The sequence below is a fragment of the Siniperca chuatsi genome, linkage group LG7 (assembly GCF_020085105.1).
Source record: "Siniperca chuatsi isolate FFG_IHB_CAS linkage group LG7, ASM2008510v1, whole genome shotgun sequence".
NCBI lineage: Eukaryota > Metazoa > Chordata > Actinopteri > Centrarchiformes > Sinipercidae > Siniperca > Siniperca chuatsi.
The window spans coordinates 321,928-382,875 of NC_058048.1; the positions used below are offsets into that span (position 1 = coordinate 321,928).

General features: G+C 41.1%; 1 protein-coding gene across 6 annotated transcripts; it reads right to left on the minus strand.

The window, feature by feature from the left end:
* Nucleotides 1-19,282: 19,282 nt before the first annotated feature.
* On the minus strand, nucleotides 19,283-59,466 carry nlrx1 (NLR family member X1). 6 transcript variants are annotated; one of them, XM_044202249.1, is made up of 14 exons: nucleotides 59,145-59,466; nucleotides 56,192-56,352; nucleotides 53,565-53,618; nucleotides 49,412-49,524; nucleotides 43,917-44,295; nucleotides 43,095-43,326; nucleotides 33,652-34,819; nucleotides 32,778-32,961; nucleotides 31,385-31,486; nucleotides 29,000-29,095; nucleotides 27,137-27,223; nucleotides 24,754-25,005; nucleotides 21,893-22,103; nucleotides 19,283-20,368 (listed from the first exon to the last, which is right to left on the minus strand). In XM_044202249.1, the coding sequence occupies exons 3-14, from the start codon at nucleotides 53,579-53,581 to the stop codon at nucleotides 20,219-20,221; spliced, it is 2,991 nt and encodes a 996-aa protein (XP_044058184.1). In that variant the 5' UTR covers nucleotides 53,582-53,618; nucleotides 56,192-56,352; nucleotides 59,145-59,466; the 3' UTR covers nucleotides 19,283-20,218. The 6 variants fall into 6 exon arrangements, with proteins under 6 accessions (XP_044058184.1, XP_044058186.1, XP_044058183.1 ...); XM_044202251.1 differs by lacking the exon at nucleotides 56,192-56,352 and having other exon boundaries at nucleotides 43,917-44,292; nucleotides 59,145-59,418; XM_044202248.1 differs by lacking the exon at nucleotides 56,192-56,352 and having other exon boundaries at nucleotides 59,145-59,418.
* Nucleotides 59,467-60,948: the final 1,482 nt, after the last annotated feature.

The window sequence follows — 60,948 nt, forward strand, 5'->3', positions numbered from 1 at the left end:
GAGAAATTTAATTTTAAAGCAAGACACCATCAGTAATTAGTAGGTTGGATCCCACTGGTTTAACGACTTGTCATTTTAACATAATTCATTTCAATACACTGCTAGTGGTAAGTTCACTACCCACGAAGGCCTACATACTGTTTCGACTGTCAAGAATCTAATTCCGAGGAAGACACTGTCATGGACTTTGGTATAAATGAGTCCACTGCTAAGAGGACCTCATGAAATAATGACTTAATCCAGAGGTGGCTGTGGCTTAATGGCAGAGCAGGTCGTCCACCAAAGGAAAGGTGGCGGTTCGATCCCAATCCCATACGTCAAAGTGTGCTTGGGCAAGCCACTGAACCCCAAATTGCTCCTGAGGGCTGTGAGTGTGTGTGAATGATTAGTTACTTGCTAACTGAGCAGTTAGCACCTGCCATGTGTCATCATGTATGAATGTGTGCTATGCCCTCTGTAATGCCAGAGCAGCTTACAACTCATCATTAATAGAGGAAAATAATAACAACCCCAGTTTTTCTTTCAGCACTGTAGCCAGGCTGACAGAGAATCATAGCTCTATTGAGCCATGTATTCCTATAGCCCTCAGTAGTAACTGTAAATGACCATTAAATCCCCAATCACTGAAGTAGGCCATCATCTTTACCTCCAACCATAGAGGGCAGTGTTGCCAAAGAATTCGTGAGAAAGGCTTTCACAAGAAAGGACTTCATTATTGAACTTGTGCCAAAAGTTACTTTGTTGTTGACTAATAATTCTCGCTGCATACTTAATGTGGACATTGTACACTGTGTGTACATTGGCACACTTTTTACGTGAAGTGCCATTCTGAGTTAACGTTACGAGACAAAGGATAAACCCTTGGGTACTCACTGTACAAATGTTTGTTTACAGTTTTTTCTGAATGCTTTAGCGCTAATCGTGATTCTTGTAGCACAATTTCTAAAACTATTAATACGTATAGCAAAACCACTCACTGAGTTTGCAAAACTAAAAGCACAAACACTGCTTTGCACTCAGTTTGCAATTTTGTAACACACACTTTGCAAAACTGTAGGCACAATTCACTGCACAACACTCTTTTTGCAGAACTTTAAACACAACTCACTTCTTACACTCAATTACCAAATTTCCAACACACTCCTAGCAAAATTATACACATGTATGGCTATCATTAACACTATTTTGCCAACTGTCTGGCACACTTTCACATGTGAAAACTGTTTTAGATAATTAGTTCACTTTGCAATCAGCCTAAGCACTATAAATAAGCCACAGGTAAGCTGTCTGTGTGGAGTACAATGGAGTGAGAAGAGTGAGAATCAGAGGAGGCCGAGGAAGAGGACATGGAGGTGAAGAAGTTGGAGGAAGAGGACGTGGAGGTGAAGCAGCGAGAGGGTTAGAGGAAGTTAGAGGAAGAGGACAAGGAGGAGCAAGAAGAGGACGAAGAGGGGAAAGAGGAAGGGTAAGAAGAGTAAGAAATAGAATAACTGATGACATCAGAGCTACAATAGTGGACCATGTCATCAACCATGGGATGACCCTGAGGGAAGCTGGCCAACGGGTTCAGCCTAATATGAGCCGCTACACTGGCAAGCATCATTAGGACATTTCAAAATGAGAATCGGTAATTAATTTGTAGCACTGCCATACTCTAATGAGAAACACAACAGTACCATACATGCAAAAATACTGAAATTGTTACTTTACAGAATTGCTAGACGTCCAGATGTTGGGGGCAGAGGAAGAATGTTCACTCCAGAGCAAGAGACCCATATAGTGAACATGGTGATTGCCAATAATGCAATAAGACTGTGCGAAATACAGCAGCGCATAATTGATAATGACACCATTTTTCAAAATATACACAGTGTAAGCATTTCTGCACTAAGTCGTGTACTTGCGCGCCACAGAATAAGAATGAAGCAAATTTACAGAGTTCCTTTCGAGAGAAACACAGAACGTGCAAAGCAACTGCGATATGACTATGTGCAGGTAAGCTATAGTGTCATTGGTTCTGAATTTGGAAGTGCATACTGTAGTGCTGTGCATGGGCCTGATGTGTTGCATTTGTTTTGTCTTGTCCAGAGAGTGATGGAACTAGAAGCAGATGCCATGGGACATGAGCTACTTTTTGTAGATGAGGCCGGTTTTAACCTCACTAAAACAAGGAGACGTGGCAGGAACATTATTGGACACCGTGCAATCATCAATGTCCCAGGACAACGTGGTGGTAACATAACCATGTGTGCAGCTATAAGCCAAAATGGTATTGTTCACCATCATGCAACCCTAGGCCCATACAACACTGCACACATTATTGCATTTCTGGACACCTTACCATGCTCACTGTTCAGAGGCCAGAGCATACCCGATATGTCATCATATGGGACAATGTTAGTTTCCATAGGGCTGCTTTGGTCCGCAACTGGTTTACAGACCACCCATCCTTCATGGCACTCAACCTCCCTCCATACTCTCCATTCTTGAATCCCATCGAGGAGTTCTTCTCTGCCTGGCGCTGGAAAGTGTATGACCGTCATCCTCATCAACAGGTAGCCCTTTTACAGGCAATGGAGGAGGCATGTGGAGATATTGACCAGGCATCATGTCAGGCCTGGATACGGCATTCAAGGAGATATTTTCCCCGGTGCCTTGGACTGGAGGATATCGCATGCGATGTGGATGAAATTTTGTGGCCGGACCCAGAAAGACGACATGATGTAGGCTGATTGTCTTTTTATTTTGTGAAATTACTATTTTGTGTTCTGACTTTGTCTTGGTTCTGATGAGTGTGAATAAACACCAATACTTGAAGTTTGGATCCTTGTATGTTTACATGACACTATGACAAAAGTATGACCTCAAATTGACATCTGACATCTGAGTTTTGCAAAAATAGCCAATAGTTACAAAAAATGTGCTTAAGCAATCAGAAAAAACTATAAAAAGGTTTCTTTCTACTTCTTAGCTCCTGGCTGAAGGGCACACGGTACCGTTTTAGTATTATGTTGTGTGGTAGCCTAAACTTTGAAGGACTTTGAAGTATTTATTTTAGCTATCTCTTTCTTTAGCTAATGTTATTATTGCCTCGTCAGTGTTTCTCTTGATTTGCACTCCAGATAGAATGTTTACAGTAAATCAGCACTTTATTTGGTAACTTTATATAATTAAGTTACATTTTTCTCTCTAAATTGAGATTGTCAGTTTTACCAAAATTAATTAATTGTTAACTCACGTGTTTCATGTAACGTAGTTAACATCGCACTCTAAAAGGAGATTGTTGTAATTAAAACAATTCATATAGGTTATTACATTAGCCAGTTTGTTAAAATGTGATTTATTTACACATTATTTATTATGTAAGCCAATTAATTGCAAATGTGTATTCGTTTATAGGTTTATGGATATTTGTATACATTTTGCAGCCAGATGTCTAATGATTTTTGAAATGATTTTTATTCAGCTCTTACGGTGTCTTTGGAAATTAAATTCTTTATAAACATCAGTTCCTGAGAGTAAATTGCATCTGTTCAGCCGGGAATGCTACAGTAACGACTTCATGAGCTTCTTTAAAAAAAAAAAATTATAACTATTTGAGAAAAAATTCATCACGTCCTCCCCTCAACCGGTACCAGTTTATCTTCAAACACAGGAACCCTAGAAACAACAGTAAAACCTGATATATATTTTGACTGCTTTGCAGTTATCGACCTTTTTCAACTAACTTTGTGACGTGCTGATGTGCTGCGGTAAGCGTATTGTGTCATTTCCGGTCCCCGGTGTTTGTGTTTTACTAGTAGCGTATTTCTGCTGCTCTAGCTCATCACAGTTAATTTTGTTTGATTGTTCATTATAGTGATTAACTATCTGATATAAACTTACCTCTCCTTCTTTTAACAACTTTCTCGCTATCCCAAAGTTTACACACTATTCAGTTTTGCTAGCCACCATTCTTTAGCTTAGCAGCTAGTGATGGCTTCTCTCTCTCCCTCTCACTCTCCTGCTCTCTCTTGTTCAGTGTGTCAAATGTTTAGCTATTCCTCTGCCTCCTTTAGTGATAATGGTACATGTAATAAATGTTGTTTATTTGTAGCATTGGAGGCGAGGCTTAGTGAATTGGAAACGTGGTTCCGCACCATGGGAACTCAATCATTAGCTGCTGTAGTTAGCCTGCCCCCCGTAGCTGGTGCGGACCGACCAGAAGTAGCTGCTGTTAGCCGTCTCCCGGCAGCTCCCGAGCAGCCCGAACCAGGGAGGCTGTGTGACTGTCCGAAGGAAGCATTGCCCTAAGCAGAAGCCCACGGTTCACCACCAACCTGTTCACGTTTCTAACAAGTTCTCCCCACTCAGCGACACACCCGCTGAGAAACCAACTCTGATTATTGGCAGCTCTATTTTTAGAAACGTGAAGTTAGCTACACCAGCGACCATAGTCAGATGTATTCCTGTGGCCAGAGCAGGCGATGTTGAATCCTATTTAAAACTGCTGGCTAAGGATAAACGTAAATACAGTAAGACTGTTATTCACGTCGGCGGTAACGACTCCCGATTACGCCAATCGGAGGTCACTAAAGTTAATTAATCAACTAAAGTTGAGTCGGTGTGTACATATACCAAGACAATGTCAGACTGCGTAGTTTTCTCTGGGCCCCTGCCAAACCTGACCAGTGATGACATGTTTAGCCGCATGTCTTCATTCCGCCGCTGGCTGTCGAGGTGGTGTCCAGCAAACGATGTGGGCTTTGTAGATAATTGGTGGACTTTCTGGGGAAGACCTGGTCTGATTAGGAGACATGGCATTCATCCCACTTTGGATGGAGCAGCTCTCATATCCAGAAGTTTATTAGTGGACCAAAACCATGACAACTCAGAGTTCAGACCAGGAGGCAGAGTTGCAGTCCTACACGCTTCTCTGCGCTTCCAGAGCAGTTACCCACCCAAAACTCCTTAGTGACGGTGTCTGCCCCCCGACCACTTAAATTAATAAAATCTAAAGTTAACAGAAGAGGAGTTATTAATAAAAACCTAAACAAAAACACTGAAATAGCACAACAAAATAGGAGAACTAAATGTGGACTCTTAAACATCAGATCTCTGTCAGTAAAGCTGTACTAGTGAACGATTTAACGATCAGAGCATCATATTGACTTATTTTGTCTTACTGAAACCTGGCTGGGTCATGAAGAATATGTTAGCCTAAATGAATGGTAAATGGACTGTACTTATATAGCACCTTTCTAGTCTTTCTGACTACTCAAAGCGCTTTAACTAAATATCACATTCACACACTGATGGCAGGTGCTAACTGCTCATCAGTTGAAAGAAACTCATCATTCACACAGCAAATTACTCGGTGTCTTGCCCAAGAACACTTCGACTCCTTGGCTGGGGGAAAATGGGATCAAACCGCCGACCTTCCGATTGATGCACGACCCGCTCTACCACTAAGCCACAATCGCCCCATCCACTCCGCCCAGTCATATTAATACTCATATTCCTCGAGGCACCGGCCGAGGAGGGGGAGTTGCAGCCATCTTCGACTCAAGCCTATTAATCAACCCTGAACCTAAACTGTATTATAACTCATTCAAAAGCCTTGTTCTTAGTCTTTCACACCCAACCTGGAAAACACAACAATTCTATATGTTATAGTGTACCGCGCTCCTGGTCCTTATTCTGAGTTTTTATCTGAATTCTGAGTTTTTATCAAGTTTTGTCCTTAAAACAGATAAAGTGGTTATTGTAGGTGATTTCAATATTCATGTGGACATTGAAAATGATAGCGTTAGTACTGCATTTATCTCATTATTAGATTCAATTGGCTTTTGTCAGAGTGTACATGAAGCCACTCACTGTTTTAACCACACCCTCAACCTTATTCTGGTATATGGCATTGAAATTGAACATTTAAATAGTCTTTCCACAGAATCCTTCTTTATCGGACCATTATTTAATAACTTTTGAACTGCTATTACTGGACTACACCCCATTAGGCAAAAAATTCTTACTCTAGATGTCTATCTGATATTGCTGTGGCTAGATTCAAGGAAGGCTTGATCCCATCTGCATTAAATTCAGTGTTGTGTGGCAATATAACAGAGGACTCCTATGCAAATCACAGCCCCTCCCAGATTGACCATCTAGTTGATAGCGCTGCAGGCTCACTGCGAACGACACTTGATTCTATCGCTCCTCTAAAAAAGATAATAAAACAAAGAAGGTTAGTTCCATGGTATAACCCCCAAACCTGCAAATTAAAGCAAACATCACGAAAACTTGAAAGGAAATGGCGTTCCAACAATCTGGAAGAATCTCGTTTAGTCTGGCAAGATAGTCTTAAAACATATAGGAAGGCCCTCCGTAATGCCAGAGCAGCCTACTACTCATCATTAATAGAGGAAAATAAAAACAACCCCAGGATTCTTTTCAGCACTGAAGCCAGGCTGACAGAGAATCATAGCTCTATTGAACCATGTATTCCTATAGCTCTCAGTAGCAACGACTTCATGAGCTTCTTTAATGATAAAATTTTAACTATTAGAGAAAAAATTCATCAAGTCCTGCCTTTAACTTGTCTTCAAACACAGGAACCTTGGAAACAGCTGTAGAGCCTGATGTGTGTTTTGGCTGCTTTGCTCCTGTCAACCTTCTTCAACTAATTTCAACGATTAATTCAGCTAAGCCATCAACCTGTCTCTTAGATCACATTCCAACTAGGCTGCTTAAAGACGTTTTACCCTTAGTTAGCACTTCTTTACTGGATATGATCAATCTGTCTTTATTAACAGGCTATGTACCACAATCCTTTAAAGTAGCTGTAATTAAACCTCTTCTTAAAAAGCCCACTCTTGATCCTGGGGTTTTAGCCAACTATAGACCTATATCTAACCTTCCCTTTCTTTCTAAGATCTTTGAGAAAGCAGTTGCCAATCACTTGTGTGACTTTCTAAATAACAATAGTTTATTTGAGGATTTTCAGTCAGGGTTTAGAGTGCATCATAGCACAGAGACAGCACTGGTGAAAATTACAAATGACCTTTTAATTGCATCAGACAATCGACTTGTCTTGTTAGATCTTAGTCCTGCGTTCGATACCATTGACCATCACATCCTATTACAGAGAATGGAACATGTAATTGGCATTACAGGAACCGCACTAAGCTGGTTTAAATCCTATCTATCAGATCAATCTCAATTTGTACATATTAACGGTGAGTCCTCCATGCATGCCAAAGTTAGTCACAGAGTTCCACAAGGTTCTGTGCTTGGACCGATTCTATTCACCTTATATATGCTTCCTCTAGGCAGTATTATTGGGAAGCACTCCATAAATGTTCATTGCTATGCAGATGATAGCCAATTATATCTATCGATCAAGCCAGATGAAACTAACCAGTTAACTGGTGCTCCCAGAATGCAGGGTTACCAGAGCCTTCAGTTATCAAGCTCCTCTCCTGTGGAATTAGGTCCCAGTTTGGGTTCAGGAGGCAGACACCATCTCCACATTTCAGAGTAGGCTTAAGACTTTCCTCTTTGATAAAGCTTACAGTTAGGGCTGGCTTGGGTGAGTCCTGAACCATCCCTTAGTTATGCTGCTATAAGCCTAGACTGCCAGGAGACTTCTCATGATGCACTGAGCTCCTCTCTCCCTCTCCATTTGTATGTATTTTTATCCCATTATCCCATTATATAGTTTGCTTGTTCTGCAGGTACTGTTGGTAAGTCCAGATTGTTTAGAAAGGTATCTATTTCTGATTGGTTGGGTTCGTGATCCGAGGAGTATAGGTTGCTGTAAAATTTGTGAAAGACTTCATGTCCTGTAGATTCTGGGTAATAGTGCCTATAGAGTGAGTTTGTTTGTTTAGACTCCTATTACTGCATGTTACTAACTCGACAGCTTCTCTCTCCCATAGTTTTGCTTTCTCATCTCTCTCCCTTCTCCTTCTGTCGCTTTCAGCAGGGATTTTTGCCTCCAGAGCTGCAGAGTCTGGATCTGTGGTTGTGGGCCACCTGCTGCCCTCGTGTTCCTGTTCGACAACTGCTACTACAATTGTTATTATTAGTCTTATTACTATAATTATCTTTATTATTCCTATCACTATCATTCATATTATTATTACTTTATTAATATTAATATTACCACTACCATTACATTATTATTATTTTAAAATTCTAGGTGGAATTTACATTGTCCCCCCCTCTCTCAACTCAACCGGCAGCGGCGGATGGCCATCCACTTTTGAGTATGGCTCTGCTCAAGGTTTCTGCCTCTTAAGAGCTGGTGACTTCTGGGTCACAGGTCAGACTGGCCAATGTTGCGTTCAATGGCTCTCAGGATTGTGGGACAAAAGAGAATTCAGTCTCCTAACAAAATTTCAGTTAACAATCACCCAAATTAATGAATTCATCTGTGGAGTCCCAACACTTATGTGTCTCATAAAAGTATTGGTGGAAGTGCCTTCTGTTCTTATGCCCCTAAACTGTGGAACTCACTGCCTCTGGATATTAGAATGTTATATTAGAACTTCTCTCTGTATTTTTAAAAGGAAATTACAGACTTCTTATTCTATTGAGTTCTATGTATTGACTTTTAACACTATTGTTTTAAATTTAAGTCTTACAAAATTTTCTATTTGATTGTTTTGCATAATTTTACTATGTAAAGCACTTAATTTAGGCTACATTTTTGTATGAAAGGTGCTACATAAATAAAGCAAGAAAAGGCAATTTTGCCAGGAACTCAGATCAAAGAATATGTAAACAAGGCTCTTATGGTACACAGATTCTGGACCCAAAAGCACAACTCAACAACAGAGAGGGTTGAAGTGGTTAGTTTCGGTTTATTGTATGAAAAAGTTGAAAGAGTAACCAGGTGTGTGGAGCAGGTAGACTGGGTGAGGACCGCTGGCTGGAGCGTAGTTGGTGAGATCAGGCATGCAGAGCGAGGACAGCAGGCTGACATGGAGTAGCAGTAAACCCGTGGTGAGAAGTTTCTGGAGAGCCAGTGAGTAGATTGGAGGTAGGTATCGGTTTGAGGACTGAACCTGAACACAAGGATTCAGGAACACTTTCAATAACACAAGGCCAGAGGCCAAGACATTGTGCCACTAGTGTAAATGGACGACCCAGTGTGAGACTGATGAGAAGAGCTGGGTAGATGTACTGCATGGTCTTGACTGGTGGATGGAGAAGAGGTGAGTAGCAGCAGATATGTAGCAGGTGTGTCAGGTTCTGAGTGGAAGTTTACTGGAGGCCACGCCCCGCCAGCACACAGACAGACAAACACAGGATGGGAACCAACAAGGGACAAACAGACAGACACTAGGAGTGGTACAGCTGTACCATGACAGGTTCCGAATATAACTGGATATTTGATGCCAGGTTTTGGACACATTTCAGTCGGTACCAAAAAAAGTGTAGATGTTGAACACTCATTCCTACAACCAACACACATTAGCAAGGTCCAACAAACTTTGAGAAAGACAAATCTGTTGGCAGTGGAGATTAACAACTATATATAGACTAAAATATGTCTAATGCTAGCTCACTTGTTGGTAACGCAATGTCAGTGGTTTCACAGTAGTTCTACTACTGCTTTCAAATTAATAACATTTTATGATGGAATTTCTACATTTATTTTGAAAGGCTTGTAAATACCTACCTACAGTATAAAAGTAAAAGAAAAAGCAATTTTAAAATGTATTTTACAATTCCATTTTTAAATTCAAAGATTAATTCATCATTTAAAGAGGTTATTTTTTTTAAAAGTTATTAATGGGCACATCCAAAACTCTTTTTATTTATTATTTTGCCTTAAACAAATTGAATTAATACAATTATTGATTAAATTTAAATTAATTCATTTATTATGATTAAAGATCAAAAAGCCTGTAATTACTTAGAGTCCATACCAATGATCAAATGCAGCTGAGGAGGCTGTTTTTGCTGCTGTCAGCAGTTGAACATTTCACTTCCTAAAAGTGATGTAAGATCTCACTTGAATGCAGCTGTTGGGTGTGGTCACAGGCGCAACAGACCACACGTCTGAGTGTACACAGTATGGAAGGCCATTTGTGCAAGTAACATCTTAGATATTTCTTGTTTACACAACATTAAAATGCATGTTAACACATTTGGTCATGTTAACGTGCTATATTTTTACACGTTATCACAACAAAATTGACGTGTTAACACGTCGGGCAGATTTTCTACGCCTTAAGACATCATGGTTTGGCGTCTTAACATGCAAATTCCTGTCACAGCCAACGGGTTATTCCATTCTTGTCTAATAGGGGTGTTAGAAAGGAAGTCTGAGGCACAGCGATTTTTGTTTCCAGCTGAATAGTTTGTGGCACACACAAACCAAAATATTAGGCTAAGCTATGGCTCACATTGTGTGCCTGCAGTTAACTTTATCATGATGATGCACTATCCCATTCAATTTCAACTTCAATATCAATGAGTTACAAGCATTTCTAAATCTGTCTGCTTGTAATGTTGAGTCCTACCACTAGGCGTCACTATGCACATTCACATGTTTGTGCCATCAATGAATAAAGATGAGTTAACAGCAAGTATGAGCAACCATGTATAATGCTGTATGCCTAATCTTTAACATGGAATTCCGCTTTATGTTGATGATCCTGTAATGTTTTGGTATGTACTTATCAGTGGGCTACACATGCATCACAATATTTCTTCAGAGGAAAAGAAAATTAGATGTTTTTAGAGATTTTACCATCCCCTAGTTCCTGGGGCTCATAGATGTTACAGATTAAATAAATGATCAGAATCAGCTTTATTGCCAAGTAAGTTTACACATACAAGGAATTTGATTTGGTATTTTGGTCCAAAACAATAAACAGTTTACAAGTTTACAGCATGAGTATACTGTACACTGTACATGACAGGCTGAGCACTGCTGTAGTCAACAATGTTATGCAGGGATTTTGTCTGAAATACTCTCAGCTCAATGTATACAGAACAAATGAGTTAGTAGTGGGCTATAGATGGCAATCCTGAGTCTTGAGGAGTGGACATGGAGATTATTAAGGTGGCTCACTTCCTTCACTCACTTTCTCAGAGATACGCACAAGTTTCAGACCAGAGACTGATATGGAGGGGTGAAATTTGTCAGTGGCTAGTAGAGGGGATGATCACATATTGAAAGACAACATTTATTAAACATTGGAATATGAACATTAGAAGTAGAAGCAATGACTCTGACCCAACATTTAGGTTCTTACTTTATCAGGGATTCTCAGTTATGCAGGAGCTGTGAAACTGAACATTTAATTCACAATTCTTCAAACGTGATTCCAGTCAGGTGAAATGGCCATTGTGATGTATTGGGATTGTTCAGCTTCTATGACTAAACATGCACGCACACACACACACACACACACACACACACACACACACACACACACACACACACACACACACACACACACACACACAGTAGCTATGTTTACATTCAAATATTTCACATTTTTGATGTAGCCCAGGCCTACATTTTTTTAGAAAGGTTGCACTGAATGGCCAAATGATTTTCGGGACATGTAAAGAATTGCTCATATTTAAAAGAAGGGGATGCTCAAAACAGGAGCAAAAAAGGTTAGTTAGAAAGTGTTCAGTTTCTGCTGTTAGTGGCACCCACCACATATGGCGAAGACATTTTGATCTTTAGGTCCAGAAAAACTGCTGTATGACCACTGCATGTATACTGTTAAAACCACAAGATCCTTGATTTGAAACTGTGGAGGAACCTCTTGAGGATCCTTCAAGAAAAGGTTCTTAGAAGAACCCGTTCTTAGGGTTACCTGAGGAAGCTTTTGAAGCTCTGTGAGGAACCTTTCGAAGTTCTGCTGTAGTAATGAAAATAATAACATTAATAATATTATATAATAATAAATGACGACGATGAAACAGCAGCTGTCTTTAAGCAAGGTTTGATTTACATATATCAGACTTTTAAAAAGTTCAACCATAGTGATTTTGAGGGTTGATAATTTGCAAAAATAAATAAATAGCAAACTCAATAAATACAAAATATTACACAGGAATGAATACAATAAACATATATATATATATATACACACACACACACACATATATATATATATATATATATATATATACATATACATATATATATAATGTCTGTAAGAACCAAATACGTTGTTGAAATAACCAGAATGTAATTATTTCCTTTGTGTACATTGGGTGTCGCTGTGCTACTATCAAGGGCTCAGGTTTAAAGGTAGGAAGTCACTGTTGTTGTCAGGTGTTTGACCTTGGAAAGGCAAAGGGTTTTTGAACGATATGACGCTAAAAAGTTTGTTTGTCATGCTGTGAGCAGTGTTTTCGATGGGAACTGGAAAATGGACTTTGTTCACATTTAAGCACGGCGGTGCTGCAATCGAACAACACCCAGTGGATTCTGTACTGAATGCATCACACAACGTACAGTAACATCAAGTTAAAGCTAAGCTCGTCAACCAGCTCACTCCTTGGTTAGACTTCTCAGTAACTAAGTCATAGGCTGAGATCCTTTAATAAAGTCAACAAATCCATTAATACAACAATTCAATACAACAGACTTAACTTGAACTAGAGAGAGTGTGTGTGCTTGTCTGTGAGGACTCATATGAGGTTCACTTTTTTGTACTTAAAAATATTTGCATGTACTCTGACTGACAATATAATGTCTCAAAATAATCACAGGCAGCTGACAAAATGTCTGTGTATCAATATTGGTATAAATCATTTAGAGCAAGACATTTGCAATTTTAATGACCTCTATTGGAACTTTATCATTTGACTTCAAACCAACCATTCACTGTTGCATAAAAATTAGAGACTTCCTTGTATTCTCTGCATATCTAACTCCAAAGATGAAACAGATCCCCAGTAGGGCACCAACTCCCACTAAGATGTCATCTGGCTTCGCAATGTCAACTCCATCTATGTCATGGGTGTCAAACTCAAATACACAGCGGGCCAAAATTTAAAACTTGAACAAAGTCGCTGGCCAACATTGAACAAATTAACCTTTTAATATGGACCCAAACAAGTTTTGCTTTAACATTGAATATGGAACAAGCAACGCTTATTACCATATAATATACAGTCCCTGACAAAATTATAGGGAAATGAAAATATTTGAATTGACATTTGCTTTGAACCAAATTTCAACGTAAAATATATTTATTTTTGATATTATTTTTATGTATTTTTTAGTTTCCTATATGATGCAATTTCTTTTATAAAAAGATCAAAACATTTTTTTTAATGTTTTTATTCCGACAAAAATATGGGGAAATTAATAATTTATTGACTTTCCGTGCCCAAGAATTACATCTGAACACCTATCTGGCATGCTAAAAGCAAGACTTTTCACTGAAACTCACCGTTTCACAGTGTCGTCTAATGTTGTACTCCTTAGTTATAGCCACGTTGGCTCCACATACAAGACAAACAGGTCTGTCTTTTACATATATAAACAGATATTCTGCCTCCCACCTGTCCAAAAAGCTCCTGTTCTCTGCCTTTCTTTTCACCATTTTTGGGAAGGGGTAGCACGGTGACCGTTGTAGCATGAGGTCACAATGACTACTGTCACAGAGGAGAGGGCGTTTCTGGGTCCTGTCATGATTGATGCGCCAAAACAACAGCAGAGTATTATGGGATTTGTAGTATTAGCGGTAAATGCGCTGTATAATACCGGCGGGCCAGCTCTAGTAGTCATTTGGTATTGCCTCGCGGGCCAAATATAATTACACTGCGGGCCAAATTTTGCCCGTGGGCCAGAGTTTGACACCTATGATCTGTGAAGAGAGATTTCACCTCTGGCACTGAAGGGGTTCCCGCTCACCAGCAGCACAGGTGTTGGAGCCTTCACCACCTGAGAAAAGCACACAAAAAATACAGTATCTGACATGTATATACAACATTTACAATGTGGTGTTCAAACACTCTCAGTGTGATATAACTGTCTGCAGTGGCAGCTTAAATGCTGTTTCTGTTGTATATTAATCTTGTGTAGGTTACGTAAAATTGCAAAAATCAGGCACATCCTGTCTCAAAATGATGCATTTGTTACTTCTAGGTTATTGCAACCTTCCTTATTATCAGGCTGCCCGAAGAAGTACCTTAAGACTCTCCAGTTGATATAGAATGCTGCGGCACGTGTACTGAAAAGAACTAGGAAAAGAGATCATATTTCTCCAAAATTAGCATCTCTGCACTGGCTCCCTGTAAAACCCAGAATAGAATTTAAAATCCTTCTCCTCACCTACAAAGCTCTTAATGGTCAGGCACCATTGTATCTTAAAGAGCTCATAGTACCTTATTACCCTAGAACACTGCGATCCCAGAATGCAGGGTTACTTGTGGTTCCTAGAGTCTCCAAAAGTAGAATGGGAGCCAGAGCCTTCAGTTATCAAGCTCCTCTCCTGCGGAATCAGGTCCCAGTTTGGGTTCGGGAGGCAGACACCATCTCCACATTTAGTAGGCTTAAGACTTTACTTTTTGATAAAGCTTATAGTTAGGACTGTCTTGGGTGAGTCCTGAACCATCCCTTAGTTATGCTGCTATAGGCCTAGACTGCCGGGAGACTTCCCATGATGCACCTCTTTCCTCTATCCTCCTCTCCCTCCCCATTTGTATGCATTTTTATCCCATTATTGCATGTTACTAACTTGACATCTTCTCTCTCCCGTAGTTTTGTGCTTTCTCGTCTCTCTCGTCTCTCCTCCTGTCGCTTTCAGCAGGTATTTCTGCCTCCAGAGCTGCAGAGACTGGATCTGTGGTTGTGGGCCACCTGCTGCCCCACTGTTCCTGCTCGACAACTGCTACTACAGTTGTTGTTATTGGCTCTGTTATTATTATTGTCATTATTATTCCTATGACTGTCATTCCTATTATTATTAATTTATTAATATTACCACTACCATTACATTATTACTATTTTAAAATTCTAGATGGTATTTGCGTTGTGCTTCCCTCTCCCCTCCCCTCTTCTCTCTCTCTCTCTCTCTAAACCTCTTTCTCTGTCTTTCTGCCTCTCTCTCAAAAACCTCTCTCTCTCTCAAAAGCTAACATGGCAGCAGTGGATGGCCACCCACCATTGAGTCTGGTTCTCTCCAAGGTTTCTGCCTCTAAAAGGAAGTTTTTTCTTGCCACTGTCGCCAAATGCTTGCTCATGGTGGGATTTGTTGGGTCTCTGTAAATAATATTATAAAGAGTACGGTCTAGACCTGCACTATAGGAAAAGTGCAATGAGATAACTTCTGTTATGAATTGGGGTTATATAAATAAAATTGAATTGAAGTGAATTGAGTTAATTAGGCATTAATTAGATACCAAGTTCTAAACAATGACATTATTTTGCAGTTAAGTTGTAAAGTGCTGGTAAGCGTAAGGTTTGAGGGTTGTTGCAGACGTGAATTGCGGAATTCTTTTGTGTGCTACTGACCACTTTTCACATAATGCTATTAGATATGTCTACTCTTTGTTCATTTTCCCTTTTGATACAGGGAAATTTGGACACCATAAGATTTGATACATACTTTTTTAACTTGTTTTGATTTGCTCATTGCTCAAAAACAAAACAGATCACACATCGTATCCCTAAAGCCAAATGCTTGCAGATGTCTGTCGTATTGGTCAAGTATTTGGAGGGTCAACAGAAATACATTAGTACCATCATGCATATTGGAAATTGATTCTTGTTTGCTTACAACAGTTTTACATATTATGAGCTCTTGCATGCCTGCTGTGTTTTGTTTGGTTTAATGGAACTCTGGAGTGTATTACTTCTTTGGTGAGGTTCATTCTGATAGGTGAGGATGCCCTATCTATCCCAGATGTGCACTGATTATCAAAAGCTCAAATCTCAGCTCATAAGAATTAGTCAGCACATCTGATTTGGATTACCTGATCATGTACCATCATACCACACAATTATATGCAATAAAAGGAAATGAGAAATAAGTTCTTTGCAAGACTGTCATAAGCAGAAGAAAATCCCACAATTTCCAGTAGGCATGACTGGGGAGTGGGACTAATGTATTTCTCTACTCACCTATCCAAATGAACCACACCAAAGGAGTAATAGACTCCAGATTCCCATTAAAACAAAATACGGCAAGGGATACAAAAGCCCTACCTATAAATGACTGGTGGTGCTCTAACCTTGTCAGTTACATAGAGCCTGTCTGGATTTTCATTGAAGGTAGGGGAGCAGGAGTATTGCAGCACCGACGGTGAGTCCTTAAGGGAAAAAACCCCCAAACTTTATAGCAATGATGGCAAAATGTATTTGAAGAACCTCAAATAAAGTTATAAATACCTTTATGTGTCTCCTCACATTCCTGGCTGAGTGCCCTCTGGTACTGGACTAGAATCTCCTCGCCCAGGCTCCCCCTTCTGGCCTCTGCAATAATTTTGTCTGCTGCTTTTCCAAAGCCTTCCAGCAACCTCTTGTCCACATCAACTTCATAGGTTTGATCAATTTCAGAGAAAATATAAAAGAACATTATTTACATACTCTTCCAGACAAATTTGTAATGTAAGCTATTAAAAGTGAAGCTTTTGTACATTAACTTCATGCAGAGTTTGAACTCACAATGCTGATATGCGGGAAAGCTCATGTTTATGTTGCAGAGTTAAGAAAGCTAGTTAGTCAATGTTTGCCTATGACTACTCAATGTACATGTAGGAATAAATTCTTTGGCATCATCTATTCGTGAAATTGAGGAAACTTACGAGGCCGTGGTTGCTGTTCCCCAATCTCCTAACGAAATTCTAAGATCAGATCCAACAACTGGTCAGCTAACTTCGGCTCAACAAGCCTTCCTCTCTCCGGAGACTTGCTTCCATTGTTTGCATTCTAGGTTATGGAAAGACTGTAACGTTAAGCAAAGCAACAGGCTAAGTAAAGGACAAAAAACACACAGGCTAGCGTTATAAGATTCAGACCAGCCACTTTATCATGTCCCAATTACCCACAAAGTTTAAAAAGGCTGTGGTTATGTCACATTAATATGTTTAAACAAAAGTACAGCTTGGGTAGACAACATAGCCTAATGTTAGCATTTTCCAAACCTCAGATAACTTCCCCACAACAGAGAGTTAGCGATTAACATTACAACAGAGTTAGCCATTACAGCATAAAGCTAGCGATTTAGCTTACCTTGCCAAAGCTGCTTGGACTGCTGCCCCATCGTCTGATGTTGCTAGTTTTGTGCACTCCCTAAATGTGCGATTGCAATTTCACAAGAGCAATTTCTCGCCCCACCCCCGCTGAAAGTTTAGATTGGCTTCTTTTGAACCTCAACTCTGACTTACGTTTCATACATGCAATTTCCTTTGCGGTATACGTAGGTTCCTGTATCGACTGCGTAGACACCCACATCAGTAATTTATGCAGAACGTGCTCCTTTACATTGTTGTTCGACATCATTGATGCCATCTTCCTCATGAATATGTACGAGTGCCTTCATTCAGGGTCTCTAATTAGCCACAATCAGAAAAGCCACGTTAAGATGTCAATTTTTGTTGTGTTAACGTGTACAAATATTTCTTGTTAATACTACAAATGTCTATGTGTTAACATGCATTTTTATATAGTCTAAACAAGAAATTTCAAAGACGTTACTTGCGCAAATGGCCTTCGATATACACAGCAGTGGCTGGTTCAAAACAATGAGTTAACTGGGCTGTCTGTGTAGCAGCCATAAACTCATAGAATCTGGAGTTACGGTATGTAACTAGATTCTATTTCGTATAGGCTTCGCCCTTTTAAGGCTATTGCTTGTGGGATAAGGATGAAGCAGTTTGTGGTCCATGCCCCACTGGGTCCGTCTGGTACCCACAAGCACAAAGACACACCCACTTCACGAGAAATCAATAACCAGTCCATACCTCGCCGATGCGTCAGTGCAATGACGCATCACAGTATCATAAGCACACAGAGACAGTACAATATCTGATATTCAGGGAATGAAACTAGTAAACAACATAAAACCTGCTGCTGTGAGAAGTGGAGACAATGGTTACGCACTGTAACAGTCCAGCAGACAGCAGCGTAGAGAAAACAGCTGAGAGAAAAAATGTGCCGAGAGGCATGAGGGAAAGCGCAGTTAAAGCACCTCAAATATCACTCCATACAGTGTGCGTCACAGAAAAACAATAGACATCCCACAGATTAAAACTAATTAAAGAGCGGGGGAGTTAATAGATAATTAGAATAGTTATAATTAGAATTAGAATAAGTTCTCTTTCAAATAACACATTTTAAAATATGAGTGGAAAGTTTTGTTCTTGCAACTGCATTTATAAACACTTTTTGACTCAAACGTAGCTTAACCATGTCATGTGATATGCTACTTCAGTACACTTTAACAACAAATATTACTGGGACTACTATAGGAAATTGCAATTAATATTCAGGAATTCATATTATAGACACTACCACTGACTATCCGTGTAACATTTTGGCCATAATATAGCACATTGACCATACTCAGTCCAGCCATGTTATAGACTTGTTTTGTTTTTTTAAATCTCTCTTGTCAGTCCCCCAACTCAGTGCAAAACTAAATTGCTGCAGTACCCCTTTAACAATATCATTCTACTCATAAATAGTGATTTCTAAACTCAATCCAGCATGTAAGAAAGTGCTTTTTATAGCCAGCTATTTGGAACACTTCTTTCAGTTAAGCCCTGTATAATATTATTCTAATATGCCAATTAGGAATTAGAGATGACCTCTTATTTATTGTATTACCATGTTTTAAAATATTTTAAAATTTAATATTTTGTTCTTTATCATATATTAAAGGTCCAGTGTGTAGGCAAGTGGCATCTAGCGGTGAAATTGTAGTTTGCAACCATTTGAATACAGCTCGCCTCACCCTCTCCTTCCAAGTGTGTAGGAGAAACTACGGTGGTGGCAAAACCCGCGAAAAATGCAAAAGGCCCAATCTAGAACCAGTGTGTTGTTTGTCCGTTTTGGGCTACTGTAGAAACACGGTGGTGCAATATGGCGACCTCCGTGAAAGAGGACCCGCTCCCTCTGTAGATATAAAGGGCTTATTCTAAGGTAACGAAAACACAACAATTCTTATTTTCAGGTGATTATACACTGATGGAAACATACTTATAAATATTATATTCCATTTCTGCCAGTAGGTCCTCCTACATGTTACATACTGGACCTTTAAATGATCTGTTGACATACTTTCTATTGTATCCAGCATATTGTTTTGTTGGCTCAGTTTGTGCGAGGGGAAGAGATTTATTTGTCAGAAGGTGTTAATCCACATTAGGCAAATGTACATACTGTCAGCTGAATATTCACAACAGAGACACATCAGGAACACCACACCCAGTGCAGCAGTATCATAGTTGCATCATCCATGGAGCCTCGCAATAGTTCAGGCAGGCATGAAAGAAATTTTATAGTCACACGTTCCATACATCCTCCAATCATGTATGTCCATGACCTATCTCTCATTATAGGCAGTCCATATAAACATTTGGAGTATGTCTGCATACAATGCTGAGCTCTGCATCCTCACTACTACACTGCTGCCTGCTTTCAGAAATGTAACTCCCTCCACCTTCCCATCCTCCTGTATTAGCATGTAGTTGTACATGAATTTAAATGTTTTTAATATGTGTTCATGTTCATTAAATGTTGTATATCTCAGGCTCTGCCAGTGGACAGTCTGAAACAAGCTTGCTCAGATTTGTTCCACAGCATCACTTAAAATGCATGTGGCTGCATGGTCAAAACCTTGACACGACTGATTCTCAGTTGAGTTGAGGAAGTGTAAGGTCAGGGAGTTTAAGCTGCTTTGTAAATATTGTTAAATGAACCATCATAGAAAAGGTTTCAGTCGTAGTCATCTGGACACTGTTTTCAGAATCAAGACGTTTCGGCTCCCATCCGGAAGTCATTCTCAATTGTGAAGAAATGGGACGGGAATTGGAATTTTACTGAAATTTTACTGAAACCTTTTCTATGATAGAACACTCCTGGACGAATGAGGGACTACACCGTCTTATTGTTAAATGAAGTTATCTCCTTTACAATAATGAAGCTGTATCTCCTGGACCTCCAGTTTGCTCTCCTGTGTGGATCAGATTAAAATCTGATATGCTGCTGAAGACATTCACTGCTCTTTCACCTCTTGATTTTTATTGGTTACTTGCTGTATCCTTTGGATGGCGGTAGAATGTCCTTCTCCAGCATCTGTAGAGTCTGCCGGACTCCCTTCTCCACCCTGCGGAAATGCAGCCTCTTCCAGAGGCTCTTCTGCTGCTGACGCCCCCATTCCAGATCCCTGAGGAATACCTGCACAGAGGGGGACTGGGTGACTGACACACCTAACGATAGACCTCATGTAGAAATTTTTTTGTATTCTTGTACTTTTTTTCTTTCAGGTTTGTTCGTATGAGTATTTCAAGTCTGATTCACCAGACTCTCTTAACTGCACAAACTTGTTGAAAATCACTCATTTTAGCCTGATGAATGCCACCTGTTCATGAGGAGGTATGTGTTCATAAGATTTCATCATTAGCATAATAAACGCCCCTAACATTGCCATATACCGTAAGTGAACCTGCTCTGCTCATTTGTGGGACATATATGGACAGTAGTGTCCGATAGTGTTACTGCGTCATAATACAATTATACATATTATTAATATATGCATTTTGCTGTAGACATGAAGGTCTGAAAATCTGATCATGTAAGTTATGTGAATAACAACTTATGTGAAAGTTATGTGCATATTTATATGCATGACACCATCATCATCATCAACATCTGTAGCCATCATCATCGTTGTTATGTGGTGATACCCAATTATATCTATCGATCAAGCCTGATGAAACTAACCAGTTAGCTAAACTTCAAGCATGCCTTAAGGACATAAAAACCTGGATGACCTGCAATTTCTGCTGTTAAACTCTGACAAAACTTAAGTTATTGTACTTGGTCCCAAACACCTCTGAGACACATTATCTAAAGATATAGTTATTCTAGATGGCATTGCCCTGGTCTCCAGCACCACCGTAAGGAACCTCAGAGTTATCTTTGATCAGGATTTATCCTTTAACTCCCACATGAAACAAACGTCAAGGACTGCCTTCTTTCACCTACGCAACGTTGCAGGCACGTGTCTCAAAATGATGCAGAATAACTAGTGCATGCATTTGTTACTTCTAGGTTGCAATACCTTATTATCAGGCTGCCCGAATGAGTCCCTTAATACTCTCCAGTTGATCCAGAATGCTGCGGCACATGTACTGACAAGAACTAGGAAAAGAGATCATATTTCTCCAATATTAGCTTCTCTGCACTGGCTCCCTGTAAAATCCAGAATAGAATTTAAAATCCTTCTCCTCACCTACAAAGCTCTTAACGGTCAGGCACCATCATATCTTAAAGATCTCATAATACCATATTACCCGACTAGAACACTGCGCTCCCAGAATGCAGGGTTACTTGTGGTTTCTAGAGTCTCCAAAAGTAGAATGGGAGCCAGAGCCTTCAGTTATGAAGCTCCTCTCCTGTGGAATCAGGTCCCAGTTTGGGTTCGGGAGGCAGACACCATCTCCACATTTAAGAGTAGGCTTAAGACTTTCCTCTTTGATAAAGCCTAGCTTGAACTGAATCATCATCACTGTACTCTCTTCACAGTAGAATGGCTTAAAACATTGAAAGAAAATCTTGGCAGATTTAATTCATTAATACAAGAATCAGTTTTTAAACCCACACTGGTTGAGTCCTACTTACAAAAAACAAGGGGATTGGTGAGTTCTATTTTGCATGTGTTTTATTTCTTTTTCTACTTTTGTTCCTGTGAGTGTGTACCTTAAGCTGCTGCTTGACACGTTCACGGTCCCAGGAGGAGGCATTCTCTCGTATCACACTGAGGATGGGGTGCCAATCCTCGGAGATGTCTGAGCCTTCAGTGACTGAAGCCAGGACCTTGACCCGTCGGCCACTGCCGCTGTGGCTCTTGGGAACACCTCGGATATACAGTGACTGCTTCCCCACATCACTGAGAGGGTTCAGATACAAGCTACACAAAGACACAAGACATTACATCAACACGTAAACGTAAACTAGTGTGACATTCTTCATGGACTACATGTGTAACAGCTAGCAAACATTAAGGCATGCTTTCAGTATGTCTTTGCAACATGTCTCCAGTTGATCCAAAATGCTGCGGCAGGTGTACTGACAAGAACTAGGAAAAGAGATCATATTTCTCCAATATAATAGCTTCTCTGCACTGGCTCCCTGTAAAATCCAGAATAGAATTTAAAATCCTTCTCCTCACCTACAAAGCTCTTAATGGTCTGGCACCATCGTATCTTAAAGATCTCATAATACCTTATTACACGACTAGAACACTGCACTCCCAGAATGCAGGGTTACTTGTGGTTCCTAGAGTCTGCAAAAGTAGAATGGGAGCCAGAGCCTTCAGTTATCAAGCTCCTCTCCTGTGGAATCTGTACTTTCTCGTCTCTCCTTTTGTTGCTTTCAGCAGGTATTTCTACCTCTGGAGCTGCACAGTAGTGAGGGACGGATGGAGCGTGAGATTGACAGGCGGATCGGTGCAGCGTCTGCAGTGATGCGGGCGCTGTATCGGACCGTTGTGGTAAAGAAGGAGCTGAGTCGAAAGACAAAGCTCTCGATTTACCGGTCAATCTACGCTCCTGCCCTCACCTATGGTCATGAGCTTTGGGTAGTGACCGAAAGGACAAGATCGCGGATACAAGCGGCCGAAATGGGCTTCCTCCGCCGAGTGGCTGGGCGCTCCCTTAGAGATAGGGTGAGGAGCTCAGTCACACGGGGGGAGCTCGGAGTAGAGCCGCTGCTCCTCCACGTCGAGAGGAGCCAGCTGAGGTGGCTAGGGCATCTGATCCGGATGCCTCCTGGACGCCTCCCTCGGGAGGTGTTCTGGGCATGTCCCACCGGGAGGCGGCCCCGGGGAAGACCCAGGACACGCTGGAGGGACTATGTCTCTCGGCTGGCCTGGGAACGCCTCGGGATCCCCCCGGAGGAGCTGGAGGAAGTGTCTGGGGCGAAGGAAGTCTGGGAGTCCCTGCTTAGACTGCTGCCCCCGCGACCCGGCCCCGGATAAGCGGAAGAAGATGGATGGATGGATGGAGCTGCACAGTCTGGATCTGTGGTTGTGGGCCACCTGTTGCCCCCATGTTCCAACTCGACAACTGCTATTACAGTTGTTGTTATTGGCCTTGTTACTATTATTGTCATAATTATTCATATGACTGTCATTCCTATTATTATTAATTTATTAATATTAATATTACCACTACCCTTAAATTATTACAATTTTAAAATTCTAGGTGGAATTTGCATTGTGCTTCCCTCTCCCCCACACCCCCTTCTCTCTCTCTCTCTCTCTCTCTCAAAACCTAACACGGCAGCAGCAGATGGCCGCCCACCATTGAGTCTGTTCTGTCCAAGGTTTCTGCCTGTTAAAAGGATTTTTTTTCTTGCCACTGTCGCCAAATGCTTGCTCATGGTGGGATTTGTTGGGTCTCTGTAATTAATATTATAAAGAGTACCGTCTAGACTTGCTCTATAGGAAAAGTGCAATGAGATACCTTCTGTTATGAAGTGGAGCTATATAAATAAATTTAATTAAATTGAAATGTCCATGTGTGTTTTACAAAAGCTGGATCCAAGCCAGAGCTTTTCATCAGTATCAGTATCCCTGTGTTGGTTTGCTATTGTTAACCGTTAGAAGCGATTTTAAAATGTTATGGGTGACTTTCCATGCTCATGGAGTCCCTGCTCCAAGCTACATCTCATTCCTGTGAACAGCAGAAAATGCAGCCTTAAACCCCTTAAGCATGGCTCCCCTGATTAATGTTAACCCTACAACCACTGATAAATTTTACTTTGTCAAATGTATTTAACTCTGTTCATTATTTGCAGTGTATAATAATAATAATAATAATAGTAAGCAAATCTCCATATCTACACAATGGCTAGATAAATCTAATCAGTAGCAAATGAAGTGACAACTTCAGATTTTCGCTTTAACATATATGACTTCTATCACTTACTCTTATTAGCAGCAATGGAAAATATGTTATATTAAAATGGAATAAATGCACATTTGTTGAACAATCCACTTCTAAACAGATTACTATGTTCTTATTTAAACTACTATATGAAACCGGGAGGAACAGCATACTAAACATTATTAGCCAAAAACATTATTATCTTCCAAAACAGATAATAAACCATACCATTACTAATAGAAAGGTTTGGCACTCCATATGAACTGTCTCTTCCACTGCAGAAACTAAGTCCAGCTCCCCTGTTCATTGAACTCCTGCTCCTTAACTATGTCACAGAGCTACCTCAGTAAACTAAGAGCCCTGGACATCCTCCAACCTGGCGATTATTACGACAGACAGGGTCCAGTGAATGTCCATATCAGGAAAGAGGAGCCTTTTCTATATGTATCATTTACCATATATATTTACTAAAATAATTATTTATATATATATATATATATATATATATATATATATATATATATATATATATATATATATATATATATATATATAAAAATAAGATTACAGACATCAGCTTTAAGGGCATTTTTGTGTGTGTCTGTGGCTTTCAGAATGAAACTACATGAATATATACAGATGTAGATGTAGATGTAGTGTAGAGCTGCTTACTGCACAGTGTGAATGCTGGGGTGTTCCCTGCAAGCATCCACCAGAGCCAGAGCAGCGTTGTCTCCGATGTTGTTATAGGCCACGTTGAGCTCCTGGAGGTCCGTGTGCTGCTGGAGCCTCTCGGCCAGCTCCCGCGCCCCCTGGTCCCCCAGCCCAGTGTGCATCAGGGACAAATGTGTCAGGGACTGGTTCTCTGGCAGGGCCTCCATCAGGGTGCGGGCTCCAGACTCCAGCAGAGGGTTGTCACACAGTCTGGAGACCACATTAGAATGAGTCATTTTGTCTTTTACTCAGAACACATGGTACATACAAATGGTGACATCAACCAGGGGCCTGATGGCACAAAGAAGGACTGTGACTGTGGTTAACATCTAACAAATGGTCAGAAAAAAGTAACTAGGACTAATGGACTCTGTATTCTAGATAAACTAATAGTGTCTTTTCATAGTAGGGGATAGTCACTGTGAGCTAAGCCAAGAGCAACCATGACCGTTTAAGTTGTGCTGGCACAGCACGAATGGGTTCCCCTTACCACTTGAATGGCATGGTAAAGGTGTTGTTTACCTTGACATGTTGCAGGTGTGTTGGTTCACACAAACTGCAGTAAAAGTCTGTCGCCTGCAGCTCTATGTCGAACAGGTAAATGTGGCCGTTTCTTTCTTTGTAATATTTAAACCTGATCCACAGTGCTGAATATGTCCATATATGTATATGTATGTGTTTTATATAAAAAAAAAAACTTTGTCCTTCACCCTCCGCGGGTGGTCTCGTCCTTCGAGCTCGGGTCCTCTACCAGAGGCCTGGGAGCTTGAGGGTTCTGCGCAGTATCTTTGCTGTTCCCAGTACTGCACTCTTCTGGACCGAGATGTCTGGTGTTCTTCCAGGGATCTGCTGTAGCCACTCCGCCAGTTTGGGGGTCACTGCCCCGAGTGCTCCGATGACCATGGGCACCACTGTCGCCTTCACCTTCCAGGCCTTCTCCAGCTCTTCTCTGAGCCCTTGGTATTTCTCTTGTTTCTCATGTTCCTTTTTCCTGATGTTGCCATCGCTTGGTATTGCCACGTCAACCACAACGGCTTTCCTCTGTTGTTTGTCAACCACCACGATGTCAGGCTGGTTCGCCATTAACATTCTGTCAGTCTGGATCTGGAAGTCCCACAGGATCTTGGCTCGGTCATTCTCTACCACCTTTGGAGGTGTTTCCCACTTTGACCTCGGGGTTTCCAGTCCATACTCAGTGCAGATGTTCCTGTACACTATGCCAGCTACTTGGTTATGGCGCTCCATGTATGCTTTTCCTGCCAGCATCTTACACCCTGCAGTTATGTGCTGGATTGTCTCAGGGGCCTCTTTGCACAGCCTACACCTTGGGTCTTGTCTGGTGCGGTAGATCTGGGCCTCTATTGCTGTGGTGCTCAGGGCCTGCTCCTGTGCAGCCATGATGAGTGCCTCTGTGCTGTCCTTCAATCCAGCCCGCTCTAGCCATTGGTAGGACTTCTTGATATATATATATACTGTATATGTGTGTGTGTGTGTGTGTGTGTGTGTGTGTGTGTGTGTGTGTATGTGTGTGCAGGGCATTTTTTATTGGTGGGTTGGTTCACTGGTTGAAAGGTCATGGTTAGTACCACTCAGCATATGAAAACAGAAATTATTTCTCAGACTCGTCTGTGTCCCTGTGTGTGTGTCTCTCACTCACTGACTCGAGTCGCAATGCTCATCAGAATGCCCAGATTTGATTGGGTGAGTAGCATGACGATGATTTACAATGCATGCAATTGGTCTGTGAGTTTCCTGCTAAACCAGTGCCATAAAGGCTAGAAAAGCTGCGTCAGTTAAAATAGAAACGCTTCGTCAAAATGTAATAATTCTCAACAATTTATCGATATTCTCTACAGCAGACGGGGGAAAGAGAAAGTGCAGCAGCAGCATGACAGATTACGGGTCAGAAATTAACAGAGCTTGGAGCAAAAATGCCCATGAATGCTCAAACTTTTTTTCTTGCTGTTCTCACGTAAGTTTGACAGTTTGACAATATAACATAATAATTATACATTATTTCAGAGTTTAGTAAATGCCCCTAAAAACCAGTTCAAGGGGCAAAAAATTGGCTACCTTCTGAAAAAAAGGCACAAGGAGGCCCTCCTTTAACACAGGGGGACACACAGCTCGTACTGTGCCAAAAGTGCCAGTCTATTATCATTTTTCTCATGTTTTTCAATGCTGCAGTCGATCTCAGAGAGCAAAGCCGCTGGGAACATACTGTGTATAATTAACTGAAATTTGAATATTCCAAATAAAAAGACAGCAGCACAGTAAAGACAGGATTCCTTTGGACACACTGGCTAAAAAAACAAAGACATGATTTAAAGTGTAGTCTTACTGTAGAGATCTAATAGAACTCTTGGGGTCTAGTAGCAGATCTCTCAGGAGGATGCAGGACTCAGGACCCAGGCTGTTAAACTGCAGACTGAGGACAACAGAGACAGGCAGACACAACAATCACAAGACACACAGCATACACATGCCAGACAGGCATGGGAGTCATCCAAAGTCAATAAAAATGCATTTTAAAAACAGCAGTAAAGAGGGCTACGTTTAACACCATGAAGTGACCCAGTAATTGATCATGCTCTGGATCATTTTAAAACAGTATTGCTGGCGTTATTACATGTTCAAAATGATCATACGGATAAATCAACACCTCTCTAAAACAATTTCAACAAAAACTGAACATTATAACCTTCTTGAAGGTAGGATTTATTGCAGGACTGTTGTTGTTGACTGACTTAGTTTTAGCCTAATAAACTGGCAACTGAGTGTATTTTTATCTTTGCAGTGCTGGACTGAACCTGTTTTTAGTGTTGTGAAAAGTGTTAGTTGCAGTTTGTACCATTAGAACCTCCCACCAGGAGAACTCCTTCCAGGAAGTCAGTTTTACTTTACTGGGGAAGAGGGGAAAAACAGGAAAACTGGTGCATGTCACAATTTTTCTGTATTTCAAAATCAAGCAGCTAAGTGCAGTGGATTAGAATTAATGCCTGCAGGGCAGAGGAACCACTTGAGTGCGACTGAAGGCAGCACAAACACCCATAAGGCATACACACAGCAGAAAAACAATGATCTGAGAATGACATTTCAGACTGCCACTCAGAATTAAGGATGAGAACAATAGTATGTTTGTACTTGTTTTGTTAATATATTTTTTTAAATGCCATGTATTCTGTTTCATCAGTTTGTAAAATTCTGTTGTGATTTTGGTTTTGGTCATTTGTTTTGTGAATTGCTGTGTTTTGCACTTCCTGCCCATCATGCTATCATCCCCTAGTTGTGTGCTTCTATGCTACAGTAGCCTGTTTAAAACACAGGGGAAGCCAGGTCTCTAACCAGGTTTCTTAATTAGAGCATGTTCTAACACAGGTATGAAACCTGTGTAGACTCTGCTGGGTTACCTGAGTAATCAAGTTAATAATATAATTCTAACACAGCATTGATCAAATTCCTGGGGTCATTTACTATTATTAACAGTGTCTCCATGACATACATGACGTTTGTTCAGCAGAGAGCACTGACTGAGTTTTGCAATCTCTGACACTGCTGTGTGTTTTTAGTAAGGCTAAATTTACCTGGAAAGACAAAGAAATGGCTCAGGCCCATCCTACATCCAGGACAAGGTCAAACCATACACCCCAGCCCATCCACTATGTTCTGCTACTGCCAATCGGCTTGCTATTCCCTTACTATGAGGGGGCCCCAGCTACCGCTCAACAATGGTGGAACGAGCTCCCCATTGATATTAGGACAGCAGAAATTCTACACATCTTCCATCGCAAACTGAAAACTCATCTGTTCAGACTGCACCTTGCCCCATAAAACAAAAAACCCCTCTTTCTCTGTCTCTTGTTGTTTCTAAATGTAGCACTTGAAGCAGTTCAGCATATTTGATTAAGTTGATGTACTTGCATGATTCTTGCAGTTTGGATTGTATCCACATGCTTGAATGCACTTTACCATCTGGATTCAGATCTTTGTGACCATGTATTTACTTAGCTATAGTTCAACCAACACTGGTAAATGTAATGTGCTAATAGATCTAACTTCTTAAAACTGGAGCATTAGTAGTAATATAACATGTACAATGTTCAGCATCATGCAGAATACAAATCTGTCCTTTCAGAGGTCCTCCTTTGTTATTCTAAGAGCTTCACTGCAAACCACAACAGACCAGTTATTGAGTTTGTCTCACTTGAGGTTATGTGTGTGTCTGAAGGCAGGCCACAGCATCTGAAGCATGTCATGTGTCAGGAGACAGGAGGACAGGTCCAGCTCTTCAAGGTGATAACTACAGAAAGGCACCATAACACATCTTTAAAAAATATATTACAAAATTAAACATACTAATTCATTCCATTTCATATACAGAGACACGAACCAACTCTAATCTTGTTATAATCTCTGCCAAACAATTTAAATCTGCACTATGCAATCTTGTGTTAATGGCACAGCACAAAAAGACAACAGAGACCAGAGCTGTTTTCTATTTCTGTAAATACCATAACATCTTCCTTAATTTCAGCACTTTCTATTTTACACAGCCACAAGGCAGCACTCCTTGTCTGGCTGAGCAAAAACATGGCCTCAACCACAGATTGTAGAACAAGATTAAGAATCTACAACCACTCTGTAGATGGATTTAATCCCAATCCATCCAAAAGTGCTATCATGCTGATGTTTATCAGGTAAAATGTTTCATGTTCACCATCATAGTTAGCGTTTTAGCATGTTAACATTTGTTAATTAACATTAAACACAAAATAAGACGGTGTAGTCCCTCATTCGTCCAGGAGTGTTCTATCGTAGAAAAGGTTTCAGTCGTAGTCATCTGGACACTGTTTTCAGAATCAAGACGTTTCGGCTCCCATCCGGAAGTCATTCTCAATTGTGAAGAAATGGGACAGGAACTAGAAATTTAAGCTACTCTGTGTTACATACATACATGTAACACAGAGTAGCTTAAATTACCATACCATTAAACACAAAGTACAGCTGAGGCTTATGGGAATGTCATTATTTTTGCAAGAATTTGGTCATAAACTGTATTATAGTATATTATATTTTGATTTGCACATCTCTTATTTCTTACTAGAAATAATTGTCTCGTTGCGGACTTATTTATTATTATTTCTATTTCTATTCTATTAGTACTTCTATTCCTGTGTGCACTGATGTGATAGTGAGCAGCTGTAATGAAAGAGTTTCCCCTAGGGCATCAAAAAAGTATTTCTGATTCTGATAAACCAAAGTAATGATGATGATGGCGCTATATGAAAAGTCAGGGGATCAACAAAGTTATTAAAATTCATCCTGAGAGGAACATGAATGTCTAAATCCATTCAATAGTTGTTGAGACATTTCACAAATATCAACCTCATGGTGGCACTAGATGAAAAAACAGACAAAGTTAGTAGGATTCATCCTCTGGGAACTATGAATGTGAGACAATTCATACCAAATGACAGACATTGCCGTCCCTTGACCCACACCGTTTGTGTGGCTAAAAAACCTGAACGTAACGTCTGTAAGATCAACAACTGACTTTGTAATTCAACATAAAATTGTCAGTATGTTTTCTACTGATTTCAATACAGTGAATGTTTTTATAGATCCGGCATCTCCTGGCCATTAGGGCTCCATTAGAAACTGAAGTTTGAGGCACTTAAAGTTCGCATGAAACGGAAAGCAGAATGCTATTTGATTCCACATATTTAAATGTTTCCTGTAAAAACACGAAGCTAGGGAGGGACTTGTCGCGGATACTAATAGCGCTGAATGTGTGTTACGCCCCACCTCCACCCCATGCAGACTGTGTACGGACTGATGGCTGGACAGGGACCGAATACAGAGTCCGAAACCCCACGGAAGCCAGTTTGACGACAGGGAATGTAGTACAGGTTGGTTTTCTTGCCGGGTTTGGCTCCTAGCAACCCTGAGCTGAGTCAGCTAATAGGACTGCTAGCTGCACGGCTAACCATGCTAACTAGCTAACGACAGCTACAGTTAGCAACAGTTAGCGATTTAGCTAAAAGTCCATCAGGAAACTCCGTAAATCACCTCAGTAACTTTACGGCATTGCCTGTCGTCCGACTGGCCTCCGTCTCGGAGACTGTGTGAGGCAGAGCAGCCAGAGAACATCAGAGGGAAAACCAGAAAATATTTTCTCCATAAAATATGATCCAATTTCAACCAAATTAGTGAATAAAGTTGTGTTTTTGTACAAGTTGTGTGTGGTTATTTTTTTTTTTTTACAGTAATCAGTTAGGCCTGGCCAGCCCCCAGAAACACTCTGTGGTGGCGTCATAAAAATTGAGAAAGCGTTTCATTGGACACAAAATTAATATACGTCCCCGAGTGCAGGATGAGTCATCAACATTTTTTAATTGTTTTCCAGGAAATTACTAACTCTAAAATATCATTAAGAATACCTACAAAATGACTTTTTTTGTCATTGTTTGGCCAGATGCTGTTGTATAGTTTATTTATATAGCGCCAATTCATAACAGAAGTTATCTCATTGCACTTTTCCTATAGAGCAAATCTAGACCGTACTCTTTATAATGTTAATTACAGAGACCTAACAAATCCCACCATGAGCAAGCATTTGGCGACAGTGACTTCCTTCAAGAGGCAGAAACCTTGGGCAGAACCAGACTCAATAGTGGGTGGCCATCCGACACTGCCGTGTTTTGAGAGAAAGAGAGAGAGGTTTGGAGAGAGAGAGAGAGAGAGAGAGAGAGAGAGAGAGAGAGAGAGAGAGAGAGAGAGAGAGAGAGAGAGAGATAGATTTAGAGAGAGAGAGAGAGAGGGAGACAGAGATGTTTAGAGAAAGAGGTTTATAGATAGAGAGAGAGGTTATAGGAGAGAGAGAGTGGTTTTGGGGGAGGGGGTGGGGAAGAGGGAGGTACAATGCAAATACCACCTAGAATTTTTAAAATAGTAGTAATGTAATTGTAGTGGTAATATTAATAAATTAATAATAATAGGAATGACAGATGTAGGAATAATGATGACAGTATTAGTAACAGAGTCAATAACAACAACTGTAGTAGCAGTTGTCGAGCAGGAACACGAGGACAGCAGGTGGCCCACAATCACAGATCCAGTCTCTGCAGCTCCGGAGGCAGAAATACCTGCTGAAAGCAACAGAAGGAGAGAGGAGAGAAACGAGAAAGAACAGAACTACGGGAGAGAGAAGATGGCGAGTATAGATGACGTATAGTGCAAGACATATCATATAAAAACACTTAAACATCGATTTTGATTTCATGGGGACTTTAGGCACTGACTTCATCACTGTTGTGGTGGTTGCAGCCTGATAACAATTTTTAAAAACAGCCAAGTTTTGACAATAAGGCCCAAACAGTATGACTCAGTCAATAAGGCCTAGTCAGCAAGGGTCAGGCAGTAAGGCTCAGTCAGTATAGCTCAATCAGTAAGGCTCAGCTAAGTCAGTAAGGCTTGGTCAATACGGTTTAGACAGTAAGGCTCAGAGAATAAGGCTCAGCTCAGTCAGAAAGGTTCAGACAGTAAGGCTCAGCTCAGTCAGTAAGGTTCAGACAGTAGGATTCAGACAAAAGGCTCAAGGCACAAAGTTCAGTGAATCAACACTTGTGGATAAAAAGCTTCAATAATATTTAGTCACCCAAATCCAAATGGGAACACAATAGATTGCTCTTTTATTGCCATTTAGGAGCCATTACTGGATTTTGCCCTTAAGTTTCAAATTATTGTGCACTAATGAGACTTTCTAGCAGTATATAGTGCCAAGTCTACAATTTCATTAAGGCCAATAGTTGAAGCTGCAGCTTCGCTATGTAGAAGGATATTCTTTTAGATCAACTTTGTAAATAAAAATTTCTAGATAAAAATATCATACAGAGCAGCAAAAAAAACAAAAACAAAAAACAAACAAAAACAAAACCCTACATACTGAACAGGTACCAGTGAAAGCATAATCCATAGTTTACCTTGCAGGGGAACATGAGAGCACAGAACTCAGCACAAAGCATTTGAGCGACGTCATACGAATGTTGGTGAGGCGGATGGTTCTGATTGAGGCCAGAACCTCTGCAGTCAGTCTGGGGTTCTGAAACTCATACAGAAGGACCAGCAGATCCATCAGCTCCTCTGGTGGCTGTGGCTTGCTGAGCTCTAGCATTAAATGAGATAAAAGACTCTTATCATCCATACAGCTTTCTGTCTACAACTGAAATAAAATAAGTGAAATTGAAGAGCACAAAAATGCACCAAATTCCTCCACTCTTGGCTCTGGCAGGGCTCAAACGAAGATGTTATTTCTCCTGTTACGTAATCTTGGGGCACAATTCCACACATACTTTCTTTTTTTAGTTTTGGTTTGTCTCAACTCACACTGCCCAGTTATGAGCAAATGATGGCTTTTTTGCACAACCATATAATAACAAGTGGAAGTTCTTTTGGTGAACTCATACTGCGAAGGTAGCGATTTTTGCAGTAGGGATAGAAAAGACTAGATTGATCTACCATTTTAGCTTCATACCCGTGAGAACACGATCTATATCTGAATATGTCCAGTATCGGCCCAGTCAACGTTAACTACAAAGATTTAAACACTCCAACTCAATTTAACTGCTCAAGAAATGCTTGGTCTGAATTGGCTGGAAGTCTATGAAATTTCAAGTTTTACCTAAAGGATACTTCAAGATGTTTTAAGTTTGAAGCACACTTGACTTAAGAGTACAATAAATAATATCAAATTAAAGTCAGTATGTTTAATATTTCAAACTAAATTAAGTTCAACTTCTTCAAACATGAAAACAATGCATACTGTATAAGCAAGACTGAAAAGAACATAAATGTTACCTCTGACAAGGTACTTCCTTAGGGCACGTGTGATCTGGGCCACAGTGGTGCTCTGAATGCTGCATCCAAGTTGCTGGAGAAGGACACGGTTACCATAATGCAACAGTCCACCCATGAAGATGGGGTAGAGCTCAAAAGGCTGGCCTTCACTGTACTGCTGTGGCTGTGGGCCATGGACTCCCAGGAGGCTTTGCTCCACCTGATCCAGGACATCCTCATTGTAGCTATCCTCAGTGCGGAACATCTCAGCTGCCATGGTTCTGGCAATGCTGCCTTTGCTGAGACTGCTGATTTTCTCGTAGAGCTTTGGAAAAAGCTTAAGGAGCTTGAATACAGCAAAGATTCGGAGGGGGATGAACTTAGAAAGGATATTGACAAGAGCATTAATATCCTCACTTTCCTGACCAATGGCCACAGACACCTGCCTGGTCAGCTTCTCCAGAGCCGATTTGTTCTCTCCTAGAACCACGTAGAGAGCCGCCAGGTATTCCTGCATTGCTGGGACAGCAAATACATACCGCCTCTCATCATTCTCACTGGGTTCTTCTGGTAAAAGCTTACCACTTTCTACACAGGGAGCCAAGAAAAAGTCTAGCACATCAGTCCGGAACATGGCCAGCTGACGTAGCTCCTCATCTGTCTTGGTCTTCCCTCCTATCCACTGCTCCAGTTCCTTTTCTGAGAATGACGTGCGTTTGTATGTCACACCGTCAAATGCAAGTTTACCAACTGTACGGACTACATACAACATCAGAGAACTGTGGTGCTCCTGAATGGGAACATTTGTCCCTGTTCCTGTGCCCAGTACCTCACCCCCAAAGTTGAGCCTGAGGAAACTGGTGTATATGCCAGTCAGAGTGCGGATGGGTGCCTTTGCGTCAGTGAAATGGAGGAAGTGTAAGGTAGCACATGTGAGCCAGCAGTAGGAGGGGAGGAAGCAGGCCGCAGCCAACTGGCTTTCTCTCTGGAGGTTGAGGTAAAGCAGCTCTATAAGAGCCTGGGCCTCATGGTTACGTGCAGTTTCCCCACTCTGCTGCAGTAGGCGGCTGGTGAAGTACGCCCGCTGGCAGTCTGGGTCACTGAAGCCACAAATCTGTGCATAACGACTCACATACTTCTGAGGAATACGGTCCAGGGCAGACAGTCTGGTGGTAACCAAGATGCTGGCCTGGTAAACATAGAGCAGCCAACTTCCATAACCGCCAATCACAAATATTGAAATAAACACACTTCAGAACAAAACAAGGATTCAGACATTTTTTTGATTACTTGATACTTTTCCAAACTCCTAGGCTTGTTAAGCCTCAGATACTTTCATTGATTTTGCTTGGGCAGGAACACAGCATCTCTCTGAAGAACAAATTAAGTCCTGTCCCTAATAAAAGCCATATTGAGATGGGGAAAAATGACCTGTTCTATAATGGCTCACAAGGTAAATTCTTCAAAATGTGCATTTCCACAGCACGAATTCCATCAGTCCAACAACAGAGTCATGTCATACCCACCACTCTGCTGAGAACACTTTGTCTTTTTAACAAAAAAATCTGCTTTCACTCACAAATTCCTTTATCAAGCCAGTGTAAATGAAACTCAGCACTTCCTGCAGATGTTAAACATTAAACATTAAAAGCCTAAAAGTAAAGGGGAGGATAATTTCCATCAAGCTGCTGGAAGGCATTTAATTAGGGATGGGTATTGATCTTCTGTACTATTATTTGGTAACAAACGAAATGACATAACACAAGAGTATCAAAAACTGTTGAGTGCCTGGATCAAATACCTGATCAGATTTGTAATCTTGTCTGTTTAAAATAAAGGCCTGAAGCTGAGGAAAATGTAGGCTCCAGTCACTATTATATAATTAATGGTATTTAGGACAGGGCATGGCACTCCACTGGATATTCCTAGTGAAAGTTTCCAGGACAGTAACATTACACACATTCTTAGTTTAAGAAAGGGAACCTGGTCCTCTACAGCTGGAAAGCACTTGCAAGCCATCAGGTATCCATTTAAACATTTTCTTCAAATTACCCAGCTAATAGTAACATGTGGCATTGCAATCCTCATTGCAATTTGAAAATTCATTTTGCAATTGGCAATTCCATGTGCAAAGTGGCAATGCAATCCTCAATTCAGTTTGAATTATTTTGATTAAAAATTAAAATGAAATTTCAATCAGTTGCATTTCAAATTGCCATGGTTTTTTGGTCTCTTTATTCAAATGGCAATTCATTTTGGCATTGGCAATTTAATGTACCAGCGAAAGAGCGCACCCAGTCAATTGCATTTACACTTACTTCTCACCGTGCTTTTCTAGTGTCAAAATTCCAATGGAAATTGATGGAAATATGTTAGTCATCTCATCAAGGCGGTCTTTAGTTAGGACGTCACTTCCTTGTTCTGTAATTGGGTAACAGCCATAGACTCAACCACACCGACACTGTTCTTCTTGATGAGTAAGTTGCTTTCTACATCAGATAACATCCACATGTTCAAGATTAGTTTATTACAGTAGGGACATTGTGGGTTTTTTGTGTTTATCTACATCCTCATACTGAGGCATTACAAGCTAATGCTAGCTAGGCCTGGGTAAACTTAGTAGCTTGCTAAAAACCTAAGCAAACGCTAGCAAAGTAACATTAGCTAAGTTTACTACTGGTTGCTCACTAATTTACAAAGCTAGCAACAACAGCGATGGCAGAATAATTTCTGTGGAAAACATACAAGCATTTCAATTCAATGCAATGCACATAACACCTAGAATTTTAAAATAGTAATAATGTAAAAATAATATTTAAAACGCAATAATAATAACAGGAATGATAGGAACGAGCAGGAATACGGGGGCAGCAGGTGGCCTGCAACCAAAGATCCAGACTCTGCAGCTCCGGAGGCAGAAATACCTGCTGAAAGGGACAGAAGGAAAGAGGAGAGAGATGAGAAAGCACAAAACTATGGGAGAGAGAAGATGTCGAGTTAGTAACATGCATTAATGGGATAAAAATGCATACAGATGGAGAGAAGGAGAGAGGTGCTCATGGGAAGTCTCCCGGCAGTCTAGGCCTATAGCAGCTTAACTAAGGGATGGTTCAGGACTCACCCAAGCCAGTCCTAACTATAAGCTTTATTAAAGCGGAAATTCTGAAACCTACTCTTAAATGTGGAGATGGTGTCTGCCTCCCGAACCCAAACTGGGACCTGATTCCACAGCCTGATAACCATTCTACTTTTGGAGACTCTAGAAACCACAAGAAACCCTGCATTCTGGGAGCGCAGTGTTCTAGTCGGGTAATAAGGTATTATGAGCTCTTTAAGATATGATGGCCTGACCATTTGTAGGTGAGGAGAAGGATTTTAAATTCTATTTTGGATTTTACAGGGAGCCAGGGCAGAGAAGCTAATATTGGAGAAATATGATCTCTTTTCCTAGTTCTTGTCAGTACACATGCCACAGCATTCCAGATCAACTGTAATGTCTTAAGGGATTTATATGGGCAGACTGATAATAAGGAATTGCAATAGTCCAACCTAGAAGTAACAAATGCATGGACTAGTTTTTCTGCATCATTTTGAGACAGGATGTGCCTGATTTTTGCAATTTTACTCAGGTGAAAAAAGGCAGTCGTTGAAGTTTGTTTCATGTGGGAGTTAAAGGATAAATCCTGATCAAAGATAACTCCGAGGTTCCTTACGGTGGTGTTAGATACCAGGGCAATGCCATCTAGAGCAACTATGTCTTTAGATAATGTGTCTTGGAGGTGTTTGGGGCCAAGTATAATAACTTCAGTTTTGTCTGAGTTTAACATCAGAAAATTGCAGGTCATCCAGGTTTTTATGTCCTTAAGGCATGCTTGAAGTTTAGCTAACTGGTTAGTTTCATCTGGCTTGATCGATAGATATAATTGGGTAACATCCGCATAACAATTAAAGTTTATGGAGTGTTTCCTAATAATATTGCCTAGAGGAAGCATATATAAGGTGAATAGAATCGGTCCAAGCACAGAACCTTGCAGAACTGCGTGACTAACTTTGGCATGCACAGAAGACTCATCATTAACATGTACAAACAGAAATTGATCTGATAGATAGGATTTAAACCAGCTTAGTACAGTTCCTTTAATGCCAATTGAATGTTCCAGTCTCTGTAATAGGATGTGATGGTCAATGGTGTCGAACGCAGCACTAAGATCTAACAAGACAAGTACAGAGAAAAGTCCATTGTCTGATGCAATTAAAAGGTCATTTGTAATTTTCACCAGTGCTGTCTCTGTGCTATGATGCACTCTAAACCCTGACTGAAAATCCTCAAATAAACTATTGTTATTTAGAAAGTCACAACTGATTGGCGACTGCTTTCTCAAGGATCTTACAGAGAAAGGGAAGGTCAGATATAGGTTGGCTGAAACCCCTGGATCAAGAGTGGGCTTTTTAAGAAGAGGTTTAATTACATCTAGGACTGTGATACATAGCCTGTTAATAAAGACAGATTGATCATATCCAGTAAAGAAGTCCCAACTAAGGGTAAAACATCTTTAAGCAGCCAAGTTGGAATGGGGTCTTCGAGACAGGCTGATGGCTTAAATGAAGAAATCGATGAAGTTAGTTGAAGAAGGTCGATAGAAGCAAAGCAGTCAAAATATATATCATGTTTTACAGTTGTTTCTAAGGTTCCTGTGTTTGAAAATAAATCGGTACCTGTTGAGGGCAGGACGTGATGAATTTTTTCTCTAATAGTTAAAATTTTATCATTAAAGAAGCTGAAGCCGTTACTATTGATGGCTACATGAATACATGGCTCAATACAGCTGTGATTCTCTGTCAGCCTGGCTACAGTGGTGAAAAGAAACCTGGGGTTGTTTTGAATTTCCTCTATTACTGATGAGTAGTAGGCTGCTCTGGCATTACAGGGCCTTCCTGTATGTTTTAAGACTATCTTGCCAGACTAAACGAGATTTATCCAGGTTGCTGGAACACCATTTCCTTTCAAGTTTTCACAATGTTTGCTTTAATTTGCAGGTTTGTGGGTTATACCATGGAGCTAACCTTCTTTGTTTTATTATCTTCTTTTTTAGAGGGGCGATAGAATCGAGTGTGGTAGAGCGTAGCACACTATAACAAATAGAATTGGCTGTTGTGTTTTCCAGGTTGGGTATGAAGGACTGAGAACAAGTCTTTCGAATGACTTATAACTTAGTTTCGGTTTAGGGTTGATTAATAGGCTTAAATTGAAGATGGCTGTAACTCCCCCTCCTCGGCCGTTGCCTCGAGGAACGTGAGTATTAATATAACTGGGCAGAGTGGATTCATTTAGGCTAACATATTCTTCATGACCCAGCCAGGTTTCAGTAAGACAAAATAAGTCAATATGATACTCTAATATTAAATCGTTCACTAGTATAGCTTTAGATGACAGAAATCTGATGTTTAAGAGTCCACATTTAATTCTCCTATTTTGTTGTGCTATTTCAGCGTTTTTGTTTAGGCTTTTATGTATAACTCCTCTTCTGTTAACTTTTGATTTTATTAATTTAAGTGGTCGGGGGGCAGACATCGTCACTAAGGAGTTTTGGGTGGGTAACTGCTCTGGAAGTGCAGAACAACGTGTAGGACTGCAACTCTGCCTCCTGGTCTCAACTCTGGTTGTCATGGTTTTGGTCCACTAATAAACTTGACCAGATTTCTGGATAGGAGAGCTGCTCCATCCAAAGTGGGATGAATGCCATCTCTCCTAATCAGACCAGGTCTTCCCCAGAAAGTCCACCAATTATCTACAAAGCCCACATTGTTTGCTGGACACCACCTCGACAGCCAGCGGCGGAATGAAGACATGCGGCTAAACATGTCATCACTGGTCAGGTTTGGCAGGGGCCCAGAGAAAACTACGCAGTCTGACATTGTCTTGGTATATGTACACACCGACTCAACATTAAAGTTAGTGACCTCAGATTAGCGGAATCAGGAGTCGTTACCACCGACGTAAATAACTTACCGTATTTACGCTTCTCCTTATCCATGAGTTCTAAATAGGATTCAACATCGCCTGCTCTGGCCCCAGGAATACATTTGACTATGGTCACTAGTGTCGCTAACTTCACATTTTTCAAAATGGAGCTGACAATAATCAGAATTGGTTTCTCAGTGGGTGTGTCGCTGAGTGGGGAGAAATTGTTAGAAACATGAACAGGTTGGTGGTGAACAGTGGGCTTCTGCTTAGGGGTATGCTTCCTTCGGACAGTCACCCAGCCTCCCTGGTTTGGGAGACGGCTAAAAGGAGCTACTTCTGGTCGGTCCGCACCAGCTACTGGGGGCTAGCTAACTAAAGCAGCTAATGACTGAGTTCCCATGGTGCGGAATCGCGTTTCCAATTCACTAAGCCTCGCCTCCAACGCTACAAATAAACTACATTTATTACACGTATCACTATCACTAAAAGAGGCAGAGGAATAGCTAAGCATTTGACACACTGAGCAGGAGAGAGCAGGAGAGTGAGAGGGAGAGAGAGAAGCCATTGCTAGCTGCTAAGCTAAAGAACGGTAGCTAGCAAAATTAATAGCGTGTAAACTGTGGGATTATCGAGAATATCTTTAAAAGAAGGAGAGTGCTTTGAGTGCGTGAGCAGAACTAGTGAACGTTTAAATGTATAGCAGATAGTTAGTCATTATAATGAAGAATAAACAAAATTAACTGTGATGAGCTAAGCAAAATACGCTACTAGTAACACACAAACACCGGTGACCAGAAATGAGACAATATGCTTACTGCAGCACAAGGATGTTTACTTGTGAAAGTGACTTGTGTTTGAGATGTCCCTTATCAACCTAACTTTCCTATGTTAGGTTGATACTCGTTGAGAATCTGTATCCATTAACATAACATACAGATTCTCAATGAGTAAAAGAACCAGAATAGCAAGTGTCAAAGGAAACTTGTAGATTAATATTTTTTGCACTGGTTACTGATATATATTTAGTTGCTTAATCCAATCAGTTCAGTATCATTCATTGTGCATATGAAGGAAAAGGAGTGCGATGAAACTTGGGAGATGTCTCAATTAAGGCATTTAGCAATATATGTTGATTGCAATCAGAAATAATGCAAATGTGTTGATACACTTGGTTTTGTGAATTCACACTATTCACATTAACTAACTTAATGTTAACGTGCATTAATCATTAACAGTGACAGTGAAATACAAAATTGGGTTTCATTTTACCATAATAAAAAGCTACTACTATTGTGTGAGTGTGTTATCTTAACGTGTTCTTTCCAGGAATAGCAGATGGAAATTAATGTGAGCCTTTTGTCTAAATCTGGCACGTTTACACCATATTACAGTGGTATTGATTGGTCACGATCAAAAGAGAGTTATTGGATCATTAAATGTTGATTTTCTTCCCTCTAGAGAAATGTATTATTCTGACTGCTAGAACCATGCTGCACCCACACAATACCACATGAGTGATTACAATTTTTTTCTCTGAATATCATAAGGCACTATAGCAGACTGTTTTGGACAAAATAATTGTATTCAGTATTTCTGAAACAGGACAATACGGCAGTCATATTAACATATGGTAGTTAGCTAGTCAGGGTTTTCCAACTTTTTCAAAACTACTTTTTGTCACTACCCTACATCAGGATACACCAGTCACTATTGCAATGTATTTTCCATCCACAGCCAAAGTCTGGATCAGCAGTCCAGCGTGGGGTTTAGAGAGCTGTGGAGACCATGAGGACCAACCTTGGTGTGGATGATATCTGGGTTGTTCTGGAGGTGAATAACCCCTGATTGTAGCATCATCTTCATAAGTGTTTTGAGAACAGAGGATGATGTCCATGTGGTCTCCCTTCTCCACAACCACACGGATGGCACCAAGCACGCTGCTCAATACATAAGGTTTTCCTTATGTGGTCATTCAATTTTCACTGTGTGGATACCTTTCCTGTTAAAGCAAGACACTTTAATGAAGACTTGAAAGATGAAAATATGTATCATATACATACCAGCTTGTCAGACCAGGTGTATGGGGGTTTGCTTCAGTGCAGGACCATCATGTGTATAGACTTACATATTTAATACCCAAACATTAAAATGGGCAAATTTCCTCCGAACAGTATGGCTGAGTGTATGACACAGTTCTCACATTTAACTTTATTATGACAAAAGCATTATTAATAGTGATTCTCAACTGTATGAATTGACTGATTCTTATTGCATGAGTGCAGGCCTCAGAATTGACCGGTCTACCTGTGATGAGCAGATCCTCCTCAAAGTACTCGCTGCAGAGTGAAGTGAGAGGAGGAAGTGCCAGAGGGAGTCCACCTCTTTCTCCTCATATTCAACACCCATTGATTCAGCCTAGTTTCCTCACCTAATGAAAATTTAATGCACTCTAAAAAAAAATTTGTATTATGTCTTTGTATTCTAGTGTGTTGTAGCTAATTATTTCAACCAACAAAGCACCATATCTTCCAGGTGATCTGCAATGAAAATTTCTGTTATGGTTGCTTAAGTAAATGTTTTGCTGAGAAATTTACAGTATTTATCAAGTGTAAACTCACATAAGGAAATTACTACTGGGCTACATCTACTTCTCCAATATGTTACATCAATGTTGCACATTAAGATTAAAATAACAGGAAACATCAACAAGCTTGATAACGACTATTTGTCTCCCAGACAGACAGTACAGACAGCTGTTGTCGCTAGCTTTGTAAATTAGTGAGCACTCAGCAGTAAACTTAGCTAACTTTAGCTTAAGCTAGGGTTAGCTTAGGTTGTTAGCAAGCTACTAAGCTTACACAGGCCTAGTATGAGGTTGTAAATAAACACAAAATGCCAACAACTGCCCTGCTGTAATAAACTAATGTCTGAACTCTAGGTTGAACATATGGACGTTATCTGAGGTAGACAGCAACTTACCCACAAGAAGAACGGTGTTGGCATAGTCGAGCCTATGGCTGTTAACCAAACACTGAACGAGGAAGTGACGTCCTAACTGAAGACCCGCCTTGATGAGAGGACTGACAGATTGAATTTCCATTTGAATTTCTACACCAAAAAAGCATGGTGACAAGTGTTAATGCAATAGACTGGGGGCGCTGTTTTGCTGGCACATTGAATTGCCAATGCCAAAATGAATTGCCATTTGAATAAAGAGACCAAAAAACCACGGCAATATGAAATGCAACTGATTGAACTTTCATTCTAATTTTCAATGAAAATAATTCAAACTGAATTGAGGATTGCATTGCCACTTTGCACATGGAATTGCCAATTTCAAAATGCATTTCCATTTGAATAGAGGCCAAAAAACTTCCATACATGGCGGTATTTTTGCACTTCAGCATGACAAATACTTAATAATAGTGGACAGTAAAACAGATTTCAGAGAAACAGAACAAGATAAATAACATTGCAGTGATGGAGGACTGTTCCTTACCTCAGGCAGGAGGTATTTCCTCAGCAGATTCACCACCACTACACCTGGAGGCAGCGCCTCATTAGGATCACTGCAAAGCTCTGTGGCTCCAATCCGGAAGTCCAGTTTCATCTTCTCCATCCCATTGAAGAGGAAGAGCACATCCTTGGCCTGGTTTCCCTCCCCACTCAGCATGGGGTATTTTCTCAGGTGGAGGTACTTCCTGCTCACAAGGTCCCTTAAAGAAGCTACCCTATATGGGACGGGATTTGTCACTTGGTGCACTTACTAACAGCAGTGTGATGAAGCAGTCATTGTATAACTGACCATGCCCAAATTAAGTTAATGGAATTGTAGTTGTAAACTCTGTTATTTGATCATTACAAATCAAATTCATGTTCTGAGTGTTACGCATCAACCACCTGACCAAGACATGTTTTAAATTCTAACAAAATTCTCACGTGAAGATATTGTTGTTCACAGTTTGTATGTCCAAATTAAAGATAAATTAAATATCACCAAAATCTGGGGCGGCATGCATTCCAAACTGCCACTGTGTCTTTATTCAACCACTGTGGGCCGCCAAAGTCATAAATCTTAGAATATCAAGTAACAAAATCAGATGAAACTAGCTATAACCACATTGAGGTCAAAATTATGTTTTTTTCTTTTGTCCCAATCCAATTCCACTTTATAAAGCCTTAGCTGATAATGATAAATTAGAATGTGTTGACTGACTGATGCTGGGGGAAATGGCTAATATGACATGATTCCAAGATATCAGATATTTGTGACATAAGACAACTGTGGAAGATGCCACAGAGTAAAAGAAGGATATCTTACTTTGACAGTTGGCCAAGGTCCTCACAAGAGAAAGGAACCAGAAGCTTGAAGTGGGTCAGGGTGGTCCCAGTGCACCAATCCAGCACCATCTTTCGGACCACCGTACTTTTCCCTGTTCCCACAGCCCCGTACAGCAGTACATTGAGCCCCCGACCCTCACTCCAGGCATCAGTGGGCTCAAACAGCTGTTCCACAGTCACAGAGGGGCTGGAGGGTGTCTGGGTTTGGAGAGGGGAGCTGAGCAGTCCTGCACTCTCCTCAGCCTTTCTTTCCAGAATCAGTGGATCCACATGCAAGTAACCACCAAACTGTTTCTCCTCCTGAGGAAGGTGGCTGAACCACAGGAAGAGCTTCCTCTTGTGGATCTCTATGGCTTCTACTGTAAGAAAAAAGGGGCGTATACAGTTTGAGTGTATGTACCCATCCTTTCTACTTACCTTGTATTCTCTTATGATTAAAGAGATGAAACACATATCTATCAAAGTGGCACTCCAAATCTAAATTTGGAGCTCTTGTGAAAAACAGAATCGTCTAAATCAAAGCAGCAGAGGTAGAGATATCCTTACTTTTAATCCCTAATTTTAGTCAAGCTCCAAAACACTGGACCCTACATTTCTCATAATGCAACCCTGCCTGGTAAACGCCCACGTCTTTCAAACTCCACATCCCCAATTTGTAACATAGGCTTTGGACGAATGACACACCGTCTCATAGGCTTTGTTATAAATTTAAATCAGCGTTATTTTCTCAGACTTCACAAAGCTGGTCATACAATTGTTTTCACAGGATAAGTAGCACTTCTTGAGACTAGTAAACTGACTTTGACATTTAAAATTAGTGAAGTGTCCCGTTAAAACCTTGAAAAAAATCAGATTCTAATGATGCAATTTGCAGTTGTCTAACTATTTAGTTTAGGTATGTTTACTTAATGCATAATGTCTTGCAGTTTTCTCTCCACTTTCCATTGCAGCAAGCATTTTTGGAGCTGTGCTCGTGGCAAGAGGACTTGCATTTCACTGTTAACTGTGTCCTCTTGCCACCGGAAACACAACAACTTTTGGATGTGTGTGAGGACATAAAACTCAGGTAAAAATCAGTTTAAACTGATTTGCCCATTTTAAAAATTCCACTTGTTTTTCAGTGAAAATCAGTTGAGCAAAAATGACCATCCTTTATCCAACAAAATGTGAACACCCTAGCAAACACTAGAAACACCCTTGTAACTAAGGGTAATGTATAAAGACCCTAAAAAAAACCCCATAAGCAACCACTGGAGACGGCCCCGCAAATGACAAGAAACACTTGAGACTACAACATTAGACTGGACTTACCACTACTATTTCTGACGCTACTCCTACTACTACTAAAATGACTGGGGCGGCTGTGGCTTAGTGGTAGAGCGGGTCGTCTAACAATTGTAGGGTTGGCGGTCCAATCCCGATTTCCCCAGCCCACATGTTGGGCAAGACTGAACCCCAAATTGCTTCCGAGCGCTGTGTGTGTGAGTTAGTTTCTTTGCTCTGATGAGCAGTGCGGAGGTGGGCATGGAGAGCGTCAGCTGTAGAGGGGGAGGTGGGGAAGTGGCTCAGGTGAGCAGCATCAGGGAGAGGTAATTGTCACAGCTGAAACAGATTGACTAATTATTGGAGCTGGGCAGCGAGCCGGGCCGCCGCCATTCCCACTTGCACGTCCTAGCCCCTTGCCACGCTTTCACTCTCTCTTTTCTCTCTCTCCCTTCCAGGCTCCAGGTGCTACAGGTGCTACTCATGACCCACAGGGGGCTCCTCGAACACTGGGGCAGGAATGCTAGCAGTGTCGGCAGCACGGACACTGTCAGCGCGACTGCCCCCTCATGGAGGTCGGAAAGGTGATTTGGGTTGCTGGCCCTCCAACACCCTCCCCCGGTCCAGGAGGGACATACCACGTTCCAGTAAGAATCCAAGGGGATATACACTGGGCAATGGTGGATTCGGGCTGTGCGCAGTCCCTTATTCACCAGAACCTAGTTCGACCCGGGGCTTTGGTAAAGGCGGGTTGGGTGGATATTAAGTGTGTACATGGAGATGTTCACAGATACCCTGTAGTACCGGTGGAAATTTTACACGAAGGGACGAAAATTAGTATTATTAAGGCAGTGGTTAGTTCCCGCCTGGTGCACCCCCTGATTTTGAGTACTGATTGAATTGGGTTTGACAGTTTAGTGAGGCACTGTGCGGGTGTGCGTTCACGACCGTCAGGGACTTGGAATATATGTGCTGTGCTCAGTGGTGATGTGAGGTCGTCCGATGCTGCAGATGGGGAGGGGGAACCGCCGCGCCTCCGCAAGAGACGCCACAGGCTCCTGTGTTACTCTCCATGGAAGATTTTCCATTGTCTTGTGATAAAAATTGATGGTCATTTGGTGCGCTCTGACGCAGCACAAACATATCCACACTTTTCATTGATCAGGGACAGGCTGTACGGAGTCATGACACTCAGACAGGGGAAGAAGTCATGCAGTTACTAGTGCCAAAAAGCCATTGGGAAATAGTTTTCCAGGCGGGTCATTACAACCCAATGGCCGGGCATATGGGGTGTAATAAAACACTAGACCGGATAATGGCCCGATTCTTTTGGCCTGGGATTTGGGGAGAGGTCAAATGGTTAATCCACCAGCCATACCGAGAGCACCTTTGCGCCCATTACCATTAATGGAGGTCCCATTTGAACGCATGGATGGACCTCATCGGGCCATTTGACGGGAGCACATGCAGATATCGCTTTGTGCTAGTGTTAGTGGACAATGCAACGCAATATCACGAAGCAGTGCCTCTGCGCACCATACAAAACAGTGTCGTCCGCATACAGAGGAATTTGGCAACCATGCAGGAAAGAGACAATTTCATTGATATAAATGGTGAAGAGGACAGGGCCCAGAATAGACCCCTGTAGCACGCCCATTGTAACTGGCAGGACCAGCTGCAAGCATCCCTATCAAATCCAGAATGAGCAATCTCTCTATAAGTAGAGAATGGTCAACTGTATCAAATGTTTTCGCACAATGTTTCCTTCTGTCTGGTCATAAAATCGTTTAATACTAGTGTGACACCTGAGATGGTGCTGTGATTAGCTCAGAACCAGACTGATGTGGACTCAGGATAGAATGCTCTGAGAGGAATTATTTCAGCTGGTTATTCACTCATGATTCCAGGATTTATAAGAGACAGTTATTGAGATTGTTACTATCTCCACCTTTGTGCATAGGGACCACGTGGCCAGATTTCCAAACACTGGGAACTATGCCTGATGACATAGAAAGATGGAATATATATGTGATGTGTTCCTTAATAAGAGGCGCAGATAATCTTGAGAAGAAAGGATCCAAACCAACTGCCTTCCTGGAATCGATGGCCTGCAGTGCTTCCAGAACAAGATCAATGGGGAAAGGATGAATGGAGAACTGGGACTCTGGGCTAGCCATATGCACACAATCATTAGTTGTGGGACTGAATTGAGGAGTCTCTATAGGTCTATCCTCAAATAAGAGGGCAGTAGCAGCAAAATGTTTATTAAAAACTGAACAGACATCATTCGGTTCTGACACTGAACAACCATCAAATTTGAGACTTGGAGGAACATGAGATGTGACTTTGCTCTTTTTGACTCCCTTCTAGAATTTGGCCAGGTCCGAATAGGAGTTTGTAATTAGGTTCAAATAGTATGTTGACTTGGCAGCCCTAACTGCAGCTGTACACTTGTTTCTTAGGCGACTAAATGAGGTCCAATGGATTTTATCCCCTGTACGTCTGGCTAGTGACCAGGCTTCATTCCTTTCTTTAAAGAGAGCTGATAAGTCAGGGGAAAACCAAGGGCTTAGTCTATTCTTTATTCTAAATTTTTTAAAAGGTGCGTATTTATTGACAATGGAGGGGAAGGACTTCCTGAAGTTATCCAGAGCTAGTTTGACATCTGAAACAGAAGAAGTGTGGTGAATTTCACTATAAAATAGGTTTTTTAAAAAGGCTTGTTCATTAAAAGTTTTAAAATTTCTTTTAGTGACTACTCAAGATTGTGTTCTTTTCAGTTTTGTGTTTCAAACAAGCAATAATCACTGATACCCATGTCAAATACACCAGAGGCAGCAATTTTATCATCTCTATTGGAGAGGATTTAATCTATTTGGGTCGCTTTTGTGTGATCTTTCCGATTTGGCCTTGTAGGATCAATAATTAATTGTGTTAAATTAAGGTTATTGCACACATCTTTCAGTTGGTCAGACACAGTAGTCAGCCAATTTAAGTCGAGGTCACCCAAGATCAGCAACTCTGAGTTACAGAATAGAGAAATTAGTTGAGCCAATTCGTCTGTGGTGGAGGGCTCTGCAGATGGGGTTCTATACACACCCACTACAGTGATTAAATCGTTAGACCCTATGTTAATTTTCAGAGTTAAGAATTCAAAACATTTTGGAATAGTAGCAGCATGTAGTACCGTGACTGAGAACCAGGATTTTACATACATCACTACCCCACCTCCCCTTCCAGATCTGTCCATCCTGTACAGATTGAAACCACTGAGAGATACATCTGAGTTATTGACTGTCTTCTTTAACCAGGTTTCGGTTAACACTAAAATATAAGGGTCTGCCTGTAAAACTAGTATATTCAGATGATCCGGTTTTTGTGGCTGGAGTAAACTTCTAATATTTAGATGAAGGAATCCCAAACCATTCCTGGATTTAGGCAAATGGGGTTTATTGTGCATCCTTGTGTGTGCCCACTCATTAAGACATTGCTCTATAGCACTATTAGTGGTCAAAAACTCCACAGGGTACCTTTCAGTTTCAGGGTCCTGGTATTGTGCATCCTGGTTCATTGTCATGGCTTAGTGAAGCACTTGAATAGTTTAGAGCCACTGTTAATGTTATTAGTATCACCTGTGATTTTCCTACTATAAGCCAACACGTCTGCTGTGAAAATGGTCTATTCGTAACAGAAAGCCTACTTTACAAACTGGAGGTGTGGAGTTTGAATGTGGATATTTACCAGGCAGGGAGGGTCTAATCAAAGAGGCATCATGGGAAGTATAGGATCCAGTGTGTTTGGAGCCTGACCCATACTAGGAACTAAAAGTATATCTCGGTCTCTGCTACACAGATTTTGACCATTCTTATATAATCGTCTCTCACTGGACCCTCAACTTTATGGAAGTGGAGTACTAAATTGCTGAAGTACCCCTTTAAGAACAACTAATGTTTCCACCACCGCTGCTGCTACAACTGCTACTACTAATACTTCAAACATATACACTATGGTCACTTTTACCACTGTCCTAAAACCTTTGACTGATTGCTAAAACTACAGTGAATGAAATTGTAATGAAATCTAAACTACTAAAAATCAACATTCTGTATTGTCACACTGAAGAAAGCTTATGACTGTTGTAGTTGTACTTAAGAGAGCAGTATGTTGTCATGATTGCCAAATAGTAATAAAGCTTCAAACTGAGTTGTGCACCTGGTTCTGAAGTGTTGGAGCAGAAGGTCCTGCAGTGAAAGCCAGTGGCTGGGTAGAAAGAAACCTCCACCCTCCTCTTCCAACTCCATACTCCGCGCAGCTGACTCAGCTTTCTGGAAACCACATCACACAGGTCGGTTCAGTTGGCATTGTTCACAATCTTTATATGATACAAATCCACAGAGACAAGCTAGTAAGGTTGCTTTAATCCCACAGTCAACAACTCACTTTGCAGGTTTGCAGGTTGTAGCAAGTATACTGACATACCTCCAAAGCACTTAGATTTATGCAAGAACACAATTACACCCTGTAACTCAACTAAGAATTGTCTAATGCTGCTGTGAGAAATTCAGATGCACAGGAAGCTCCTAATGGCACGCCAGAGTTGCAGTCAGAGTCGGAGGCACAATGCAAATACCACCTAGCATTTTTAAAATAGTAATGTAATTGTAGTGGTAACGTTAATATTAATAAATTAATAATAATAATAGGAATGACAGCTATTGGAATAATAATAACTATTAGTAACAGAGCCAATAACAAAAGAGAGAGAAGATGTCGAGTTAGTAACATGCAGTAATGGGATAAAAATGCGGATGAGGGAGAGGAGGAGAGAGGAAAGAGGTGCTCATGGGAAGTCTCCCGACAGTCTAGGCCTATAGCAGCATAACTTAAGGATGGTTCAGGACTCACCCAAGCCAGCCCTAACTATAAGCTTTATCAAAGAGGAAAGTCTTAAGCCTACTCTTAAATGTGGAGATGGTGTCTGCCTCCTGAACCCAAACTGGGACCTGATTCCACAGGAGAGGAGCTTGATAACTGAAGGCTCTAGCTCCCATTCTACTTTTGCAGACTCTAGGAACCACAAGTAACCCTGCATTCTGGGAGCGCAGTGTTCTAGTCGGGTAATATGGTATTATGAGATCTTTAAGATACAATGGTGCCTAACAGTTAAGAGCTTTGTAAGTGAGGAGAAGGATTTTAAATTCTATTCTGGAATTTACAGGGAGCCAGGGCAGAGAATCTAATATTGGAGAAATGTGATCTCTTTTCCTAGTTCTTGTCAGTACTTGTGCAGCAACATTCTGGATCAACTGGACTCTTAAGGGACTTATTCGGGCAGCCTGATAATATAGAATTGCAATAGTCCAACCTAGAAGTAATGCATGCACCTGTTTTTTGGCATCATTTTGAGACAGGATGTGCCTGATTTTTGCAATGTTGAGTAGGTGAAAGAAGGTAGTCCTTGAAGTTTGTTTCATGTGGGAGTTAAAGGATAAATCCTGATCAAAGACAACTCCGAGGTTCCTTACGGTGGTGCTGGAGACCAGGGCAATGCCATCTAGAGCAACTATATCTTTAGATAATGTGTCTCGGAGGTGTTTGGGGCCAAGTACAATAACTTCAGTTTTGTCAGAGTTTAACAGCAGAAATTGCAGGTCATCCAGGTTTTTATGTCCTTAAGGCATGCTTGAAGTTTAGCTGACTGGTTAGTTTCATCTGGCTTGATTGATAGATATAACTGGGTATCATCCGCATAACAATTAAAGTTTATGGAGTGTTTCCTAATAATATTTACTAGAGGATGCATATATAACGTGAATTGCATCGGTCCAAGCACAGAACCTTGTGGAACTCTGTGACTAACTTTGGCAGGCACGGAGGACTCACCATTAACATGTACAAACTGAGATCGATCTGATATAAAGGATTTAAACCAGCTTAGTGCGGTTCCTGTAATGCCAGTTACATGTCCCAGTCTCTGTAATAGGATGTGATGGTCACTGCTGTCGAACGCAGCACTAAGATCTAACAAGACAAGTACAGAGACAAGTCCATTGTCTGATGCAATTAAAAAGTCAATTGTAATTTTCACCAGTGGTGTCTCTGTGCTATGATGCACTCTAAATCCTGACTGAAAATCCTCAAATAAACTATTGTTATTTAGAAAGTCACACAACTGATTGGCGACTGCCTTCTCAAGGATCTTAGATAGAAAGGGAGGTTAGATATAGGTCTCTACTTGGCTAAAAACCCTAGATCAAGAGTGGTCTTTTTAAGAAGCGGTTAAATTACAGCTACTTTAAAGGATTGTGGTACATAGCCTGTTAATAAAGACAGATTGATCATATCTAGTGACGAAGTGCTAACTAAGGGTAAAACGTCTTTAAGCATAGATGAATTAATCGTCGAAGTTAGTTGAAGAAGGTCGATAGGAGAAAAGCAGTCAAAATATATATCAGGTTTTATTTTTTCTCTAATAGTTAAAATTTTATTATTAAAGAAACTCATGAAGTCGTTACTACTGAGGGCTTTAGGAATACATGGTTCAATAGAGCTGTGACTCTCTCAGTCTGGCTACAGTACTGAAAAGAAACCTGGGGTTGTTTTTATTTTCCTCTATTACCGATGAGCAGTAAGCTGCTGTGGCATTACGGAGGGCCTTCCTGTATGTTTTAAGATAGTCTTTAAGATTCTAACTAAGACGGTGTAGTGCCTCATTTTTTTTTTTTTCTTTCTCACAATTGAGAATGACTTCTGGATGGGAGCCGAAACGTCTTGATTCTGAAAACAGTGTCCAGATGACTACGACTGAAACCTTTTCTACGATAGAACACTCCTGGACGAATGAGGGACTACACCGTCTTATTTTGAAGAATTTTGGGCAGAAAACCGTGGATCTGGTTCGGGAACTCCAAAACACAGCCAGGAAATTAGCAGACCACAGGAACCATCTCAGGCAGATTCCTTCATGAGGGCAGGGCTTATGTAACACAGAGTAGCTTAAATTTCTAGTTCCCGTCCTATTTTTTTTTCACAATTGAGAATGACTTCAGGATGGGAACCGAAACGTCTTGATTCTGAAAACAGTGTCCAGATGACTACGACTGAAACCTTTTCTACGAAAGATTCTAACTAAACGAGATTCTTTCAGGTTGTTGGAATGCCATTTCCTTTCAAGTTTTCGTGATGTTTGCTTTAATTTGCATATGAGTCCTCTGTTATATTGAGACATAACATTGAATTAAATGCAGATGGAATCGCTTCCTTATATTTAGCTACAGCACTATCAGATAGACATCTAGAGTAGGAGTTTTTGCCTAATGGCGTGTAGTCCAGTAATAAGAGTTCAAAAGTTATTAAATAATGGTCCGATAAAGAAGGATTCTGTGGAAAGACTATTAAATGTTCAATTTCAATGCCGTATACCAGAACAAGGTCGAGGGTGTGGTTAAAACAGTGAGTGGCTTCATGTACACTGACAAAAGCCAATGAAATCTAAAAATGAGATAAACGCAACACTAACACTATCATTTTCAACATCCACATGAATATTGAAATCACCTACAATAATTACTTTATCTGTTTTAAGAACTAAACTTGATAAAAAGTCTGAGAATTCAGATAAAAATTCAGAATAAGGACCAGGAGCGCAGTACACTATAACAAATAGAATCTATAAAGCTCTTAATGGTCAGGCACCATTGTATCTTAAAGAGCTCATAATACCATATTACCCAACACAGCACTCCCAGAATGCAGGCTTACTTGTGGTTCCTAGAGTCTCCAAAAGTAGAATGGGAGCCAGAGCCTTCAGTTATCAAGCTCCTTCCTGTGGAATCAGGTCCCAGTTTGGGTTCGGGAGGCAGACACCATCTCTACATTCCACAGTGTAGGTTTAAGACTTTTCTCTTTGATAAATCTTATATTTAGGGCTGGCTTACATGAGTCCTGAACCGTCCCTTAGTTATGCTGCCAGGTTGTGGGCCACCTGCTGCCCCCGTGTTCCTGCTCGACAACTGCTACTACAGTTGTTGGTATTGGCTCTGTTACTATTATTGTCATTATTATTCCTATGATTATCATTCCTATTATTATTACTTTATTAATATTAATACTACCACCACCATTACATTGTTACTATTTGAAAATTCCAGGTGGTATCTGCATTGTGCTCCCCCGCTATTTAAATAAAATGTAATTAATCAATTAATTAATTAATGTCATCAGACTGTAAAAGAGGTCTGGCTCGAGGAAAATACACAAGAGAATTGTTTAACATCTGCATCCCAAATCCTGAGTCAATCATTGAACATCAGACAGTTTGCACATGACTGACATTTGAGCCTCAGTATCAAGTTTTGTCACCAACCTGTGCAGTGAGATCATCCTTCTGTTCTGCTGCCTCTTTATTTCAGGGAACGTTCTGTGAAAAACAGTTAGCATACAAAGTCAGAACTTAAAAAGGTACCCTGTGGAGTTTTTGATCACCAGTAGCGCTATGGAGCAATGTTTTCTTTGTATCTCATGCTTGCACACAAGGATGCACATGCATGTGCAAGAGCATGTGGTGAGATGATGCACATACCTGCCAACAGTCTCACACTACTGGTCGACTGTTGGTGGCAGTAACACGCCAAAAAAATGTAGCAATGCACCTAGGGATGCATATTCCGATACCTGAATTTGGATATCTGCCGATACTGAGTACCGGTCTGATACCGGTGTTTAGCATTAATTAATAAGCTGTATGCCCCACTGTGTGGAAGAGACTGGGATCATTCTTTTATGTGTAAGGCAACATCAGGCTTGACTTAAACATTGCTTTCCTAAATTTGTAAATGTCGTAGTGCTTAATCTAAGAACCCAAATGCAGAACACAAGGAAGTGGTACTTGGATTGTGGTAGCAACAGTGTTTATTAGAACACTGCAAGCAATCACAGGTGGATATGAGCTCTTCCAGAGCGGCAAATCCGGTGTAGTCCACTGTAGCCAGAGAGGACGTAGTCCTAGAAGGTCCTAGAAGAGACGTGGCGAAAGGAGACAGACCAGAGGCAGCACTGGTTAGTGAGTTGTGTGCTGCCTCGAGGTCCTGATTGGCCTTCTCCGTCTGGCCATTGGTCTGGGGATGGAACCCGGAGGAGAGACTGATCTCCCAGATGCTCCCAGGGCTAGACAGAACACTTTCCAGACCTGTGAGATGAACTGGGGGCCCCGGTCGGAAACTATGTCAATTGGAATGCCATGAAGACGGAAAAGCTGTTGGACCAGAAGAGCCTTTTGAGCTGACGGGAGTTTGATTAATGCGACAAAATGAACTGATTTAGAAAAACGGTCTACAATGATGCGGATGGTGGTGTTACCTTGAGAGGGGGGCAACCCGGTAACGAAGTCCAGTGCTATGTGAGACCAAGGGCGACTGGGAACAGGAAGTGGTCATAGCAGACCAGCTAGTGGCTGATGAGAGGACTTTCCTCGAGCACAGATGGAACATGCTGCCACGAAGGCTCGGGTATCAGCCTCCATAGTAACCCACCAAAAGAGTCGTCTAAGCAGGGAGAGTGTACGAGTCATTCCAGGGTGACAGGCGAAATGAGAGTTGTGTGCCCACTGGAGTACCTGGGAACAAGCAGAGTTAGGGACAAACAGGCGATTACGGGGATCGTTCCCGGGGTCTGGCTGGTTTGCTGGGCCTCCCTTACTATTGACTCAACCACGCAGGTGGAAGGGAGGATAGTATCGGGTCTGGGGGTGCTGTCCAAGGAGAGGTAATGACGGGATAGTGCGTCGGGTTTGATGTTCTTGGATCCGGGACGGTAAGTGAGGGTGAAATTGAAGCAGCTGGGCCCAATGTGCTTGCTGGGAGTTGAGTCTCTTGGCTGTTTGGATGTAGGATCCAGGTTCTTATGGTCTGTCCATACTACAAAGGGTTGTTCTGCTCCCTCCAGCCAGTGTTGCCATTCCTCCAATGCTAATTTGACAGCCAGGAGTTCCCTGTTCCAGACGTCATAGTTCTGCTCAGCAGGGGAAAGGCATCGGGAGAAGAAGGCACAAGGGTGGAGTCTCTGGTCGGTGGTCGAACACTGGGAGAGCACCGCCCCTACTCCTATGTCTGAGGTATCCACTTCCACCATGAATGGTCGTGAGGGATCGGGTTGGATCAGGATGGGAGCCTAGGTAAAGAGAGTCTTTGGTCTGGCTAGGGCTGCGTCGGCCTTGGAGTTCCAGGAGAAGGGAACCTTGGTTGAGGTAAGTCTCGTGAGAGGGGCTGCCACACGACTGTAATCCCTGATAAACCTTCGAGAAAAGTTGGCAAACCTGAGAAAACATTGTAGCTGCTTACGGTTAGCAGCATACAAAAAATCTCTCAGGACATCGTTGACGAGTGCCTGGAAAACAGCTAGAGCGTTCGTCAGTCCAAAAGGCATCCCTAGGTACTCGAAGTGTCCTAATGGGGTGTTGAAGGCAGTCTCCCACTTGTCCCCCCTCCGTAAACGAACCAAGTGGTAGGCGTTCCGGAGATCCAGCTTAGTGAACATGGTGGCACTGTGAAGGGGTTCAAAACCGGAGTTGATTAGTGGCAACGGGTATTTATTCTTGACGGTGATTTGGTTGAGACCTCTGTAGTCAATGCACGGGTGTAGTGTCTTGTCTTTCTTTGCCACAAAGAAGAAGCCCGCCCCTGCTGGTGAAGATGAAGCACGAATGAGCCCAGTGTGCAATGAGTCCTTGATATATCTCTCCATGGCTTCTCTTTCAGGTCGAGACAAATTGTACAAGCAGTTTGAAGGAAGAGGGGCCCCAGGGAGAAGATCAATGGCGTGGTGAGGAAGTAGTGACAGGGCTAGGCCCTTTTTGAAAACATCACTTAAATCATGGTATTCCTCTGGTATATGAGCTAGATCCAGCGGTTCCAGGCTGAGAGGTGGAACACTGACCTCTGCTGGGGATAGAGCAGATTGCAAACAGGTGGAAAGACAGAAGGGCCTCCAACTCACAATTCTTCTTTTGGTCCAGTTAATGTGCGGGTTGTATTGACGTAACCAGGGGAAGCCCAGAACTAGTGGTGTGTTGGGAGAAGAGATGAGTTGAAACTGGATCTTCTCTCTATGATTTCCTGATAGCACCAAGGACACAGGGGCTGTGCAGATTCAAAGCTCTGTGGCAGAAACAGACAAAGTTACAAGAGAGGCAACAATAGTGAGTAACTACAATTTAACTTCGGTCGAGGTAGGAGCCGTGACGAAGGTATTGAATGGAGACAATCTGGCGCTGGTAGTATGGTAGAGCCTGGTAGATATACTGTGGAGACTGATTGGATGATGGACGTCAGGTGTGCCGGTGATCAGCAGCAGGATGTCGGACCAGGGAGCCAGACCAGTATTCACACACAGCGATGAACAGAGTATAGACAAGGAACACAGGGAAAGGAGAGCACACTAGAGCACACAAGGGTCAGGAGGGAGATGTGGCTAACTATGACAGTAAAACTAAATGTAACAAATAAATACATAGATACAAATTTACTGAATTGTTATTTATTATTAAAATAATAATCATGCACCAGCAACTTGGTAAAAAATCTTCAATATTAACAGGAATTACAATTCAAGTGTAAACCTTTTAAATGCAGCAACAAATTGTTGTGTGATGGTGACCTCTGACTTGCCATTGTGGGGTGCTGTAGGATTGTGGCTTGTGATGTTTAGATTTCTGTTTGACTATTACTATTTTAATAAAGTTTTTTTTTAAAAAGGGCAAAAAAGTCTGAGTGGAAGGTATGACGCTAGTAGTTTAAGTTAGCTGTTTTATGTTCCAAAATGCAAATGTTACTTTTTATTAGTGTTTGTAATGTGTCTGTTCAGAACATGGTCGTTGTTGTGCTTTTTTTATTTAATTTTAACCATTAGTGAAGTGGCTGTTACATTTCTTGACTCCAGCTGTATTTTGCAACTGTGTTTTTTTGTGTAATCACAATTGCTGCTGACGCATGATGTAGTATGTGCATGTAGGCGTAAACATAGAATTGAATTCAAAAAATTGGCCACACCTGTTTTGTGTTTTGGTGAGGATTTTAAAAAATGTAAACATAACTTTGTTTGTTTACAAGAATACTCCATAGGGTGCCTTTAATAATTTAAATTAAAAATGTTGAGAGCAAAATAGCCTACCTGGCATCCACTGCGCAGTGTCTCAGAAACACTATCTTAAGGAACATCCTTTTGTCTTCTCTTATCTAAACTATGTTTGTATTTTGTGAACAAATTAATTTAGATTAGAAATTACACTTCTAATACCACAATCCATGGAGAACAGGGGTCAGTTTTTGGATGGCCATTGTCAGCTGGTCAGACTGTTTGTTCAACTTTTTGGTCAAGATAAAGATATATCAACAACTACTGGACAGATCTGTAGGGAATATGGATAATTATGGTTCCAGGGGATGATTCCCTACCCCCAAGGAACAGCGCTGGGCTATGAGGAAACTTTGGTGTTGTGGCCACACTCGGTATTTCAGTGTCATGTGACACACACTGGCCCATAAGACATCACAAACATCCAGAAATGACTCTTTATATTATCAGAATTTGATCTATTAATCCAATAATGAAGAAGAGCTGCATCAGTTAACTATTTAATGCCATTTATGTGTTTTGGGAGCCAACAGGAAGTCAGCCGGAGATGTACTCGAGTGCGCATGGAAGCTGAAAAACTCTTTTGGTGTATGAGCCCAGTGAGCAACTTTCATAGGAATGAAAGGGGCACCATCTTAAAATGCATTATCCAGTTTTCCTTAATTATTCCCTTCCCTAATTATTTGATGATCCCCTGACCTTTCATCTTGCGCTACCCTCTGGATAAATTACATTTGTTACACTGTAATTACATTACAGTTACATTTTTGCCCCACAATTGGTGTGGCTCTTATAACAGCAACATCATCATTATGCTGTTTGTAGGCTCTCATAGGCTCTCATTATGTGGTGTATTGAACGCAACAGCTTCTAAAAAGGGACTTCAGTTTGTTAGTCTCTTTATATTGAGGACATCTTCTTTTCAATCAAAACTATTAAAATGCTGTTTTTAAACATACAGAGTCTGCCAACAGAGCACCCCGATCAAGCGTGCGTCTATTCATGCAGTTACGGCACTGGTGCTTGGAGTAGCCAAACAGGACAAAGAAAGACTTGCATTTCAACAATCATTTCTCACATTTGATATAGCAAATAAAAAATGACGTTACATTACACATGATATATTAAATAAGTCTTGTTGAATATGTGACACCACCAAAGCTGTCTTAATATGATTTAAAAAAACGTTTCAATGATAGGTTTGCTGAGAAGCACAATGGATTTCTGCTCAAAATGTTCCTGACTATGACCATATATAATTTGAAGCAGTTTCACTGTACATTACTGTACATGGAAAGTCACCTCTAAGGACATTAAACCGTCATGTTCAAAATGACGGTGACTGTGACAATGTCAAATCTGGAGTTATTTTACTTTACAGTTTTGTGCAAAATCAAAAGGAAAGTCACCTCCAAAGTCAAATTGTACATTGTAACACATTGATAATTTCCTCATATTTGAACTCTCATAAAAACGTTTACTTAAGAGGTTTTCTGTAAATCTCAATGGAATCTTGTGGAGAGTGACTTTGACTATGACCATATAAAATTTGGCGGCTGGCTGGACCAGGTTTTTGTAACAGAGCAGCCTCCCTGTGCTCACGGTTATAGGTTATACATAAGGTACATAACGTTAAAACAGGCTGAAGTGAGGACAGAGTGAGTGTTGTTAAATGTATTACTGCAGTCAGGCAAAGTGACGTTAACGTTAGCCTGTCGGTTAGTTTCACATACGTCACTGTCGCTACAGAGTTTGCTAACAGTTAATATTTATGAAAACTAAAAATTAAATGCCATGTCAAACCAACGTTACATACCCAAGTCTTATCGTCCTGCGTTCTTGTTTCCACAATGTCAGTCGTTGTGTCCGGACACTGAGATTAACTTATTTACTTGAATTCATTCTGTGGTTTCCCTTCTTGTTATCTCTATCTGTTGACTAAATTAATACTGTACAACTAAGAAATACATTCTGTCATATATTTCATGCTGCGTTAACTTCCGTTTGAGAGGCGAGAAGTTAACTAACTCACACACACTCTCCTCCCCCTCCCCCTCCTCCTCCCCCCTTCTTCTTCTTTTTAAATTTTTTTTCTTCTTCTTCTTCTTCTTCTTCTTCTTCTTCTTCTTCTTCTTCTTCTTCTTCTTCTTCTGTTGAGTTTTATGGCGGTTGGCATCCATAATTGTGCATTACCGCCACCTACTGGATTGTAACAGCTTCACAGTTTAAACCATTTACAGTGTCCACCCAAAGTGATCCCATGCCATAATCAATTCTATAACCCAGACCCCATTGTCTGAGTTGGTGCTTCTCCTTCCCTCAGTGTAACATCCAGATCCTCTCCAGATGTGTCCACAACATTCAAGAATCTTCTTGCAGCGTCCAGCACCATCTTAATCCTTTCCCACTTCCCCTTTATTTCAGCCGCACAGTTTATAACCATGGCAATAAATGCCAGAAATCGCTTCTCGTCCATACTGATGCTCTGATTATCTCCATTTCCTTTCTGCTCCTTTTCCTTTTGCACTGCCACCATTTCACCATTCCTCTCCATTCTCTTAGCAGCTTCAGCGTATGACGATCCCTTTTCTGCTCTGATCTTATTCATTTTTACTTACTTACTTTACCTTAATTCTTTTTGGGCACTGTGCTGATCCCATATGGTGGTTTCCTTCGCAGTGCAGGCACTTTGCTTCCTCTTTCTCCACTTTGCACTCCTCCACATTACAGTCATTCTTCCCACATCTCCTGCCTCCTCTTCATCTTGCAGCCACATGTCCATATTCCTGACAGCAGAAACATCTGAGAGGAGCTCTCTCATATGGCCTCACCCTGTAACACACATAATCTAGATACACTCTTTCCGGCAACTCCCCCTCAAACCTCAAACACACCGAGTTACTGTCCTCCTTTTCCCCTTTTCTGAATCTTGTCAGCCTTCTTGCCTCACACACATCTTCAACCTCCCGAAATGACTCGGCCTCTACTGTCAGTGGCCCGCCGCTTACTACGCCCTTCTTCTTCACTTCTGCTCCAAGTAGGAAGCAATTCACACTGCTATAATCTCTAAGTGCACGAATCTTCAGGGCTCTATTTCTCTGACGCTTTGATACACAGTCAGTGATGACCACCCCACTTCCTGTTAACCTGACCGACCTTACATCTCCAAGCTTTCCCCCTACAAACTTTCCAACCATGTGGATCCTTGAAAATGCCATCTGTTTGTGTCCGCTTCATACACGGTACAGTCAGTGCAATTAAATATGTTCAATATTGTCTTTAACTCCACAGTTTCCACACTTGTCCCTTTTCCCAAGCACAAGCATAGGGCCATTTAAACCTGTGTGGTCCAATCTTGTGATGAGAAAATCATCACTTAGATCATACTTAAATTCTTAGCCTTTGGGTACAAGGCTTCTCACATTCCATTGAAGATTATGGAGTACCATAATTATAATCTTAAAAATCAACCTGTGTATGAGGATACTTTTGTGTCTTTATTATGCAGTCAAACAGAATAGGTTTGAGAGCAAAACTTTCCACACTGCAATCAAAAAATTGATTTGAGAGAAAAACTATCGACTCACCCTGGGGCTTTGTCATACATCCCGATGCTCCTC

Excerpts from the sequence above, each read along its gene's own strand:
- nlrx1 (XM_044202249.1), bottom strand. Across the intron at positions 29,096-31,384 it reads CTCATGGTGGGATTTGTTAG|TTATCACCTTGAAGAGCTGG; the intron begins GTCTCTGTAATT and ends GCCTTTCTGTAG. Across the intron at positions 20,369-21,892 it reads GTGTCAAGCAGCAGCTTAAG|GTATTCCTCAGGGATCTGGA; the intron begins GTACACACTCAC and ends CCCTCTGTGCAG.